General features: G+C 44.1%; 2 protein-coding genes across 4 annotated transcripts; one reads left to right on the top strand and one right to left on the bottom strand.

Moving 5' to 3' along the window:
• Positions 1-41045: 41045 nt before the first annotated feature.
• FGF23 (fibroblast growth factor 23) lies at positions 41046-51905 on the bottom strand. The gene is made up of 5 exons (XM_070947473.1): positions 51847-51905; positions 51397-51432; positions 48218-48342; positions 42535-42638; positions 41046-41438 (listed from the first exon to the last, which is right to left on the bottom strand). The coding sequence occupies exons 1-5, from the start codon at positions 51903-51905 to the stop codon at positions 41046-41048; spliced, it is 717 nt and encodes a 238-aa protein (XP_070803574.1).
• Positions 51906-62985: 11080 nt separating this feature from the next.
• RAD51AP1 (RAD51 associated protein 1) lies at positions 62986-71502 on the top strand. 3 transcript variants are annotated; one of them, XM_070947031.1, is made up of 7 exons: positions 62986-63044; positions 63168-63223; positions 63332-63380; positions 65589-65689; positions 67136-67231; positions 68573-68689; positions 70632-71502. In XM_070947031.1, exons 1-7 carry the CDS (start codon positions 63034-63036, stop codon positions 70757-70759), a joined length of 558 nt encoding a protein of 185 aa, XP_070803132.1. In that variant the 5' UTR covers positions 62986-63033; the 3' UTR covers positions 70760-71502. The 3 variants fall into 3 exon arrangements, with proteins under 3 accessions (XP_070803132.1, XP_070803131.1, XP_070803133.1); XM_070947030.1 differs by having other exon boundaries at positions 63329-63380; XM_070947032.1 differs by lacking the exon at positions 70632-71502 and adding an exon at positions 70413-70622 and having other exon boundaries at positions 63329-63380.
• The last annotated feature ends 244 nt before the right edge of the window (positions 71503-71746 follow it).

Genomic DNA, 71746 nt, shown 5'->3' with positions numbered 1-71746 from the left:
TTCGTGGAAGTAAGAGAACATGTTTCTCTGTAATACGAAGACCGAACGCCACGGAGACACGAGCCTTTATGTTGCCTACGAACACTTGGATATTAGTTTACAGCTATTATGGTTGAGATGTGGTATCACCGACATGTCAAAGACCAACAAGACGTAACATTTCACCAACTGGACATCTGTAGAAAGTGCAATTAGATCAATCAAGCTCTTTTTCTCCACCTCTTTTCCGGTGTCAGGGGCCTCTTGGTTTGGACGAAGGGTCCCGAGATGTGCCAGAAGGAACCTCAAACTCTGACATTCTAGATAGAAAATATATACCTCCAAATATCCTTGCTTTGCATGTGCTTTGATTCTCATTTCAGATACGTATGGAGATCTGGGGTTTATTTCTGATTCTGAACAAATAGAATTCACTTTACATTTTACCGTTTAAAATGGATTTTCCTTGAACATGAATTTTAAATCGATCTGATCCATCTTAGAGGGCTTTGATGGAGGACGCCAAACAAGATCAGCTGTCTCTTCTACAAGCCGTAATGGAGACATACTTCCCTTGCCAAGTGCGTGCATACCTTGTCAGGACTGAACAGCAGATATTTGTCACAATTAAAATTACAAGTAAAATGTAGACAAATAGGGCTGGAAGGAGACTTAGAGGTCCTCGGGTCCAGCCCCATGCTCAGGGCAGGAGTCTTATTCCATCCCAGATAGTTGGTTGTCCAGTGTATATTTTTTTAAACCTCCAGTGATGGAGCACCCAATAGGCAGGGCCATTCTACTGATTAATTGTTCTCGCTTGTAAAACATATATAATGCGTTCAAATAAATAAATATGACAATAGAAAAATGCATATATTGCTTTCTCATGGTCTGATACTTTTTCAAGATGTTCTTCTGAACACCTCCCACCAAAGCACCCACATTTTGGTTGTGTACCCAAATGGGACCTACAAGAAAAGGTTACAGTGTTATGTGTTCAACACCGAGTCTTCCCATTCCCCAGACATGTCTCTCTCCATACCTAACTTCAACTGACTTTTGGGTAGAGGCAGTGGTGAAATCCAATTTTTTATACTACCAGTTCTGTGAGCGTGGCATGGTGGGCATGGTGTAGCTCAGTGGGCGTGGCTTGGTGGGCGTGGCAGGGGAAGGATACTGCAAAATCCCCATTCTCTCCCCACTCCTGGGAGAAGGATATTGCAAAATCTCCATTCCCACCCCACTCTGGGGCCAGCCAGAGGTGGTATTTGCCGGTTCTCCAAACTGTTCAAAATTTCCGCTACCGGTTCTCCAAACTACTCAAAATTTCCACTACCGGTTCTCCAGAACCTGTCAGAACCTGCTGGATTTCACCCCTGGGTAGAGGTATTTTCATCTCACAGATAGGAATATAAATGTATCACATTTACTGAAGTACTTATGATTTAGATCTTCATCTACGTATTTAGTTGATCAAAAGGGAGTCCTTCTTGGTAAAATGAGGCAATGTAGTAATTCTATTTTTAGAATAGAACAGAATAGAATTCTTTATTGACCTAGTGTGATTTGACACTCAAGGAATATGTCTTGGTGTATACGCTCGAGGAGTACATAAAAGAAAAGATACATTCATCAAGAACCATAAAGTACAACACTTAATGATAGTCAAAGGGGAAACAGTCAATATAAATCTTAAGGATACAAGCAACAAGGTTACAGTCATACAGCCATAAATGGGAGGAGATGGGTGAAAGGAATGAAGAGAAGATTAATAGTAATACAGACTTAGTAACTAGTTTGACAGTGTTGAGGGAATTATTTGTTTAGCAGAGTGATGGTGTTTGGGAAAAAACTGTTCTTGTGTCTAGTTGTTCTGTTGTGCAGTGCTCTATAGGGTTGTTTTGAGGGTAGGAGTTGAAACAATTTATGTCCAGGATGTAAGGGGTCTGTAAATACTGTATTTTCACAGCCCTCTTTTTGACACGTGCAGTATGCAGGTCCTCAATGGAAGGCAGGTTGGTAGTAATTGTTTTTTCTGCAGTTCTAATTATCCTCTGAAGTCTGTCTTGTTGGGTTGGAGAGCCAAAACAGACAGTTATAGAGGTGCAGATGACAGACTCAATAATTCTTCTGTAGAAGAATTCAGCAGCTCTTTGGGTAATTTGAGCTTTCTGAGTTGGCGCAGAAAGAACATTCTTTGTTATGCTTTTTTGATGACATTTTTGGTGTTGGGTGTCCATTTTAGGTCGTGAGATATAGTAGAACCTAGAAATTTGAAGTTCTCTACTGTTGATACTGTGTTGTCTAGTATTGTAAGCGGTGGTAGTATGGAAGGGTTTCTCCTAAAGTCCACCACCATTTCTACAGTTTTGAGTGTGTCCAGTTCCAGATTGTTCTGGTCGCACCACAAGGCTAGTTGTTCAGTCACCCGTCTGTATGCGGATTCATCATTGTCTCGAATGAGACTGATCACTGTTGTGTCATCTGTGAACTTCAGTAGTTTAACAGATGGATCATTTGAGATGCAGGCACACAGCCTTGTGGGGCCCCTATGCTAATTGTATAGGTATCTGATGTGATTCTGCTTAGCTTCACCTGCTGCTCCCTGATGACAGAGTCCTGAACTTTTGACCATACTTGATTCTCATTGGCTTAGAACTTCCATAGCAGAGTGAGGCAGTCATTAAGTCAGTCACACTGAATATTTTTTTGCCATAATTGTTAAGTAAATCGCTGTAAAGTGATGTAAAGGAAATTTGGCTTCTCCCATTGGGTTTGCTTGATGTGGATTTGAACTCCAGCCTGGAACGATGGCTGCCTGCTAATGGTTTAACAGCCCACAAGTTGCTTTATGGAGCTTCTCAACTCCATTCTCCAGGAAGGGAGCCTTATGTGCCCGTTCCCCTCCATCTGGTCGTAGATAGCCCATGACAAGATACCAAGATTTGGCATTTCCTGCACAAAGGTCTCTACTGTTTGGTCTACCTTTGGCCAACAGGTTGATGGGATGGGTCAGCAGCCTGAATCCTGCTAAGGTTAGTCATGAGGTGGTCCTGCTGTGATTCCAAGGAAGAATCCCATGGAGATGATCTTAGCTGAATCGGACAACTTCTACTCGCTTTGGGATATTGTGAGATATTAGGTCATGTCAGGCATTGTTTTGGTTGCCTACAAAAGAAGCAACTGCATTGTCGTACATATATACTGTTTTACAGTGCTTTACAGCCCTCTCTAAGCGGTTTACAGAGTCAGCATCTTGCCCCTCAACAATCTTGATCCTCATTTTATCCACCTCGGAAGGAGGGAAGGCTGAGTCAACTTTGAGCCTGGTGGGATTTGAACTGTCAAATTGCAGGCAGCCAGCTGTCAGCAGAAGTAGCCCTGCAGTACTTCACTCTAACCACTGCGCCACCGTGGCTCACTGTGGTAATGCAGAACAATGAAGCCAGGTACCCCTCTTGTGAAGTGGTCCTGCCTCTTGGTTGTCACCTTGTGTTGGCAGCAAAACTATTGCTCTCATGTGAATGAATTCTGATGCATGCTGATTCTTGCCGGCATTAGACTTGAACCCTGATCATTCTATTCTGAGACCTAGTCCAGTATTCTTGGAGATAACATGTTTCTCTGTAATGTGGAGATCAAACGCACGAGTCTTTATGTTTAACAGAATTAACAGATTAACTGAGTTCAAAGGGACTTTGTAGGCCATCTAGTCCAACCAATCCCACTTCACCCCCGCCCAAGCAGGAGACCTCACCTACACCATTCAGGTTGAATACCTCTTTGATTAGTTTCCATCCATTATTCCTTGTATGGCCTTCGGGCGCCTTGGAAAATAGGTTGACCCCTCCTCTCTGTGGCAGCCCCTCAAATATTGGAAGACTGCTGTCATGTCTTCCCTGGTCCTTCTGTACACTAGACTAGCCATGCCCAGATCTTGCAAGTGTTCTTCATATGTTTTAGTCTCCAGCCCCCTAATCACCCTGATTGCTCTTCTCTGCACTTTTTCTAGAGCCTCAACATCTTTTTTATAACATGGTGACCAAAACTGGATGCAGTACTCTAGATGTGGTCTTACTAAGGCTTTATAGAGTGGTATTAGTACCTCACTTGATCTTGATTGTATCCCTCTGTTAATACAATTTAGGATTGCATTGGCCTTTCTGGCTGCCGCTGCACACTGTTGGCTCATATTGAATTGGTTGTCCACTAAGACTCCAAGATCACTCTAAGATTTACTGTTATTAAGCCTGGTTTCACCCAGTCTATATGTCTACTTTTGGTTGACATATAGTAGGGAGGCCTAGTAGGCTCATTTTCGTTTCCCAGGGGGCTTCAGGGAGGCCTACTAGGCTTGTTTTCGTTTCCCAGGAGGCTTCAGGACAACTTCGCAGGCCTGTTTTCACTTCCCAGAAGGCTTCAGGGAGCCTACTAGGCCCATTTTCGTTTCCCAGGAGGCTTCAGGGAGGCCTACTAGGCTTGTTTTCGTTTCTCAGGAGGCTTCAGGGAGGCCTACTAGGCAAGTTTCCGCTCCCAGGAGGCTTCAGGGAGGCCTACTAGGCAAGTTTCCGCTTGCCAGGAGGCTTCAGGACGACTCCGCAGGCCTGTTTTTGCTTCCTAGGAACCTTCAGGGAGGTCTACTAGGCCCGTTTTTGCTCCCAGGAGGCTTCAGGGAGGCCTACTAGGCCCCATTGCATTTCCCAGGAGGCTTCAGGGAGGCCTACTTGGCTTGTTTTCATTCCCAGGAGGCTTCCGGGAGGCCTACTAGGCCCCTCTTCATTTCCCAAGAGACTTTAGGGAGGCCTACTAGGCCCATTTTTGTTTCCCAGGAGGCTTCAGGGAGGCCTACTAGGCCCGTTTTCACTCTCAGGAGGCTTCAGGGAGGCCTACTATACCCGTTTTCATTTCCCAGGAGGCTTCAGGGAGGCCTAATAGGCCTGTTTTCATTTCTCAGGAGGCTTCAGGGAGGCCTACTAGGCCCGTTTTTGCTCCCAGGAGGCTTCAGGGAGGCCTACTAGGCCCGTTTTCACTCTCAGGAGGCTTCAGGGAGGCCTACTATACCCGTTTTCATTTCCCAGGAGGCTTCAGGGAGGCCTACTAGGCCTGTTTTCGCTCCCAGGAGGCTTCAGGGAGGCCTACTTGGCTTGTTTTCACTCCCAGGAGGCTTCTGGGCGGCCTACTAGGCCCCTCTTCATTTCCCAAGAGACTTTAGGGAGGCCTACTAGGCCCATTTTTGCTCCCAGGAGGCTTCAGGGAGGCCTACTAGGCCCCTTTCCGTTTTCCAGGAGGCTTCAGGGAGGCCTACTAGGCCTGTTTTCGCTCCCAGGAGGCTTCAGGGAGGCCTACTATACCCGTTTTCGTTTCCCAGGAGGCTTCAGGGAGGCCTACTAGGCCCGTTTTCACTCCCAGGAGGCTTCCGGGAGGCCTACTAGGCCCCTTTTCGTTTCTCAGGAGGCTTCCGGGAGGCCTATTAGGCCCAAAATGGGGCGCGGGGGGTGTGTGTGACACATTCCTCCCACAGCCTGTTTTTGCTCCCAGGGGGGGTGCAGGAGGCCAAGTGCTGCCTGTCACACCCCCTGGCCCCGCCCACTGTGGCCACGCCCACCCAGCCGGTCATTAGGTCAAAGAACCGGTTGCTAAATTATTTGAATCCCACCACCGCCTCCCATGGTTTTGTGCACTCATATGCTATCAGGACTGAACAGCAGGTATTTATTACAGCTAAAATTACAACATAGAAATCGATTCGTTGGTTTTTCTTGCCGAAGCGTAAGACTTTTTACCTTTCTCTACATTGAATTTCATTTTGGTTTATGGCTTATTATGGTTTAGATGTCCTACCCCCCCACTTGCCAAAGACGAAGAAGAGGCAACGCTTCACCAAGTCAATATTTGTTGAAAGTGCAATTAGGTCAAACGCTTTTTCTTCACCTCCTTTTCTGGATGGCATTAAAATAGTCGATGGCCTCACCTACTTCGAGAAAGGATCGTGAGATGTGCCAGAAGGAGCCTCAAACCTTGACATTCAAAATCTAGCTTTTCCTAGATAAAAAACATATACCGTATTTCCAAGTATTCCTTTCTTAGCATGCGCTGTTGACTCTAATCTCAGATATGGAGATTTTGGATTAGAATAGAAGAGAAGAGAAGAGAAGAGAAGAGAAGAGAAGAGAAGAGAAGAGAAGAGAAGAGAAGAGAAGAGAAGAGAAGAGAAGAGAAGAGAAGAGAAGAGAAGAGAAGAGTTGGAAGGGACCTTGGAGATCTTCTAGTCCAACCTCCTGCTTAGGCAGGAAACCCTACTCCACTTCAGACAAATGGTTATCCAACATCTTCTTAAAAACCTCCAGTGTTGGGAGCATTCACAACTTCTGGAGACAAGTTGTTACACTGATTCATTGTTCTAACTGTCAGGAAATTCCTCCTTAGTTCTAAGTTGCTTCTCTCCTTGGTTAGTTTACATCTGTTGCTTCTTGTCCTGCCCTCAGGTGCTTTGGAGAATAGCTTGACTCCCTCTTCTTTGTAGCAGCCCCTGAGATATTGGAATACTGCTACCATGTCTCCCCTAGTCCTTCTTTTCATTAAACTAGACATACCCAGTTCCTGCAACCGTTCTTCATATGTTTTAGCCTCGAGTCCTCTAATCATCTTCGTTGCTCTTCCCTGCACTCTTTCTAGAGTCTCAGCATCTTTTTTATATTGTGACGACCAAAACTGAATGCAATATTCCAAGTGTGGCCTTTCCAAGGCATTATAAAGCGGTATTAACACTTCACGAGATCTTGATTCTATCCCTCTGTTGATGCAGCCTTGAACTGTGTTGGCTTTTTTGGCAGTTGCTGCACATTGCTGGCTCATATCTAAATGGTTGTCCACTAGGACTCCAAGATCCCTCTCACAGTTACTACTATTGAACAAGGTGCCACATATACTGTACCTGTGATTGTTTTCCATGTGGATTTAAGATACATAATTTTCAGCCCAGTAGCTTTTCTTTGTGTTTGAACTGTTTAGGCGGGATCTCAAGTCCATGTTGTAAAAGTTTATGGTCATTGAAATATATCTGAGCCACCAATCTTTAAATGTCTTTCCTTTTAAAGCATGTAAAACACTTGCCATGTTCATATTTACTGAGCCTTTAGATTTTGTTTTCTTATTTTTTTTCTAATAGTGTTACTTTGAAGATCATTGAATATACCTGAGCCACCAATCTTTAAAAAAAAATAAAAAATACACCAAACTTCTAGTTACACTAATAAGAGATGGCGAAGGCCAGAAGTCAGAATTGGATGGGAGGGCATTAATTAAATGGAGAGCACATGTAGATATAAACCTAACAAAAATAACATTTTCCCCCATCGATTCTAACAACAATATAGGTAATTGTAATAATTGTTTTCTTCCCATCTCCAATAGGATCCCGAACAACTAGAATTCTGTTGGAATTTACCCTTTAAAAGAGATTGGCCTTTAACGTTGTATTTCAAGTCGATCTTTTCTACAGGCCATAATGGAGACAAACCTCCCATGGTTTTGTGCACCCATATCCTATCAGGACTGGACAGCAGTTATTTGTGGATGGATTCATAGGGCTGTAAGGGAACTCAGAGGTCTTCTAGTCCAACCCCATTCTCAAGGCAGGAGCCTTATTCCACCCCAGGCAATTGGTTGTCCAGTCAATTTTTTAAGATGGAGCATCCACAACCCCAATAAGCAGGGCCACTCCACTAATTAATTGTTCCCGTTGTCAAAAAAAATCCCCTTATTCTAGTTTGGATCTCTCCTTAATTCTTGGCTGCCCTTTGATGCCCTAGAGCTGTGATGGCGAACCTATGGCACGGGTGCCACAGGTGGCACGCGGAGCCATATCTGAGGGCATACGAGTTCAACTCCAGCACACATGTGCCCACCGGCCAGCTGATTTTCGGGCCTTCCGGGCCCACCGGAAGTTGAGAAATGGGCTGTTTCCAGCCTCCGGACGGCCTCCTGGGGTTTTTGAGGAAGGCTGTTTTTGCCCTCCCCAGGCTCCTAGAAAGCCTCTGGAGCCCGGGGAGAGTGAAAAATGGGCCCACTGTGCCATCGTGTGCCAAAAATGGGGGGGAGCGCAGGAGGAGCACGCGCACATGTGCAGAAGGGCGGGGCACGGGTGGGCATTGAATTATGGGTGTGGGCACACACGCGCACGATCCCCCCGCTCTCCCCCCGCTTTTGGCACGCGACGGCAAAAAGGTTAGCCATCACTGCCCTAGAGGATAAGTCAATCCCCTCTTCTCTGTGACAGCCCCTCAAATATTGGAAGGGAACAATCATGTCACCCCTAATCCTTCTCCTTGGGAGGACAGACGGCTTGGTTGGTTGGTTTGCTTCCTTCCTTCCCTGGGAGAAGGAAGGAAGGAAGGAAGGAAGGAACACAATGGCACTGTTATGTTTACAGCCATGAAGCCAACAGATGAAGGCCCATTTGGTTTGACAGCACAGGGGAGACCCCTGACTTCCTCCATATTTCTATTGACACAGTTCTTCATGATAAAACTTCCAAGCCGCAATGATCCCACTGGGACATCAGACAAAACATTCGTATTTAGAAGAAGAAAACGTTTTTTCAGACTCATTGCGCCTGGACTTCACGCTCTGGCTATTATGGTTGAGATGCGGTATCACCGACATGTCAAAGACCAACAAGACGTAACATTTCACCAACTGGACCTCTGTAGAAAGTGCAATTAGATCAATCAAGCTCTTTTTCTCCACCTCTTTTCCAGTGTCAGGGGCCTCCCAGTTTGGAGGATGGAGATGGAATCTAATTCCATCCCACGTAGTTGGTTGTCCAGTCTATTTTTTAAAACGTCCAGTGATGGAGCATCCATAACCCCAATAGACAGGGTCACTCCACTAATTAATTGTTCTCATTGTCAAAAAAAATCTCCTTATTCTAGTTTGGATCTGTCCTTAATTCTTGGCTGCCCTTTGGTGCCCTAGAGGATAAGTCAATCCCCTCTTCTCTGTGACAGCTCCTCAAATATTGGAAGACAACTATCATGTCACCCCTAATCCTTCTCATTGATAGGGCAGATGGTTGATTGGTTGGTTTGCTTCCTTCCTTCCCTGGGAGAAGTAGACTAATGGCACTGTTGTGTTCACAGCCATGAAGCCAACAGATGAAGACCCCTCTGGTTTGACAGCACAGGGGAGACCCCTGACTTCCTCCATATTTCTATTGACACAGTTCTTCATGATAAAACTTCCAAGCCGCAATGATCCCACTGGGACATCAGACAAAACATTCGTATTTAGAAGAAGAAAACGTTTTTTCAGACTCATTGCGCCTGGACTTCACGCTCTGGCTACGTGGACATTTCCTTTTTCCAGTTAAGAAGATGTCCTATGAACCAGAGGGATCTCCTGGTTCTGGTTTTGTTTCTGCTTCAGCGGCTGGAGGCATAGTTGACACGTCTGAAAAAGTCCCATTGTTCCAGGAGTGAAATCCAGCAGGTTCTGACAGGTTCTGGAGAACCGGTAGCGGAAATTTTGAGTAGTTCGGAGAACCAGCAAATACCACCTCTGGCTGGCCCCAGAGTGGGGTGGGAATGGAGATTTTGCAATATCCTTCCCCCAGGAGTGGAATGGGGATTTTGCAGCATCCTTCCCTTGCCACGCCCATCAAGCCACGCCCACAGAACCGGTAGTAAAAAAATTTGGATTTCACTGCTGCATTGTACTGAATTTTGAGGTGCACAGCGCTGCCACCCCCCTCATAAGGGTGGAAAAGATCCTGGGTGGATTTGGGAATTTGTGGCATAGCAGAGAATCATTTCTCAAAACATGAGAACGATCCTGCTTGAAACTCGGGAGTCACTGCACTGAAATTAAACCAGGAACGTTCAATAAAGACACTTTTCTTCCTTGAAAGACATAAAACATTTATTTTGCCTTCATCGTGAGACAGAATTGGGCCGGGGGAGGGGGGCACAGAATAATAAATGTCATAAATACATCTTCAATAGGTAAATAATCCAAATAAATAAATAGAAACATTCCCATTGTTTGATACTTTTTCCATGATGTTCTTCTGAACAACTCCCATCAAAGCGCCCACATTTTTTTTAGGGTAGATATATCTCAATTGGGACCTTAAATAAGACATTACAGTGTTCCATGTTCCATGTTCAGCAATGAGTCCTCTAATCTGAATGGATTTGAGGGCAGAGGTATTACAGTTATTTCCCCCACCCCCCAAAGCTGTTTTTTAAAAGAATAATTTTTGCCTGGCCCATGAGATTTGAGCAGTTCATTTTTCGATTTTCTGCCTGACATGGTGCTATCATCGCATGATTCCACTAACCACAGTTTAGCCTTTGGGCTCGGCGGCTGAGATTGGAATTAGAACTTCCATTGCTAAGCGAGGCAGTCGTTAAGTGAGTCACACTGGATTTTACCTTTTTTTTTTTTTTTGCCATAGCAAGTCACTGTAAAGTGATTCGTGAGGTTGTCCATTGGCTTTGCTTGAGGTGGATTTGAACCCCAGCCTGGAAGGATGGCTGCCCACTAATGCTTTTAACAGCCCACAAAGTTGCTTTATGGAGCATCTCAACTCCGTTCTCTAGGAAGGGAGCATTGCCTGCCCATTCCTCTCCATCTGGTTGTAGATAACCCATGCCAAGATGCCAAGATTTGGCGTTTCCTGCAGAAAACCTATCTTTGGCCAACAGGTTGATGGGATGGGTCAGCATCCTGAATCCAGCTAAGGTTAGTCATGAAGGAGTCCTGCTGAGATCTAATAAGATCATCCTAGTTGAATCGGACAATGTCTACTCGTTTTGGGATATTGTGAGATAATAGATCCTGTCAGGCGCTGTTTTGGTTTTGCTCCTCCACAACAGTCTCCGTTTCTCATGTGGCCCCTTGAGAAAATTAATTTCCCATCCCTGTAATAGAGGGTGTTTTTTTCTCTTTCTATCACTGCTTATCCAAAGATTTTGCTTCTTTAAAGGTTCTGGGCATTCTCCTTTGACTTAAGAGTCAAAGCAAGTCAAAGATTCAACCGATAACATGTGGGCAACTGCACCATCTCTGCCAGTCAGCTGTGGGTGGACTGTGGCATGACAAGAGCTCTATATACTGTACAGCATTACAGGGGTGAAGCTTAAACACTGAAATGTAAATAGAGCAAAAGATATAAAACTCGCCTCATAACCCACGTTCCAGGTTCGTCATTCAGATTGGAAAGGACCAGGGCTAGAACTGGGAAGATGCGTAAATGTAGTCCTTGAGTTACGACCACTGTTGAGCCCAACACTTATTTTGCTAAGGGAAACATTTGTTAAGCGAGCTTTGCCCCATTTTAACCCCTTTTCTGCCAGAGTTGTTAAGTGAATCACTGCAGCTGTTAAGTTAGTAACACAGGTCATTAAGTGAACCTGGCTTCCCCCTTGACTTTGCTTGTCAGAAGGTCGCAAAAGGTGATTGCAAGACCCTGGGATATGGCAACCATCATAAAGACGTGTCAGTGGCCAAGCATCTGAATTTTGATCAGGGATGCTGGTGAGAGTGAAAAACGTTCCTAAGTCCCCCCTCCCTTTTTTTAGTGTCGTAATTTTAAACAGTCACTAAATGAACTGTTGTAACTCAAGGACTACCTGTACACAGCTGTGACCCCCTTATTCTGAACAATTCATATGAGAAAAAAACAAAAGAATTTAGCTTTCTTTGACAGTTCAGGAGAGAAGTCTGGTTCTCATCTCAGGTTCTTCAGCTCAGCGTGGCGTCTAGAATTTGTTCATGGGGACTTCATTATTTCTAATTAAAAACTGAGAAAAAGATGGCAATTTGCTCCAATCGGTAGCCATTGGTCCCTTAACCTTTCCTAGGCTGACAAGGAAATTGTGCTTGACGGACTCGAAACTGATTGAGAAGTTTTCGAGCATATGTAATTTAAAAACGCAATCGTTGTCGTTGAAGGAAGCCTAAAGGAGACACAAACACAAAGTAAAGGCAACCAAAAGACAAACCCATAGTCAAGGCAGAGGTGAAAATCAGCCGCATATTTCGCAAATCCTTGTTCTTTCTCCTTGTTTAAGATATTTGATTTCGCCCTTCTTACATCTCAAAAGAGTTTGGTTTTCAAAGGATGCAACAGTCATATTTGGCATACTGAACAAGTATTTAAACAGCCTTCCGATTTGAGGGAAGCTGACAGATGTCTACAATCCTGGAGAGTTGGTGACTTGTTTTCCGAGGTTTTCGCAGGTGTTTGTATGTAGGTCTTTGGTTATTCGGGTTTTCTCCCGCGTAAAATTGGAAGTGTCTTGGCGACGTTTCGACGAAGTCTCATTCGTCATCTTCAGGCTGGTGTTTTTGGCTTCCTGCTTCTAGGAGCAATGTGTGATCGCAGCTGTTTCTTCCTTTTAACTTCCTTTTCACACCTCCACTGGCAGTTAAAAGGAAGAAACAGCTGCGATCACACATTGCTCCTAGAAGCACGAAGCCGAAAACACCAGCCTGAAGATGGCGAATGAGACTTCGTCAAAACGTCACCAAGACACTTCCAATTTTACGCGGGAGAAAACCCGAATAACCAAAGACCTACATACATACATACATACATACATACATACATGTATATATATATATATATATATATATTTACAGAAGATTAACAGTAACAGAGTTGAAAGGGACTTTGGAGGTCATCTAGTGTAACACCCTGCTCATGCAGGAGACCTGTATTAGGAATTCGAAACGCTGAACTGCCGACCTTTCTGATCGACAAGCTCAGCGTCTTAGCCACTTGAACCACAAGGACATAAAGAATACATGGTGTACTTATCTAATCTCATAAATGTTGCACGCAGGAACAAAGGGATGAGAGGCCCGTGTTAGGACCAAAACTGGTTTTAAGTAGAATTTGCTAGCATGGTGATTGACTTATAGGCAACCCCCAGAAATTCATAGTTATTAGGGATAAATTGTAAATAAGGGGCAGGGAAGAAGGTATTCATTTCAGGGGCCTTGGATAGATTGCATACTTAGCCAATGAGGAAATGGTGGAAGGTGAACTGTGACAGCGATAGGGAATATAAAGGAAGTATATGTCCTAATGTCCCTTTTTATTCGCATCCATCTCATGTATTCATAATCATGTTTATACTTTTATCTGTTACCTTATATATGCTTGACAAAATCAATAAATAAAATATTGATGATTTAAGGCAGCGGTGTCAAACTCGATTTCATTGAAGGCTGCATCAGGGTTTGATCTCGAGGGCCAGGGTGGGCGTGGCCAGCTCAACATCACTCGTGTCAGGGGTGCCTGTGGCGGCCCAAGCGCTCTGCCAGCAACAGTGGGCTTCCAAACTCTGTTTTCGGCTGCGACGGCGTCCTGCAACCTTCTGCCAGTGGAAATGGAGCTTGGGAGGGCCACACCCAGCCCTTGCGAGCTCCGTTTTCACTGGCAGAGGCACCGCAGGCCAGTCCTTTGCTATTTCCTGGGCAGCCCCGCGGGCCAGATCTAAGCACCCTATGGGCTGGATCCTGCCCCCATGCCTCGAGTTTGACACTCCTGATTTAAGGTGTGTTCGCTGGTACCTGCATGTACATGGTATATCCGCTCTGCAAAGTAGTAAACTAAAATTACCGTTGTTTTCTTTTAAACATTTTGGCTTATAATCATTTCAAAATTAGACAACGAACCCCACACTGTCAATGGCCCAGTGGATCAGGCTCAAAATGGAGAGAACTACATGTCCCTCCAATGTAGAAGAGCAGCCAGAGGGTTGGGGAGGGTTAGAATCAGTGATGGGTTCAGACCGGTTCTATAGAACCAGTTGTAAAACTGGTGTGAGGCTCCACCCACCGACCCCGACATCATCAGAACACTTCTGTGCATGTGCAAAAGAGTGTGCGCAGCCCCATTGCGAACCAGTAATAAAGGTAGGTAGAACCCACCCTTGGTTAGAATTTAGCGCATCATCCACTTACATTCATTACATTCCTACAAAGGTTTTAATTCCAACCCCTCTTAAATTCCATTGACCCTTTTCTGGAGCCAATTTAGTATTGACTGGTAGTGGACTAAGCTCTTGTGTATCAATAACCACAAACAATAAACTTTCTAAACTGCAACTTAACCTATGGTCCTGACATCCAAGTTCTCCGTAGAATAATTACAACGTGTTGTAGATTCCCTAGGAGGAAGGTGTGAGCACCAATTCACATCATGTTATGTCACCGTATCTCCAGACAAAGGATCAAACATGCCCCAGTCACAAATTGAAAGGACTCGAGCATAATATTATTGTCTTCTTCCATCTGCTAGACGAGGGGTGTCAAACTCGATTTCATTGAGGGCCGCATCAGGGTTGTGTTTGACCTCAGGAGTGGCAGAGTGGGCATGGCCATGGTGGGCATGGCCACCTCGATGTCACTTATGTCTGGGGCGCCTGCAGAGGCCTGAGCACTCTGCCAGAGAAAACGGGCACCCGAGCTCTGTTTTTGGCCGCGATGGCCTCCTGCAACCCCCTGCCAGCGAAAACGGAGCTCGGAAGGACCGGCGTGCGGCTCTCCCAAGCTCTGTTTTCCCTGGCAGAGGCACTGCGGGCTGGTCCTTTACTATTTCCAGGACGGCCCCACAAGCCAGATCTAAGCACCCTGCAGGCTGGATCCATCCCCGGGCCTTCAGTTTGACACCCCTGTGTTAGACCAAGAAACCTACTTGAACTCTCATAGCACAAGTTTTTAATGGTTTGGCTGCACTAGGATAGGAGTCAAATAATCCAAAATAAATATTAGGACTCACCGTTGCGAAGAGCTCTCCGTTGCTGTGCATACAAAGGTAGAGTCCAGTCTTCGCTCCAATGAACTTTATAGAGCCTAAAGTTACATTTTTGATTACCACAGCAGCTGGAAGCAAATGGGTTAAATATTAGGAAAGTTCTTCATATGGGAGGTTTCCGAAAGATGCCCTAATTAATTCATGAGTCATGAGCCGAACTTCAAAAGAAATAAAGTCATTTATTAGGAGCACCATTTCGGCAATATTCAGATGCAATTAGAACTAATCCCATGTAGATTTACGTTCCCCTATGACCCTGTCTCTCCCCTCCTCTCTGGCCATGTCATAAATCACATTCTCCAATTACCCACTTTGGCTGGCTGTGAAATCCAACACCCTCCTTCTGATTGCGATCAGGAAGAATGTATGGAATGCACTTCAGTTAGGGAAATCAATCAGCACCATCAGTTCTCCCTCCCTCCTGCTCATGGTAACTTGAAAGCTTTGCAAGTTGACATCATACATAGCTTAAGCCAGAAATAGCGACCTCCAATGGCAGCTTCAAATATCAGAGTACTATTATCTGATGCCTTCCCAGTCTCCCCAAATTCTGGCCAATCATGGCAATACATTTGCCCACAGTCAAAAAGGAAAACACTCTTTTTAATGACTCTGTAAATCCCTTAATTCAGGGAAGACTTGGAGCGACTGGATAATTTGAGTATTTACTGGCTGGATGCCCTTCCTAGCGCCAGCCTGGAGGTCACAACAGATATCTTTTCTTTGCACCCTAGGAGAGAAATATCTGCCGCTATCTAGGATCGAACTCTTAACTTTCCAAATTGGAGGCAAGCATTTTCACTACTCAGCCACCATCAATCAAAAGGGAAAACAATCTTCCTAACTGTAAGAAAGAGATGTAGCACTTCCTTTTTTAAAATTGGATTTTAGAAGCAATATCATTGTGTATGTAATTTATTTTACAAAAATCTGATATACAACTAGGTCCAGATGAAGGTAAAGATAAAGGCTTCCCTTATCCAGTCATTTCCAACTCAACAGGACAGTGCTCACATCTATTTCTTAGCTGATAGTTTCTTAATTGATTGTCTGAAGAAATGTCTACCAAAATACACCAAAGTGGTAACTGTTTATCTACTCACATACGCATGATTTCGAACCGCTAGGTGGGCAGGAGCTTGGGCAAGTGTCCAGATAAGATAGAATAATAAAACTGCAACGCTAGACAAACTGTAGCACAATACAGGAACACCCAAAACAAGAGAACGAAGAAAGACATGGAACCCATATTCCTGCAAAAGCCATGGGGAACAAGGCAAATCTCCATGGGGAGGGGTGTCTCCCCTAGACCTCCAGAACCAGGAAGGTCCCACTTTGGAAATCCAAGGAGAAAAGCCGAGATACCTTTGGCAAGAGAGTAGCCACAGAGGGTCCTAACAATACTTTCAATGAAAGCATCTTCAGTCAATCTTATCCACAATGAAAATGAATGCAATCTAAATTAGAGATTTTCTTAGGGTGACGTTTCTCGCTAAAGACTATTTTATTGTAACAGAACAATGGGGGATTTTGAACTCATAAAAGGAGAGGCCCATCTTGCAAATGTAAAGATAATGGAATAGACGTTTTAATTTTGAGCTCTTTGATACTAGGCAGTCTGTGATCGCCTGGCTCATCGTCTCAGAGACATTTCCTTATAAGATTCTTCAATGTCTTCCAGAAAAGCAGAGCTTCTAATCTATTTGAAAACTTCTTAAAAATTCAGGAAGATATCCAGAGATGTCTTAATCAAGGCATCTGGCTTGAAAGTAGCCCATGTTAAAGTGTACGGTACACTCAGGAGATGATTATAGGAAATGTTTTGTGCATTGTACGTTATGTCAGAAGGTGCTTTATAATAATTTTATGTCATCAGATGTTTCATAAGTTTTGCAAAATTTTAATTCCATGAGAGTAAAGGTTATGGGTTTTGGATGCATTCAGTAAGTTACTATTTGAGGCATACTATTTGAACTTTGGTGGCACAGTGGTTAGAGTGCAGTACTGCAGGCTACTTCTGCTGACTGCAATTTGGCCGTTCAAATCTCACCAGGCTCAAGGTTGACTCAGCCTTCCATCCTTCTGAAGTGGGTAAAATGAGGACCCAAATTGTTGGGGGCAAGATGCTGACTCTATAAACCGCTTAGAGAGGGCTGCAAAGCACTGTAAAGCGGGATATAAGTCTATTGGTATCTGGATTCAAAACATTTTGCCCTACTATCAGTGGTGGGTTGCTCCCGGTTTGCACCGGTTCAGGAGAACCGGTAGTAAAAATCTGTCATCACTCACAGAACTGGTAATAATGGCTGGCTGGCCACACCCCCAAACAGGTCCCCCGGTCACCGCTCGCTTGCCCCAGCTGCCATGTTCGTTGCCGCCATTTTATTCGCACACGCGCATCCCGTTGCCCTTTAAGTCCAATGGGAAGCGCATGCGTGAAATGGCGGTGACGGAAGCAGCTTTTTCCGCCAGTACGTTTTGGTGGCTTGAAGAGAAAGCAGCTGGCAAAGAAGCCTTTTTGGGGGCTTCCTGGCCAGCCACTTTCCAGCAGCAGTGGCTGGCTGGGGTCCGCAGAAAACTCGGGTCAGCTTGCCTTCCCAACTCTGGACCACCCATCGTGGAAGGTAAGCAGCCGAACAAAGAGGTGGTGGTGGGGAGAGAGGCAGGGAAGCGGGCCTGGCCATGGGGACTGCCAGGAAGGCAGGCAAGCATGTCGGGGCCGCCCGGCTAGCTAGGTCCCTTTCCTTTGGCCCTGCCATGCTTGTCTGCCTTCCAGCCCGACCAGTGCAGTCCTTCGGGGAGACGGAGCGCTGCATTGGAGCTGAGAGGGGCATGGCAGCAGTGGTGCTGTGGGAGGGCAGGTGGATGTCCCAGGTCTGCTGCACATGTGCACCGTATGTGAAGGGAGGCAGATACCCCCCGTGAGGAAAAGAGGCAGTGGCGAAGCCCTGGCTGTCACCCGGAAGAGGACCGTGGAGGGACACACACACACAAACGCCCCTGTCGCTTCCGCTGCTGCTTCTTTTGCTGTCAGCTTCTCGCCACTCTTAAAGTCGATCGTGAAGAGCTGAAAGATGTTTCCTTAGATCTCTGCCAAACTCATTGTTGGAATGTCAGTGATCTAAGGAAACATTTTCCAGCTCTTCAGGATCAACTTTTAAGAGTGGTGAGAAGCCAACAGCAAAAGAAGTAGCAGCGGAGGTGACAGGGGTGTGTTTGTCTCTCTGTGGTCCTCTCCCGGGTGACAGCCAGGGCTTCGCTGCCACCTCTTTATCTCAGAGGGGTTGTGTCTGCCTCCAAGTCTTTGTGGAGGGACACACCCACACATGCCCATCGCCTCCGCTGGCCCTTCTTTTGATCGTGAGGAGTTGAAAGACGTTTCCTTAGATCTCCGCCAAACTCATTGTTGGAGCGAAATGTGGCAGCCATGAGCTGAACTTTCCTCCAAGTCTCATCTGAAAAGCTCTGTGCAGAGAGAAGCACCTGTTTCCCTCTGCTGCCCACAGCGCTTAGAGGAAAGCATGGCTCATGGCTCACTAAATTTCACTGTGCTGCGCCAAACGCTTTCCCATAAAGACCAATGAAGGAGAGAAACAGCCGCTGACCTGGAGAACATGTGGACTGGAGCAACTCTGTGTGCTCTCCACTGGCTGTTTCTTCCCCTTCGCTAGTGCAGCACAGCGAAATGTAGCAGCCATGTGCTGCGCTTTCCTCCAAGTCAAATCCGGAAAGATCTGGCTGGGAGGGGTGCTGGCTCAGGGCAGCAGGCTCAGCTGCAGTCCAGATGAGCCAAGGAATTGCGGGGAGCCTCCTGTGTGTTGCACCCCCTCCCACCCTTTGCCCGCGCCTCTGTGCCTCCAGCATCTCCCAAAGCCGCCACCGTTTGAGCTGCGTAAGCTGGGTGCCTGAAAATGGCACGGAGGCATGGGCAAAGGCTGGGAGGGGGGTGTAACCCACGGGAGGCTCCCCACAGTTCCTCAGTTCATCTGGGCTGCAGCTGAGTCCACTACCCTGAGCCGGCGGAGGCTGCCTAGAGCGTGGCTGGGAGCCTGCTAACCTTGTCCTCCCCGAGTGCTGGATTCTGCCATTGCCATCGCCCCTGGCTTGCCCGGCTCACCCCTGGCTGGCTCCACGCTCATGCAACCTAGCTCCGCAACAACAATGCCAAAAAGTTCTCTGGTTGGCCGGCGAGAAGGAAGCTGCTTCGTGCTTTCCCTCCATTGCCCTTCCCGGCCGAAAAGCCGTGGCTGGTGGGCTGCGGAAACAGGGTCACCCTCTTGACTGGGGGCCTGGGCACGTCCTCAGTGAAGCTGACCCTGAGGTCCAGAGGGAAGCCTTTCTCCTGCACACTCATCTCCCAGACAGGACCCGGCCAGCAGGAGTGTGGTGCTCTGGCTGCAACCATGGGGAAGGCCCGTCAGAGGTGAGAAGGGGCGCTTTTCGGCCAGGAAAGGCAATGGAGGGAAAGCCGAGATGACCACTGCCACCCCACCACGTCCCGACCTGCATTTGGGGCCGGTGTCAAAAAGTGTCAAAAAGTCCCCAGAATTTTTGCCACCGTTTTGTTGGGCTTGGCTTGGGGGGGGGGTTCATATGACTGAGTACGTGAGTGACGTCAAGTTGGCCACGCCTACTCAGATATGCCCCCCCACCTAGCCACACCCACAAAACCGGTAGTAAAAATTTTTAGAACCCACCACTACCTACGATGCACAGTTTGGCTCAGTTAAAAATCACAGCAGGAGAGTTTTAGTAATATAAAGCTGTATATAAGTCTAAGTGCTATTGCTATTGCTAAATAGATTGATATTTCTGCTTATTATTAATGATCTATCAGTATTTAAAAAGAAATTGCATAAAGAGGACTTTAATTTATCTACTTTTGTTCCTTGTCTAAAGAGTTTGGGTAGATGGCATACAGTAATATTGAGCTAGATGAGATGGATATTTCCTAGTAGATCCTAAGAGATCTCCTCTTAAGATTTCCTCCCTGGATTAAGCGATCCCTTACTGTGTAGTTGGATTGCTGGGATTGTTACCAGTTTGGTCTAGGAGTGGCTCAGGCACCAGGTTAGAAAATGGGAAACTGTGCATTCAAGTTTTAGCTTAGACATGAAAGCCGGTGGGGTGAACTTTCGGGCCAGCTCAACCCACCTCACAGGGTTGTTGTTGTGGGAAAAGTCAGAGGAAATACTAACATCTAATAGATGCATAGCAGACTTAATGGTATTATCCAACTTGTAGCAGTTTCACCATTTACACAGAGGTAAGAGGCTCTTCCCAGAGTAGCAGGTGGACCCGAAGCCTCAACCCCTTCACCACTCCAGAACTGGGGAGCTGTCTCCTGGATTTTAGGGCAGCACCTTCAAGCTACACCAGTCTGGCTCTCCATCCTTCTGGCAGGTAATTGACTTGCTTTAGAGGACCTTCGAAAGACCTCTCTCCTCCAACTCTTTAAAAGCCCTCTACAGCTACGTCCTTGGGTTCATCCTTGCCCACGCACACACCTCCCCCAGTAAATCTGCCCAAAGATTCTGCACTGGTTCCCACCTGAGTGGAGACAGCTACGACTTCCCTACAATAAGCACGTTGGTCCTTGCTAACACTAAGGAGAAAAATTTCCTGAGTGTTAGAGCAACTAATCCGTGGGACGACTTGCCTCCAGAAGTTATGGGATGGCTCCAACCCTAGAGGCTTTTAAGAAGAGATTGGACAATCATTTGTCTGAAATGGTATAAAGTTTCCTGCCTGAGCAGAGGGTTGGACTAGAAGACCTCCAAGATCCCTTCCAACTCTGTTATTGAATTCCTAGCACTCTGGAGTCTCCGAGGATGATCCTGGACATGCGCCTTGCTTCCATCCCCCCTCCCACAGCAGCCAACTCTGCAGCTCCGCCGGGAACTTACTGTTCGCATTCTGGTACTGTGTGCCGTCCACGGTACCATCAGCATGGATCTGCAGGTGGAAGCCTACGCGGGGGTCGGAGGTGAAGAGGTGCTTCAATTCGCCAGGGTTGCTCCACACCTGGCCAGCGATCGCAGGTCCCCAGCCGCAGGCGGCCAGAGGCAGCAGAAGTCTGAGGGCACAGAGAAATGTTGGAGCCAGGACGTGGCGCATGGTGCTCGCTTGACTTGAAAGATGCAGGAGCCAAAAGTCAATCTTAGTTCTCCTTTGCTGACCACTCACCGATGCTAGGTGCATGGGCCATTTGGCCTCGGTTTTATGCAGGAGGGCTGGGGGGAAGGATGGGTTGAAGGGGTGGGTGGGAGAAAAGAAGAAACACCCATTTCCAAAACCATCAAATCATGAAGAGACCAGTGATGGTTCTCCCACCAATGCTCTGCAGTTGCTACTGAGCATTAAAACAATTGTGAACATTTTGGTCACCTTGTGTTTGGCCAGTAAAACTATTTGTTCTGATGCGAATCATTGATGCATCCTGATGCTTGTGGGCATGAGATTTGTACCGTGATAATTTTGTGATGGGACCTAGTCCATTATTTATGGAGGTCATCCCAAAGGTGCTTTTTCAGGAGGCAACTGGACTTCCTTGTTTTGCTTGCCTCCTGAAAAAGCACCTTTGGGACAACCGTGACTTGGATGACTGAGAATCTTTACAGACATTCGTGGAAGTAAGAGAATTTGTTTCTCTGTAATACAGAGACCGAACGCACGAGACTTTATGTTGCCTACGAACACTTGGATATTAGTTTACGGCTATTATGGTTGAGATGCGGTATCACCGACATGTCAAAGACCAACAAGATGTAACACTTCACCAACTGGACATCTGTAGAAAGTGCAATTAGATCAATCAAGCTCTTTTTCTCCACCAATGTCAGGGGCCTCCTGGTTTGGAGGAAGGGTCCCGAGATGTGCCAGAAGGAGCCTCAAACTTTTGACATTCAAAATCTAGCTTTTCCTAGATAGAAAATATTTACCTCCAAATATCCTTGCTTTGCATGAGCTGTTGACTCTCATTTCAGATGTGGAGATCTTGGGCTTATTTCTGATTCTGAACAAATAGAATTTGGTTTACATTTTACCCTTTAAAATGGATTTTCCTTGAACATGAATTTTAAATCGATCTGATCCATCTTAGAGGGCTTTGATGGAGGATGCCAAACAAGATCAGCTGTCTCTTCTACAGGCCATAATGGAGACAAACCTCCCATGGTTTTGTGCACCCATATCCTATCAGGACTGGACAGCAGATATTTGTTATAGTTAAAATAGAAATGGATTCATAGGGCTGGAAGGGAACTCAGAGGTCTTCTAGTCCAACCCCATTCTCAAGGCAGGAGCCTTATTCCACCCCAGGCAATTGGTTGTCCAGTCAATTTTTTAAGATGGAGCATCCACAACCCCAATAGACAGGGTCACTCCACTAATTAATTGTTCCCGTTGTCAAAAAAAATCCCCTTATTCTAGTTTGGATCTGTCCTTAATTCTTGGCTGCCCTTTGGTGCCCTAGAGGATAAGTCAATCCCCTCTTCTCTGTGACAGCCCCTCAAATATTGGAAGACAACTATCATGTCACCCCTAATCCTTCTCATTGATAGGGCAGATGGTTGATTGGTTGGTTTGCTTCCTTCCTTCCCTGGGAGAAGTAGACTAATGGCACTGTTGTGTTCACAGCCATGAAGCCAACAGCTGAAGGCCCCTTTGGTTGGACAGCACAGGGGAGACCCCTGACTTCCTCCATATTTCTATTGACACAGTTCTTCATGATGAAACTTGCAATCCGCAATGATCCCACTGGGACATCAGACAAAACATTCGTATTTAGAAGAAGAAAACGTTTTTTCAGACTCATTGCGCCTGGACTTCGCGCTCTGGCTACGTGGACATTTCCTTTTTCCAGTTAAGAAGATGTCCTATGAACCAGAGGGATCTCCTGGTTCTGGTTTTGTTTCTGCTTCAGCGGCTGGAGGCATAGTTGACAAGTCTGAAAAAGTCCCATTGTGCTGAATATTGAGGTGCACAGCTCTGCCTCCTTCACAAGGATGGAAAAGATCTTGGGTGGATTTGGGAATTTGTGACATAGCAGAGAACTATTTCTCAAGACATGAGAATGATCCTGCTTGGAATTCGGAAATCACTGCACTGAATTAAACCAGGAACGTTTAATAACATCACTTTTCTTCCTTGAAAGACATGAAACATTTATTTTGTCTTCATTGAGAGACAGAATTGGAGTGGGGAGAGAATTTATTTTATTTTACTATTTATTTATTTATTTTGTTGAGTACATATTAGATAATATATATAAGTATAAGCATGAATTGAATACATAAAATAAGTATAATTAAAGGGAACATTAGGACAGGGACGGTAGGCACGCTGGTGATCTTATGCACGCCCCTTACAGACCTCTTAGGAATCAGATTTGGTCAACAGTAGCCAGTCTAAGGTTAAAATTTTGGGGGTTTTGGGATGAGACCACAGAGTCTGGTAGTGCATTCCAGGCATTAACAACTATGTTACTGAAATCGTATTTTCTGCAATTGAGTTTGGAGTGGTTCACTTTAAGTTTGTATCTATTGTGTGCTCATGTATTGTTGTGGTTGAAGCTGAAGTAGTCATTGACAGGTAGGGCATTGTAGCAGATGATTTTATGAGCTATGCTTAGGTTATACCAAAGGCGACATAGTTCTAAATTTTCTAAACCCAGAATTTCAAGGCTGGTGGAATAGGGTATTTTGTTACAAGCAGAGGAGGACTGTTCTTGTGAAATATTTCTGGATGTGCTCAATTGTATTGATGTCCGAGATGCAGTGCGGGTTCCAGACAGATGAGCTGTGTTCGAGAATTGGTCTAGCAAATGTTTTGTATGCTCTGGTTAGTAGTGTAATATTACCAGAGAAGAAGCTACGCAAGATTAGGTTTACAACCGTTAAAGCCTTTTTGGTGATGTTGTTACAGTGGGCTTTGGCACTTAGATCATTTGATATGAGTACTCCAAGGTCCTTGACAGAGTGAGGGTCATCTACAAGATCATGTCCACTTAGCTTGTATTTAGTGTTCTGATTCTTTTTGCCAATGTGTAAGACAAAGCATTTGTTGGTTGAGATTTGGAGTTGCCAATTTTTTTACCATTCTGACACAACGTCAAGGTCTTTTTGAAGGGTAGCAGCATTGTTGGTAGTGTTAAATAGTTTAACATCATCGGCGAAGAGAACGCAGTTACGTATGGTCACAAAGGTCATTTATGTATAGTATGAAGAGTGTTGGTCCTAGAACTCTGCCTTGGGGGACACCGCTATTAACAGGTGCAGGATTTGATAGGGCGCTCCCTATTTTGACCACTTGTTGTCTGTTTGACTGAAACGCAGTTATCCAATTATGGAGGGGCCGGAGATGCTGTAGGATTTTAGTTTTAGAAGTAGTTTGTCATGTACCACTGAATCAAAGGCTTTACAAAAGTCTATGTAAATTGCATCTATTGCTTTGCCCTGATCAAGATTTGTAGCCCATATGTTTTTGCAGTGTAGAAGTTGTAGATTACAGGATAATTTTTTTCTGAAACCAAATTGTTTATTAGAGAGTAGGTTGTTTGTTTCTAAGTGGAGAGTAATGGATTGGTTGATGATTGATTCCATAATTTTGCTGATGACGCAGCATAAAGAGATTGGTCTTTAATTTTCGACTAGGCTGGCGTCTCCCTTTTTGAAGATAGGGATGACCGTGGCTAGTGACCATAAATTGGGTAGGGAGCTGGTCCTGAAAGATTTTTCAAAGATTATGCTTAGGGGTTCTGCTATAACAGTGGAAAGGTTTTTTAAGAAGTATGCACATCAGGTCCAATAGACAGAGATGGTTTCAGTCTACGTAGTTCCTTTTCAACATTATCTTCTGTGAAATCTATTTGTGTTAGATCGTTGTAGTCATTAATAGTACGACTAGGGAATGTTGGGCATGAGCCATTGCTGTTACAAAGACTGAGCTGAAGAATGTGTTAAAGAGGTATGCTTTAACTGCTTCATCATTGCATTCTTTACCATTAGGTCCTTTTAGGGGTGGGATGGAGCTCAAGTCTTTAAGTTTGCTGTTTACAAAATTATAGAAGGCGCGATTGGAATTCGTGCGCAGAAGGTTTTCTTCTTGTTTGATGTGGTAATTGGTGCATTCAGTCTTTATTTGGTGGCATATATAAATATATAAATAAACATCATAAATACATCTTCAATATGGAAAACATTCAAATAAACAAATATGATAATAGAAAAATACATATATTGCTTTCTCACTGTCTGATAGTTTTCCAGGATGTTCTTGGGTTTGCTTGATGTGGATTTGAACCCCAGCCCGGAGGGATGGCTGCCCGCTAATGCTTTAACAGCCCACAAGTTGCTTTATGGAGCATCTCAACTCTGTTCTCCAGAAAGGGAGCCTTATGTGCCCATTTCCCTCCATCTGATCTCAACTCTGTTCTCCCGGAAGGGAGCATTATGTGCCTGTTCCTCTCCATCTGGTCGTAGATAGACCATGACAAGATACCAAGATTTGGCATTTCCTGCAGAAAGCCTACCTTTGGCCAACAGGTTGATGGGATGGGTCAGCAGCCTGAATCCAGCTAAGGTTAGTCATGAGGGGGTCCTGCTGTGATTCCAAGGAAGAAACTCATGGAGATGATCTTAGCTGAATCGGACAACTTCTACTCGTTTTGGGATATTGTGAGATATTAGGTCACGTCAGGCGTTGTTTTGGTTGCCTACAAAAGAAGCAACTGCATTGTCGTACATATATACCATTTTACAATGCTTTACAGCCCTCTCTAAGCGGTTTACAGAGTCAGCATCTTGTCCCTCAACAATCTTGGTCCTCATTTTACCCACCTCAGAAGGAGAGAAGGCTGAGTCAACCTTGAGTCTGGTGGGATTCGAACTGCCAAATTGCAGGCAGCCAGCAGTCAGCAGAAGTAGCCTGCAGTACTGCACTCTAGCCACTGCTCCACCGTGGCTCACCGTGGTATTGCAGAACAATGAAGCCAGGTACCCCTCTTGTATCCTGTCTCTTGGCTCAGTGCTCAGACCCTGTGGGAACATGGACCATTTCTCACAAGGATATACACTACAGGGATAACTCAAGTAATTCAGGAAATAGTACAGGTATTCCTCGACTTACGACCACCACTTTTGAGCCAAATTTCTGTCGCTAAGTGAGAGATTTATTAAGTGAGTTCTGCCCCATTTTACAACTCTTCTCGCCACAGTTGTTAAGTTAGTCGCACGGTGGTTAAGCGAATCTGGCTTCTCCCTGGACTTTACCTGTCAGAAGGTTGCCAAGGTGATCTCGTGAGCTTGGGACACTGCAGCCATCATAAATAAGAGCCTGTTTACAAGCGTCAGAATTTTGGTCGTATGACCCTGAGGATGCTGCAACGATTATGAGTAACTTTTTTTCAGTGCCGTTGTGACTTTGAACGGTCACTAAACCGACTGTTGTAAGTTGAGGACTATCTGTAGAGTTGATCTGGGCATTTCACAGCCCCTAAATCTTCATCCCTTTGCCAACCCTGTCTGGCCACCGTGGATTGCTCTTATTTTGAAGATGATTGCTATTTATTTTTCAATTTGCATATGTGTGTGCATGGATGGATGTCTATGCATCTTCACAACCCTATATGTTTCTCCTCCATTACCATCCCAGTTTATCATCTGGCTCCTTGGAAAACTTAATTGCCCATCCTTGTGTTTTGACCTAGGCTTCCTGATACAGTAAAAGCACACAATGAGTCCCAAAAACCCTCTTTTTCACGTCCCAGGAGGCTTCAGAGAGGTCTCCTAGGCCCGTTTCCACTTCCCAGGAGACTCAGGGAGGCCTCCTAGGCCCATATTTGCTTCGCAGGAGGCTTCAGAGAGACCTCTTAGGCCCATTTTCGCTCCCAGGAGACTTCAGGGATGCTGCCTAAACCCGTTTTCCCACCCAGGAGGCTTTAAGGAGGCCTCCTAGGCCCATTTTCGCTTCCCAGGAGGCTTCAGGGAGGCCTACTAGGCCCATTTTCACTGCCTAGGAGGCTTCAGGGAGGCTTCCTAGGCCCACTTTCGCTTCCCAGGAGGCTTCAGGGAGGCCTACTAGGCCCATTTTTGCTTCCCAGGAGGCTTCAGGGAGGCCTACTAGGCCCACTTTCGCTTCCCAGGAGCCTTCAGGGAGGCCTATTAGGCCCATTTTTGCTCCTAGGAGGCTTCAGGGAGGCTTCCTAGACCCACTTTCGCTTCCCAGGAGGCTTCAGGGAGGCCTCCTAGCCCCATTTTCGCTCCCAGGAGGCTTCAGGGATGCTTCCTAGGCCCAGTTTCCCTCCCAGGAGGCTTCAAGGAGGCTTCCTAGGCCCACTTTCGCTTCCCAGGAGGCTGCAGGGAGGCCATTTTTGCTCCCAGAGGGGTTGCAGGACATGTAGTTTCTCCTTGGATCTCTCTTTAACAACCCATTAATTCTTGGCTGCCCTCTAGTGCCCAATAGATTAAATCAATCCCCTCTTCTCTGTGACAGCCCTTCAAATATTGGAAGACAACTATCATGTTCCCCCTCTAATCCTCCTTGGTAGGACAGACAGCTTGCTTGGTTGGCTTGCTTACTTCCTTCCCTGGGAGAAGATGACCGACTTCCTCCTTATTTCTTTCTTTTTTTAAAAAAATAATCTTTATTAAAGAGTTTTTAAACGTTTTTAACAATCTTCCTCTTTGCAACATTTCCGTATTGGTTTACATCCACTATTATATCCATTTCCCCCCCCCTTTACATCTATATGTGGTTCCATTATCCTTTATTTATTTATTTGTTTGTTTGTTTTAATTTGTATACCGTCCTTCTCCAGCAGGACTCAGGGCGGTGAACAGCCAGAATAAAACAGAACATACAAAATTTAAAAACAGTTTAAAAATAATTAAATATTTTTGGCCGCAATTTAAAACAAACCCAATTAAAATCAATTAAATTTAACCAAAACTGTGGGATCAAGCCAGCCCGGCTAGGTGAAATAAATAAGTTTTCAGGGCCCGACGAAAAGTCCGGAGGTCTGGTATTGTACGTATCTCTGGGGGGAGGTTGTTCCAGAGGGCGGGCGCCGCCACAGATAAGGCTTTCCCCCTGGGGGTCGCCAGCCGACATTGTCTGACGGACGGCACCCTGAGGAGGCCCTCTCTGTGCGAGCGTACTGGCCGGTGGGAGGCTATTGGTGGCAGAAGGCAGTCTCGTAAATACCCCGGCCCTAAGCCATGGAGCGCTTTAAAGGTTTATACGCTTTATACACATTAATTATTAATATACTAATTTATAAACATGCATTTTGTGTCATATATATTTATACGGATTTATTACTATTTTCTAACTCCTAAGTCTTCCTTCTTTGATATTTTCTTAGCCTTTGCACCTATCCTCCTTATTTCTATTGACACAGTTCTTCATGATAAAACTTGCACGCTGCAGTGATCCCACTGGGACATCAGACAAAACGTTCGTATTTAGAAGAAGAAAACATTTTTTCAGACTCATTGCACCTGGACTTCATGCTCTGGCTACGGGGGACATTTCCTATTTGCAGTTAAGAAGATGTCCTATGAACCAGAGGGATCTCCTGGTTCTGGTTTTGTTTCTGCTTCAGGGGCTAGATGCATAGTTGATAAGTCTGAAAAAGTCCCATTGTTCCAGGGGTGAAATCCAGCAGATTCTGCAGAAAATTTCCTGTAGCGGAAATTTTGAGTAGTTCGGAGAACCAGAAAATACCACCTCTGGCTGGCCCCAGAGTGGAGTGGGAATGGAGCTTTTGCAATATCCTTCCCCCCAGGAGTGGGGAGGGAATGGGAATTTTGCAGCATCCTTCCCCTGCCACGCCCACCAAGCCACGCCCACAGAACCAGTAGTAAAAAAATTTGGATTTCACCACTACATTGTGCTGAATGTTGAGATGCACAGCGCTGCCCCCCCACCCTCATAAAGGTGGAAAAGATCTTGGGTGAATTTGGGAATTTGTGACATAGCAGAGAATCATTTCTCGAGACATGAGAACGATCCTGCTTGGAACTCGGGAGTCAATGCACTGAATTAAACCACGAACGTTCAATAACAACACTTTTCTTCCTTGAAAAACATGAAACATTTATTTTGTCTACATCGAGAGACAGAATTAGAGGGGGCGGGCAGAATAATAAACATCATAAATACACATAAATACAACTTCAACATGTAAATAATCAAATACATAAATAAACAGAATCATACACATATTGCATTCTCTATTGTTTGATACTTTCCCAGGAAGTTCTTGTCAACAACTCCCATCAAAGCGCCCCCCTCCCCTATTTTTTTACGGCACATAAATCCCAATTGGGATCTTCAATAAAATATTAAAGTGTTCCATTTCAGCACTGTGTCCTCCTTTTCCCCACTCAAGTATCTTTTTTTTCCAATTTAAAAACAAACTTTATTGAATTTAAAAATGTTAACAAACAAAAACGAAAAGAGAGAATATACAAATTTTCTCTCTCTTAAAATTTACATTTTCAATCCATAATTACACTAACAAACTAAGTACATATGATTATATAAAACACATATATACAAATCTACAGACAGTGACTTATTTACCTTTTCTATCTATCTGACAGCGCATTTTTTTTTTTTTGCATTTCCTCTAATTCTTATCTTTACCCTTTTTTCTTTGGTTTATCCACTTATACCATCTATTCCATACTATAAAATACTTTGAGTCTTCCTTATCTTTTAATTCTAGAGTTAATTTATCCATTTCCCCACTCAAGTATCTAATCTCAATGGATTTTGGGGGCAGAAGTGTTAGCATCGTTTTCTCCCCCTCAAGGTTGTTGTTTTTTTTAAAATAATTTTTACCTGGCCTATGAGATTTAAACAGTTCATTTTTCATTTGCTGCCTGAAATGGTGCTACCATGATAGGATTCCACTAACCACAGTTTAGACTTTGGGAAGACACCCTCAGATGAAGAACTCCCATCGCTCTGTCCCATCCTGAAAACAGGTTCTCTTTAGGACTCGGCAGCTGAGATTGGAATTAGAACGTCCATCGCTAAGCGAGGCAGTCATTACTTGCAGGATCACCTCCTACCGACCTCCCACCGCCCAGTGCGTTCACATAGGGCTGCCCTCCTCCGGGTGCCATCGGCCAGACAATGTCGGCTGGTGGCGCCCAGGATGAGGGCATTCTCTGTGGCTGCACCGACCCTCTGGAATGAATTACCCACTGAGCTCCGGACGGTCCCTGACCTCCGCTCTTTCCGCGGTGGCCTGAAGACATGGCTTTTTCAGCAAATCTCCTGATCTGCTGGGAGTTTTTAGTTTTAACTGTTAGGGATTTTAATTGGATTATTTTAGCATTAATTTATTGTTTTGTTGTTTTATTGTTGTGAGCCGCCCCGAGTCCTACGGGAGGAGGGCGGCACATAAATATGAATAAAATAAAAAATAAAATAAAAATAAATAAGTGAGTCACATTGGATTTTACCATCTTTTTTTGCCATAGCAAATCACTGCAAAGTGATTCGTGGGGTTCTTAAGTACATTTGGCTTCCTCCATTGGTTTTGCTTGACGTGGATTTGAACCCCAGTCCAGAGGGATGGCTGCCCGCTAATGCTTTAACAGCCCAAAAAGTTGCTTTATGGAGCATCAGAACTCCATTCTGCAGGAAGGGAGCCTTATCTGCCCATTCCCCTCTATCTGGTTGTAGATAACCCATGCCAAGATGCCAAGATTTGGTGTTTCCTGCAGAAAACCTGTCTTTGGCCAGTAGTTGATGGGATGGATCAGTATCCTGAATCCAGCTAAGGTTAATCATGAGGGTGTCCTGCTGAGATCTAATAAGATCATCCTAGCTGAATCGGACAACGTCTACTCATTTTGGGATATTGTGAGATAATAGATCCTGTCAGGTGTTGTTTTGTTTTGCTTCTCCACAACAGTTTCACTTTATCATTGACAGTTCAGGAGAGAGTCCAGTTCTCGTCTCAGGTTCAGCAATCCGTTCGGGGGCTACGAAATCTTCGGCTCAGCCTGACATGTACAACTGGATTAAGGGGATTTCATTATTTCTAGGTAAAAACTGAGAAAAATGTGGCAAATTCCAATTGGAACTAAATGGTCCCTTATCACTTCCTAGGCTGACAAGAAACTTGTGCTTGACGGACTCGTAAACTTCATAGTTGTTTTCAAGCCAAATGGATTTAAAAACGCAATCCCCATTTCTGGAGTAAATCTAAAGGAGACACAAACACAAAGTAAAGACAAAGTAAGGACAAGGCAGAGGTGAAAATCAGCCACATGTTTCCCAAATATTTGTTCTTTCTCCTTGTTTAGGACATTTGATTTCACCCTTCTTACATCTCAAAAGAGTTTGGTTTGCAAAAGATGCAACAGCCATGTTTGGTATACTGAACGAGTATTTAAACAGCCTTCCGATTTGAGGGAAGCTGACAGATGTCTACAATCCCGGAGAGTCGGTGACTAGTTTTGGTTTGTTTAGGTAGGCCTCAAACACAGGATTGTCTTCAAAGTCTCCTTCATTCATATTCATGTATCATGTGGTCCTCCTCCCACTGTTGTGGGAAAGGAGAAGGGAATATATATTTTTTTACAGAAGATTAACCGTAACAGAGTTGGAAGGGACCTTAGAAGTCATCTGGTCCAACCCCTTGCTCGCGCAGGCGACCTGTACTAGGGATTCGAACCGGCGAACTAATGTGGATAAAAGAAGGAATCATACAGAGTCAGCTATATGAACTCTAGGAAACCCTCTCTATTCACATTATTATAAGGGGAAAACGTGCTTGTTGGAGATTACATTAAAACAGCTAAACCCCATTAGGGGTAATAAATCTTCTGATGAGGCCTAGCCATCATGGAAGGACAGCCAGATAGAATACATCTGAATGGCCCCACTGTCAGATACACAAAAACAGACACAAGAAACAAAGAGTCACTTATTACCTCTTATTACCCAAGGACAGCAGTAAATCTCCCATTAGCAACTACAAGCACTTAAGAAAAAGTTGTGTAGCTAAAATAATCTTATAAAACTAGCAAGTAATGGTTTAGTAATTAGATGAACATATTATCAAATGTATGTTAACCATATAGGGAAAATCGGATGTATGTTAACCATATTTGGAAAATGCATGATCTCACCGAATCCTTTGTCTTAGAAATGTATAAAAACAGAGGTATCACAGCTCTTTCCTTGTTCAAAGTTTCAGGTATAAATCTGGCTCTGAACCTTGTGCAATAAAACTGTCTCTGGCTGACCCAGGAATATTATTTGGTCCCTTCATTCCACAACAGAACTGCCAACCTTTCTGATCGACAAGCTCAGCGTCTTAGCCACTTGAACCACAAGGACATAAAGAATACATGGTGTACTTATCTAATCTCATAAATGTTGCACGCAGGAACAAAGGGATGAGAGGCCCGTGTTAGGACCAAAACTGGTTTTAAGTAGAATTTGCTAGCATGGTGATTGACTTATAGGCAACCCCCAGAAATTCATAGTTATTAGGGATAAATTGTAAATAAGAGGCAGGGAAGAAGGTATTCATTTCAGGGGCCTTGGATAGATTGCATACTTAGCCAATGAGGAAATGGTGGAAGGTGAACTGTGACAGCGATAGGGAATATAAAGAAAGTATATGTCTTAATGTCCCTTTTTATTCGTATCCATCTCATGTATATCATGTTTATACTTTTATCTGTTACCTTATATATGCTTGACAAAATCAATAAATAAAATATTGATGATTTAAGGCAGCAATTTAATTGAAGGCTGCGTCATTGTTGTGTTTTACCTCAGGGGCTGGGGTGGGCGTGGCCAGCTCAACATCACTCATGTCGGGGGCGCATGTGGTGTCCCGAGCCCTCTGCCTGCTCCATTTTCAGCTGCGACGGCGTCCTGCAACCGTCTGCCAGTGAAAATGGTGCTTGGGAGGCCCACACACAGCCCTTGCGAGCTCTGTTTTCACTCACAGAGGCACTGCAGGCCACTCCAATGCTATTTCCAGGGCCAGATCTAAGCACCCCACAGGCCGGATCCTGCCCCTGGGCCTTGAGTTTGACACTCCTGATTTAAGGTGTGTCCGCTGGTACTTGCATGTATATCAGTGGTGAAATTCAAATTTTTTTATTACTGGTTCTGTGGGTGTGGCTTGGTGGGCGTGGTGTGGCTTGGTGAGCGTGGCTTGGTGGGTGTGGCAGGGAAGGATACTGCAAAATCCCCATTCCCTCCCCACTTTGGGACCAGCCAGAAGTGGTATTTGCCGGTTCTCTGAACTACTCAAAATTTCCGTTACTGGTTTTCCGAACTACTCAAAATTTCTGCTACCAGTTCCCTAGAACCTGTCAGAACCTGCTGGATTTCACCCCTGGTGTACATGGTATATTCGCTCTGCAAAGTAGTAAACTAAAATTACCGTTGTTTTCTTTTAAACATTTTGGCTTGTAATCATTTCAAAATTAGACAACGAACCCCACACTGTCAATGGCACAGTGGATCAGGCTCAAAATGGAGAGAACTACATGTCCCTCCAATGTAGAAGAGCAGGCAGAGGGTTGGGGAGGGTTAGAATCAGTGATGGGTTCGGACCAGTTCTATAGAACCAGTTGTAAAACTGGTGTGAGGCTCCACCCACCGACCCCGACATCATCAGAACACTTCTGTGCATGTGCAAAAGAGTGCGCGCAGCCCCATTGCGAACCAGTAATAAAGGTAGGTAGAACCCACCCTTGGTTAGAATTTAGCGCATCATCCACTTACATTCATTACATTCCTACAAAGGTTTTAATTCCAACCCCTCTTAAATTCCATTGACCCTTTTCTGGAGCCAATTTAGTATTGACCGGTAGTGGACTAAGCTCTTGTGTATCAATAACCACAAACAATAAACTTTCTAAACTGCAACTTAACCTATGGTCCTGACATCCAAGTTCTCTGTAGAATAATTACAACGTGTTGTAGATTCCCTAGGAGGAAGGTGTGAGCACCAATTCACATCATGTTATGTCACCGTATCTCCAGACAAAGGATCAAACATGCCCCAGTCACAAATTGAAAGGACTTGAGCATAATATTATTGTCTTCTTCCATCTGCTAGACCAGGGGTGTCAAACTCAATTTCATTGAGGGCCGCATCAGGGTTCGACTTCGGGGGTGGGGGCAGAGTGGACGTGGCTATGGTGGGCATGGCCACCTCGATGTCACTCGTGTCTGAGGCGCCCGAGTGCTCTGCCAGAGAAAATGGGCAACCGAGCTTCATCTTTGGCTGCAATGGCCTCCTGCAACGCTCTGCCAGCAAAAACGGAGCTCGGGAGGACTTGTGTGCGGCCCTCCAAAGCTCTCTTTTCCCTGGCAGAGGCACTGCAGGCCAGTCCTTCACTGTTTCCAGGGCACCTCCGTGAGCCAGATCTAAGCATCCTGCAGGCTAGATCGGTCCCTGGGCCTTCAGTTTGACACCCCTGTGTTAGACCAAGAAACCACAAGTTTCTTAATGGCTTGGCTGCACTAGGAAAGGAGTAAAATAATCCAAAATATTAGGACTCACCGTTCCGAAGAGATTTCCGTCGCTGTACATACAAAGGAAGAATCGGGTCTTCGCACCAACGATGCTTATATGGCCTTTTAAATTAATAGCTTTGCGTACCACAGCACCTGGAAGCGAATGGGTTGAATATTAGGAGAGTTCTTCATAAATATGTTAAGCCAGAAATAACAACCTCCAATAGCAGCTTCAAATATCAGAATACTATTATCTGATGCCTTCCCAGTCTTCCCACATTCTGGCCAATCGTGGCAATACATTTGCCCACAGACTCAGTCCAAAGGGAAAACACTCTTTTTAATGTCTGTGTAAATCCCTTAATTCTGGGAAGAATTGAAGCAACTGGATGGAGTTGAGCATTTACTGGCTGGATGCCCTTCCTGGCGCCAGCCTGGAGTTTCACAACAGATATCTTATCTTTGCACCGTAGGAGAGAAATATCTGCCGCTATCTAGGATCGAACTCTCAACTTTCCGAGTTGGAGGTGAGCATTTTCACTACTCAGCCACCATCAGTCAAAAGGGAAAACAATCTTCCTACTTGTAAGAAAGAGATGTAGCACTTAGTTTTTTAAATTGGATTTTAGAAGCAATATTATTGTGTATGTAATTTATTTTACAAAAATCTGATATACAACAAGGTCCAGATGAAGGTAAAGATAAAGGCTTCCCTTGTCCAGTCATTTCCAACTCGACAGGACAGTGCTCACATCTATTTCTTAGCTGATTGTTTCTTAGTTGATTGTCTGAAGAAATGTCTCCCGAAGTACACCGAAGTGGTACCTGTTTATCTACTCGCATGTACATGCTTTCGAACCTCTAGGTGATCAGGAGCTTGGGCAAATTTCCAGATAAGATAGAATAATAAAACTGCAACGCTAGACAAAGTGTAGCACAATACAGGAAGACCCAAAACAAGAGAATGAAAAAAGACGTGGAACCCATATTCCTGTGAAAGCCATGGGGAACAAGGCAAATCTCCATGAAGGGAAGGGTGTCTCCCCTAGACCTCCAGAACCAGGAAGGTCCCACTTTGGAAATCCAAGGAGAAAAGCCAAGATACCTTTGGCAAGAGAGTAGCCACAGAGGGTCCTAACTATACTTTCAATGAAAGCATCTTCAGTCACTTATCCACAATGAAAATGAATACAATCTTGATTAGAGTTTTTCTTAGGGCAGTGATGGTTAACCTTTTTGCCATCGCCTGCCAGGACCAGGGGGGGGGTGCGTGCGTGCCCACACCTATAATTCTATTATGTGCATGCAGGTGCGACCCCCAAATGCTCCCCACGCTCCTGGCATGCGATGGCACAGAAGGCCCATTTTTTGCCCTCCCCAGCCTCTAGAGCCTTTCTAGGAGTCTGGGGAGGGCGAAAACAGTCTCCCACTCCTGGAGGCCCTCTTGAGGCCATAAGTTGGCAAATGGGCCGTTTCCAGCCTCCAGCGGGCCTCCGAGGGGGTGGGAAGGCCGTTTTCATCCTCCTAGAAATTCCTAGAAAGGCTCTGGAGGCTGGGGAGAGAGAAAAACGGGCCTTCCCCACCACCCCCTGTGGTCCTCCAGAGGCAGGAAACAACCTGTTTCCCTACTTCCAGTGGGCCCAGAAGGCCCGAAAATCAGCTGGCTGGTGCACGCATGTGCGCTGGAGCTGAGCTTGAGTGCCCACCAATATGGCTATGCGTTTTGCAATTTACACAGAGGCTACGTCCTTAGGTCCATCCTTGCCCACATGCACATATGTCCCCCAGTAAATCTGCCCAAAGATTCTGCACTGGTTCCCACCTGAGTGGAGACAGCTACTACTTCCCTACAATAAGCATGTTGGTCCTTGCTAACCTAACACTAAGGAGAAAAATTTCCTGAGTGTTAGAGTAACTAATCCATGGGACGACCTGCCTCCAGAAGTTGTGGGATGGCTCCAGCCCTGGAGTCTTTTAAGAAGAGATTGGACAACCATTTGTCTGAAATGGTCTAAGGTTTCCTGCCTGAGCAGGAGGGTTGGATTAGAAGACCTCCAAGGTCCCTTCCAACTCTGTTATTGAATTCCTAGCACTCTGGAGCCTCCAGGGATGATCCTGGACATGCCCCTCCCTTCCATCCCTCCCACAGCACCCAACTCTGCAGCTCCGCCGGGAACTTACTGTACATGGTTGGGTACTGTGTGCCGTCCACGCGTCCGCTGGGATTGATCTGCAGGTGGAAGCTCCTATATCGATCAGTGGTGTAGAGGTGCACCACTTCGTTGGGGTTCCACCAGACGTGGGAGGCAAATGCGGGACCCCAGCTGCAGGCAAACAGAGGCAGCAGAAGCCTGAGTGTGTGCAGAAACGCTGGAGCCGGGACGGGGCGCATGGTGCTCGCTTGGCTTGGAAGATGTAGGACCCAAAGGGCGATCTTGGTTCTTCTCCTTTGCTGACCGGTCGCCAATGCTGGGCGCCCTGGTCCTTTGGCCCTGGCTTTATGCAGGAGGGCTGGGGGGGGACGGTTATGGGTGGAAGGGGCGGGTGGGAGAAAGGAAGAGACACCCATTTCCAAAACCATCAAATCATGAAGGGACCAGTGATGGTTCTCCCACCAATGCTCTGCAGTTGCTACTGAGAATTAAAACGGTTGTGAACATTTTGGTCACCTTGTGTTTGGCCAGTAAAACTATTTGTTCTGATGCGAATCATTGATGCATCCTGATGCTTGTGGGCATGAGATTTGTACCGTGATAATTTTGTGATGGGACCTAGTCCATTATTTATGGAGGTCATCCCAAAGGTGCTTTTTCAAGAGGAACTGGACTTCCTTGTTTTGCTTGCCTCCTAAAAAAGCATCTTTGGGACAACCGTGACTTGGATGACTGAGAATCTTTACAGACATTCGTGGAGGTAAAAGAACATGTTTCTCTGTAATACGGAGACCGAACGCACGAGACTTTATGTTGCCTACGAACACTTTTTGGATATTAGTTTACGGCTATTATGGTTGAGATGCGGTATCACCGACATGTCAAAGACCAACAAGACGTAACATTTCACCAACTGGACCTCTGTAGAAAGTGCAATTAGATCAATCAAGCTCTTTTTCTCCACCTCTTTTCCAGTGTCAGGGGCCTCCCAGTTTGGAGGATGGAGATGGAATCTAATTCCATCCCACGTAGTTGGTTGTCCAGTCTATTTTTTAAAACGTCCAGTGATGGAGCATCCACAACCCCAATAGACAGGGTCACTCCACTAATTAATTGTTCCCATTGTCAAAAAAAATCTCCTTATTCTAGTTTGGATCGGTCCTTAATTCTTGGCTGCCCTTTGGTGCCCTAGAGGATAAGTCAATCCCCTCTTCTCTGTGACAGCTCCTCAAATATTGGAAGACAACTATCATGTCACCCCTAATCCTTCTCATTGATAGGGCAGATGGTTGATTGGCTGGTTTGCTTCCTTCCTTCCCTGGGAGAAGTAGACTAATGGCACTGTTGTGTTCACAGCCATGAAGCCAACAGATGAAGGCCTCTCTGGTTTGACAGCACAGTGGAGACCCCTGACTTCCTCCTTATTTCTATTGACACCGTTCTTCATGATGAAACTTCCAAGCCGCAATGATCCCACTGGGACATCAGACAAAACGTTCGTCTTTAGAAGAAGAAAACGTTTTTTTCAGACTCATTGCGCCTGGACTTCGCGCTCTGGCTACATGGACATTTCCTGTTTCCAGTTAAGAAGATGTCCTATGAACCAGAGGGATCTCCTGATTCTGGTTTTGTTTCTGCTTCAGCAGCTGGAGGCATAGTTGACAAGTCTGAAAAAGTCCCATTGTGCTGAATATTGAGGTGCACAGCTCTGCCTCCTTCACAAGGATGGAAAAGATCTTGGGTGGATTTGGGAATTTGTGACATAGCAGAGAATTATTTCTCAAGACATGAGAATGATCCTGCTTGGAACTCGGGAGTCACTGCATTGAAATAGACTAGACTAGACTAGAATAGAATAGAATATAGAAAACAATAGAATAGAATAGAATAGAATAGAATTAGAATAGAATAGAATAGAATAGAATAGAATAGAATAGAATAGAATAGAATAGAATAGAATAGAATAGACTAGAATAGAATAGAATAGAATAGAATAGAATAGAATAGAATAGAATAGAATAGAATAGAATAGAATAGATATAGAAAACAATAGAATATAGAATGGAATGGAATGGAATGGAATGGAATAGAATAGAATAGAATAGAATAGAATAGAATAGAATAGAATAGAATAGAATAGAATAGAATAGAATAGAATATCAGAGTTGGAAGGGACCTTGGAGGTCTTCTAGTCCAACCCCCTGCTTAGGCAGGAAACCCTACACCACTCCAGACAAATGGTTATCCAACATCTACTTAAAAACTTCCAGTGTTGCAGCATTCACAACTTCTAGAGGCAAGTTTTTCCACTGATTAATTGTTCTGTCAGGAAACTTCTCCTTAGTTCTAAATTGGATCTCTCCTTGATTAGTTTCCACCCTTTGCTTCTTGTTTTACCATCAGGTGCTTTGGAGAATAGCTTGACTCCCTCTTCTTTGTGGCAGCCCCTGAGATATTGGAACAGTGCTATCATGTCTCCCTTAGTCCTTCTTTTCATTAAACTAGACATACCCAGTTCCCGCAACCGTTCTTCATATGTTTTAGCTTCCAGTCCCCTAATCATCTTCATTGTTCTTCTCTGCACTCTTTCTAGAGTCTCCACATCTTTTTTACTTTGTGGTGACCAAAACTGAATGCAGGATTCCAAGTGTGGCCTTACCAAGGCATCATAAAGCGGTATTAACACTTCACATGATCTTGATTCTATCCTTTTGTTTATGCAGCCCAGAACTGTGTTGGCTTTTTTGGCAGCTGCTGCACACAGCTGGCTCATATCTAAATGGTTGTCCACTAGGACTCCAAGATCCCTTTCACAGTTACTACTATTGAGCAAGGTACCACATATACGGTACCTGTGCATTTTGTTTTTTCTTCCCTAAATGTAGAACTTTGCTTTTTTCACTGTTGAATTTCATTTTGAAATTCAAAATTTTTGAAAGTTGAATTAAACCAGGAACGTTCAATAAAGACGCTTTTCTTTCTTGAAAAACATGAAACATTTATTTTGTCTTCATCGAGAGACAGAATTAGAGGGGGGGGGCAGAATAATAAATGTCATAAATACTCATAAATACAACATCAATATGTAAATAATCCAAATAAATAAATAAATAGAAACATACACTTATTGCATTCCCATTGTTTGATACTTTCCCAGGATGTTCTTGTCAACAACTCCCATCAAAACACCCAATAAACCTAATCTGGTGCATCATTCCCACTGAAGACTTTTCCTAGGAGTTTTCTGCCACGAAGATGGCTTCTTCCAAACTCTCCTCTCATATCTTGACATTGAAGGAGATGGGCATGATCTGGATTTGAACCCTAGTCTGGAAGGACGGCTGCCCCTTTAATACTTTCAACAGCCCACAAAGTTGCTTTACGGAACATCTCAACTCCGTTCTCCCGGAAGGGAGCATTGCTTGCCCATTCCTCTCCACCTGGTTGTAGATAACCCATGCCAAGATACCAAGATTTGGCATTTCCTGGACAAAGCCAACTTTGGCCAACAGGTTGATGGGATGGGTCAGCATCCTGAATCCAGCTAAGGTTAATCATGAGGGGGTCCTGCTGAGATCTAATAAGATCATCCTAGCTGAATCGGACAACGTCTACTTGTTTTGGGATATTGTGAGATAATAGATCCTGTCAGGTGCTGTTTTGGTTTTGCTCCTCCGCAACAGTCTCACTTTCTCACGTGGCCCCTTGAGAAAATTAATTTCCCATCCCTGAAATAGAGGGTGTTTTTTCTCTTTCTATCACTGCTGATCCAAAGATTTTGCCTCTTTAAAGGTTCTGGGCATTCTCCTTTGACTTAGAGTCAAAGCAAGTCAAAGATTCAACCGATAACACGTGGGCAACTACACCATCTCTGCCAGTCAGCTGTGGGTGGACTGTGGCACAACAAGAACTCTATATACTATACAGCATTACAGGGGTGAAGCTTAAACACTGAAATGTAGATGGAGCAAAAGATATAAAACTCGCCTCACAACCCACGTTCCAGGTTCGTTATTCAGGTTGGTAAAGACCAGGGCTAAAACCGGGAAGATGCACAAAGATAGTCCTTGAATTACGACTACAATGGAGCCCCAAATTTATTTCACTAAGCGAAACATTTGTTCAGGGAGCTGTGTCCCATTTTTAAGCCCGTTTCCTGCCAGAGTTGTTAAGGGAGTCATGCAGGCGGTTAAGTTAGTAAGACGAGTTGTTAAGTGGAGCTGGCTTCCTCCTTGACTTGGCTCGTCCGAAGGTCGCAAAAGGGGATCACATGACCTGGGAGGGAGACATTGCCACCGTCACAAAGACGAGTCAGTGGCCAAGCATCTGAATTTTGATGACGTGACCACAGGGGTGCTGCAACGGTCCATATGTGTGAAAAACATTCCCAAGTCCCCTTTTTGTTTAGCGCCGTTGTAACTTCAAATGGTCACTAAATGAACTCTTGTAAGTCGAGGGCTACCTGTAGACAGCTGTGACACCCCCCCCACCCCTTATTCTGAACAATTCACCTGGAAAAAAAAGGAATTTAGCTTTCTTTGATGGTTCCGAAGAGAAGTCCGGTTCTCGTTTCGGTTTCAGGAATCCGTTCGGGGGCTAGGAAATCTTCGACTCAGCGTGGCGCCGTTTGGGTCTCTCTCTTCGGAATTTGAGCTGGTCAAGCAGGGATGGATGCCCACCTCATCTGGGCTTTCATCCGGTATCTTTCCCGCCAAGATGCCCCCACACAGCTCGGCATCGTCGTCCCAGGTGTCTCTTTCCTGAGCCACCGGCGTGTTGAACTGGCTTAAGGGGATTTCATTCCTTCTGGTTAAAAACTGAGAGAAAGCTGGCGGGTTCATATTGGGAAACAACGGTTGCTTTGCCCTTCCTAGGCTGACCAGGTAATTGTACTTGGGGGAGTGGTAAATATCGTAGCCATTTTCGAGCATCGTGTGTTTAAAAACGCAATCCTCATTGCCGAAGGAATTCTAAAGGAAACAAACACAAAATTGTCAAGACGGAGGTGAAAAAAATCAAGCTGTATCTTACGGTCAGAAAGCATCCACGGCAGATTTAGATCGTGAATATTTTTTTTTCCAAATATTTGTTCTTTCTATACAGAGTGGTGCGGCGGCCTAGAGGCGGAGCTCTCGCCTCACAATCAGGAGGCTGTGAGTTCGATCCTAGGTAGACACATTTATTTCTCTCTCTGGGCACACTGAGAATATGTCTGCTGAACAAAACTCCGCACTGGCGACAGGAAGGCATCCGGCCATTCAAACACTCTGCTAGTTCCATTCAGTTGCCCAGACTCCACCCTGCAAGGGATTGTGGGGGTCATTAAATGAAGAGGATGATTTGTTCTTTCTACAGATAGTCCCCTCAATTTACAATGGATCATTTAGCGACCGGTCCAAGTCACCACGGCACTGAAAAAAGTGACTTGTTTGACCATTTTTCACACTTAGGACCGTTCCGCTATCCCCATAGTCATGGGATCCAAATTCAGATACTTGGCAACCAACTCAGATTTATGATAGTTGCGGTATCCTGGGTGGGGGTGGGAGGCTGCCACCTTCCTCTTTTGTGACCTCCTGAAAACAATGGGGAAGCCAGATTCCACTTAACAACCATGTTCCTAACAACAGCTGCAGCAATTCACTTAACAACTGTAGCATAAAAGGTCATCATGACCTTTTTTAGTGACCACTCACTAACTAACTAACGGCACTGAAAAAAGTGACTTATGACCGTTTTTCACACTTATGACGTGATCAAACTTCAAACGCTCGGCAGCTGACTCCCATTTATGACAGTTGCAATGTCCCAAGGTCACCTGATCCCCTTTTGTGTGACCTTCTGACAAGCAAAGTCAAGGAGGAAAGCCAGATTCACTTAACAACCGTGTTACTAACTTGACAAGTGATTCACTTAGCAACTGGGGCACGAACGGTTGTAAAATGGGGGCAAAACTCACTTAACAACAAAAACTTTGGGCTCTATTGAAGTCGTAACATGAGGACTTAATGCCTTGGCTGCACTAGGAAAGGAGTCAAAGAATCCGAAATGAATATTAGGACTCACCAATCCAAAGAGATTTCCGTTATCGTCCATACAAAGGTTAAGTCCGCTCTTTGCGCCGATGATCACTACATAGCCAAAATTTTCAGTTTTGATCGTCAAAGCACCTGGAAGCGAACGGGTTAAATATTAGGAGATCTCTTCAACATCTCTTAAACCAGAAATAGCAATTTCAAATATCAGAATACTATTATCTGATGCCTTCCCAGTCTTTCCACATTCTGGCCAATCGTGGCAAAACATTCCCGAACCTTCGCTATCGGTTCAGGAACGGGAGCGCGTGGGAGCGTGTACGTGCCTCTTCTGCACATGCGTGGAATCTTCTGCGCATGCACAGATGGTAAAAAAAAAGGGACGTAATGACGTCCCAGCAGGTGGGCAGAACCTCCTGCCACCAGCGCTACTGGTTCAGCGAACTGGATAGAACCAGGGGGGAGTTTCACCACTGATCCTTTCCCACCGAAGTGGTACCTGTTTATCTACTCGCATGTGCATACTTTCAAACTGCTAGGTGGGCAGGAGTTCTGGCAAGTGTCCAAATAAGATGAAATAATAAAGCTGCAAAGCTAGACAAACTGTAGCACAAAACAAGAGAATGTAGAAAGACTTGGAACGCATATTCTTGAGGAAGCCTTGGGGAACAAGGCAAATCTCCATGAAGGGAGGGGTGTCACCCCCAGACCTCCAGAACCAAGAAGGTCCCACTTTGGAAGTCCAAGGAGGAAAGCCAAGGTATCTTTGACAAGAGAGCAGCTACGAAGGGTCCTAACCAGGGGTGAAATCCAGCAGGTTTTGACAGGTTCTGGAGAACCGGTAGCGGAAATTTTGAGTAGTTCAGAGAACTAGCAAATACCACCCCTGGCTGGCCCCAGAGTGGGGTGGGAATGGAGATTTTACAATATCCTTCCCCCAGGAATGGGGTGGGAATGGAGAGTTTGCAATATCCTTCTCCCAGGAATGGGGTGGGAATGGAGATTTTACAATATCCTTCCCCCAGGAGTGGGGTGGGAATGGAGATTTTGCAATATCCTTCCCCCAGGAGTGGGGTGGGAATGTAGATTTTACAATATCCTTCCCCCAGGAGTGGGGTGGGAATGGAGATTTTACAATATCCTTCCCCCAGGAGTGGGGTGGGAATGGAGATTTTACAATATCCTTCCCCCAGGAGTGGGGTGGGAATGGAGATTTTACAATATCCTTCGCCCAGGAGTGGGGTGGGAATGGAGATTTTGCAATATCCTTCTCCCAGGAGTGGGATGGGAATGGAGATTTTATAATATCCTTCCCCCAGGAGTGGGGTGGGGATGGATATCCTTCCCCTCCACACCCACCAAGCCACACCCACAAAACCAATAGTAAAAAAAATTGGATTTCACCACCGGTCCTAACTATGCTTTCAATAAAAGCATCTTCAATCAATCTCATCTACAATGAATATAAATCAATACAATCTAAATTTAGAGGTTTCTTAAGATGAGGTTTCTCTGCAAAGTCTTTTTTAATATTATTAAAAGAGAAGATTACGACATTTTGAACTAAAAAAAAAATGCACAGCTTGCAAACGTCAAGATAATGGAACAGGTGTTTTAATTTTGAGCTTTTAATATACTAGACAATCTGTGATCGATTGGGTTATAGCAGAGCTTCTAACGTATTTGAAAAGGTCTTTAAAATTCAGGGAGATATTCAGAGATGTCTTACTCAGGGCAGCTGGCATTGAAAGTAGCTGATGTAGGGGGCAGATGGTAATTGAAGATACTGAACATACTGTTGGAACTAGAATTTGATGTTACCCTAACATGGGTGATGAAATTAACAATCCAGTTGAAAGACATCACAGAAGATATTATATGGATTACAAGCTTAAAGTCATTTGAGGATTTTATTTACATATGGAAATATTTTTTTAGTGGTGTGGGCAGAAGAACAAAGATATCGAAAATATTATGTATGGTAGACCTGTAGGAAAGTGGGTGGAGATAGGTTAGCTTACTGATTGTTTAGTTTAGGTAAAGGGATGTTATGTTATATTAATATATGTAAAAGATTTGAATTAAGAGATATATGCATGGGGGAGGAGGAAATGGATAGATTATGAGTTGAAATTGCTAAATTAGGATTTATTATATAATTTTACAGTTGAATGTTGCTTTGAAATGTATAGTATAAGGGGGATATAATAATATTGTTAGAAGGGTGGAGATAGGTTAGCTTACTGATTGTTTAGTTTAGGAAAAGGGATGTTATGCTATATTAATATACATAAAAGATTTGAATTAAGAGCTATATGCATGGGGGAGGAGGAAATGGATAGATTATGAACTGAAATTGCCAAATTAGGATTTGTTATATAATTTTACAGCTGAATGTTGCTTTGAAATGTATAGTATAAGGGGGATATAATAATATTGTTAGAAAGAAAGGGTCAGCATTTGGGGGGGTGGAGCAAAAAGGATGGTAAAGTATTATATAATCTGTTATTAATTTGGGTTTTATTCTGGAGAAGCCACAGGGGGAGGGGAGGGGGAGGGGGGTTGGGGGGGGGGAAAGGGGGAAAAATCTGTATTTGAAAAACTTTTTCAATTAAAAAAAAAAAAGAAAAAGAAAGTAGCTGATGTTGAACTGAACTTTACAGTTCCCGACATGGAAGGAAGCGGACCTGAGTGGAGACAGCTCTTTCCATACGATAAGCAACTTGCTAACTTACAACTAAGGAGAAATTTCCTGACTGTTAGAACAATTCATCAGTGGAACGACTTGCCTCCAGAAATTGTGGGCGCTCTATCCCTGGAGATTTTAAAGAAGAGATTGGGCAACTGTTTGTCTCAAATGGGACAAAGAACATAGAATAACAGAGTAGGAAGGGACCTTGTAGGTCATCTAGTCCAACCCCCCCATCCACTCAAGCAGGAGACCTTATACCATTTCTGACAGATGGCAGTCCGGTCTTTTCTTGAAAGCTTCCAGTGATGAAGCTCCCACCACTTCTGAAGGAAACTTCTGTTCCATGGGTTGATGGTTCTCGCTGTCACTTGATTTCTGCCTGAGCAAGGAGTGGGGGGTGGACTAAAAGACCTCAAAGGTCCCTTCCAACTCCGTTATTCAATTCCTAACACTCTGGAGCCTCTGGGGTGATCCTGGACATGCCCCCCACTCCCTCCATCCCTCCCGTACCAGCCAGCCGTGGAGCTCCATGGGGGACCTACTATCGGTCTACTCTGTTGATTGTTCTCACTGTCACTTGATTACTGCCAAAGTACGGGGGGTGGACTAGAAGATCTCTAGGGACCCTCCCAACTCTTGTAATTGAATTCCTAGCACTCTAGAGCCTCCGGGGGTGATCCTGGACATGCACCCCTCTTTCCATCTCCATCCCTCCCGCACCAGTCCAGCCTCGCAGCTCCTCCGGGGACTTACTATACTCTTGATTGTTCTCACTGTCACTTGATTACTGCCAAAGCAGGGGGGTGGACTAGAAGACCTCTAGGGACCCTCCCAACTCAGAGCTATCCAACTGAGCCTGGATAGCTCAGCAGACGAATGCATTGTAATTTAACTCCAGCTGTCTGCAATTAGTAAGTTCGAATCTCGCCAGGCTCAAGGTTGACTCAGCCTTCCATCCTTTCTAAGGTAGGTAAATTGAGGACCCGGTTTGTGGGGGCAATAAGCTGACTTTGTATAAATATACAAAAGTATGAAGGCTATTGCTTAACGCCTTGTAAGCCGCCCTGAGTCTCCGGAGAAGGGTGGCATATAAATCAAATTTTAAAAAAATCAACTCTTTTAATTGAATTCCTAGCTCTCTGGAGCCTCTGGGGGTGATCCTGGACATGCCCCCCCCTTTCCATCTCCATCCCTCCCGCATCAGCCCAGCCTCGCAGCTCCTCCGGGGACTTACTATACTCTTGTTTTTCTCACTACCACTTGATTACTACCTGAGCACGGTGTGTGTGTGTGTGTGTGTGTGTGTACTAGAAGACCTCTAGGGACCCTCCCAACTCTTTTAATTGAATTCCTAGCACTCTGGAGCCTCCAGGGGTGATCCTGGACAAGCCCCCCCCTTTTTCATCTCCATCCCTCCTGCACCAGCCAGCCTCGCAGCTCCTCTGGGGACTTACTATACTTTTTTTTTTTAATTGAAAAAGTTTTACAAATACAAATTCCCCCCCCCATTTTTACCCCCCCTTCCCTCCCTAACCCTCCCCAGCCCTCCCCTCCTCCCATGACTTCCCCAAGGTGAAATCCGTCCACATTGTATTATGTCATACTTTACCACCCTTCTATTCTCCCCCCTGTGTGACTTACTATACTCTTGATTGTTCTGTCACTTGATTACTACCTGAGCGGGGGGGGGGGGGTGTGTGTGTGGACTAGAAGACCTCTAGGGACCCTCCCAACTCTTTTAATTGAATTCCTAGCACTCTGGAGCCTCCCTCCCTCCCGCACCAGCCCAGCCTCGCAGCAGCTCCTCCGGGGACTTACTATACTCTTGCTTTTCTCACTGCCACTTGATTACTACCTGAGCACGGGGGGGGGGGGGGGTGGACTAGAAGACCTCTAGGGACCCTCCCAACTCTTTTAATTGAATCCCTAGCACTCTGGAGCCTCCCTCCCTCCCGCACCAGCCCAGCCTCGCAGCAGCTCCTCCGGGGACTTACTATACTCTTGCTTTTCTCACTGCCACTTGATTACTACCTGAGCACGGGGGGGGGGGGGTGGACTAGAAGACCTCTAGGGACCCTCCCAACTCTTTTAATTGAATTCCTAGCACTCTGGAGCCTCCATCCCTCCCGCACCAGTCCAGCCTCGCAGCAGCTCCTCCGGGGACTTACTATACTCTTGCTTTTCTCACTGCCACTTGATTACTACCTGAGCACGGGGGGGGGGGGGGGTGGACTAGAAGACCTCTAGGGACCCTCCCAACTCTTTTAATTGAATTCCTAGCACTCTGGAGCCTCCATCCCTCCCGCACCAGTCCAGCCTCGCAGCAGCTCCTCCGGGGACTTACTATACTCTTGCTTTTCTCACTGCCACTTGATTACTACCTGAGCACGGGGGGGGGGGGTGGACTAGAAGACCTCTAGGGACCCTCCCAACTCTTTTAATTGAATTCCTAGCCTCCATCCCTCCCGCACCAGTCCAGCCTCGCAGCAGCTCCTCCGGGGACTTACTATACTCTTGCTTTTCTCACTGCCACTTGATTACTACCTGAGCACGGGGGAGGGGGTGGACTAGAAGACCTCTAGGGACCCTCCCAACTCTTTTAATTGAATCCCTAGCACTCTGGAGCCTCCCTCCCTCCCGCACCAGCCCAGCCTCGCAGCAGCTCCTCCGGGGACTTACTATACTCTTGCTTTTCTCACTGCCACTTGATTACTACCTGAGCACGGGGGGGGTGGACTAGAAGACCTCTAGGGACCCTCCCAACTCTTTTAATTGAATTCCTAGCACTCTGGAGCCTCCATCCCTCCCGCACCAGTCCAGCCTCGCAGCAGCTCCTCCGGGGACTTACTATACTCTTGCTTTTCTCACTGCCACTTGATTACTACCTGAGCACGGGGGGGGGGGGGTGGACTAGAAGACCTCTAGGGACCCTCCCAACTCTTTTAATTGAATTCCTAGCACTCTGGAGCCTCCCTCCCTCCCGCACCAGCCCAGCCTCGGAGCAGCTCCTCCGGGGACTTACTATGCACGGTCTGGGACGGGCTGCCATCCACGCGTCCGTCGGGATGGATCTGCAGGTGGAAGCTCTTCCTGGCGCTGGAGGTGTAGAGGTGCACCAGTTCGTCGGCGTTGCTCCAGATGGGAGAGGCGACGGCGGGACCCCAGCCGCAGGCAAGCAGCGGCAGCAGGAGCCTCAGGGAGCGGAGAAACGCCGGAGCCTGGACCGGGCGCATGATGATGCTGGCTTGGAAGATGCAGGAGGACCCCGAGAAGGAGATCTTGGTCCTTTCTCCTTTGCTGACCAGTCGCAGATGCTGAGCTCCCTGGTCCTTCGACCCTGGCTTTATGCAGGATGGCTGGGGGGGGGGGGGCGGGGGGGCGGGGGGAAGGAGGGCGGGAGAAAGATACACCCTGGGCTTTTTTTTTTTTTTTTTTTTGTTAAATGACTTTTACTTTTGTTTTTGTTTTTTTTTTTTATTGAAAAGTTTGAAAATGTTTTACAAACAAATTCCCCCACCCATTCCCTTCTCTCTCCCTCCTCCCCCCCCCCCCACTTCCCAGAGCAAAATACAGGGTATTGCATTTAGCAAACCTAATCTAACATAAACAAACTAACTACAAGCTCTTAACTTCCCCTTACTCTTTAACTCCCCCGTAGGTACTAAAATGTCAAAGTAAAAAAGAAAAATCATTGAAATATTTCATTCATAAGCTATTTGCAACTTTTTAGTCCCATATATATATATATGTCTTTTTCTTTTTCGTAGGCTTTTATGTGCATATTCTTTCTAGCCAGGTTTTACCTACGTAAACTAAGTTGTTTTGCAGCTCTGGTTGTGTGAAATCTCATTCACAAGCTTCAGGGCTTTTTTTCTGTTGACAAACTGCAACTCTCCCAGAGAGCAACACAGAGTTGCAGTTTGTCAACAGAAAAAAAGCCCTGAAGCTTGTGAATGAGATTTCACACAACCAGAGCTGCAAAACAACTTAGTTTACGTAGGTAAAACCTGGCTAGAAAGAATATGCATATATATATATATATATATATATATATATATAAATTTGATTTATATGCCGCCCTTCTCCGGAGACTCAGGGCGGCTTACAATGCGTTAAGCAATAGCCTTCATCCTTTTGTATATTTATACAAAGTCAGCTTATTGCCCCCACAAACTGGATCCTCAATTTACCTACCTTAGAAAGGATGGAAGGCTGAGTCAACCTTGAGCCTGGCGAGATTCAATCTTACTTTAATTTATTATTTACTTTACTTACTTTATTATTTACTATTAATTAGTTATTTGGTTTAAAATGGGATTTTATTGTACTTTAATTTATTATTTACTTTACTTACTTTATTATTTACTATTAATTAGTTATTTGGTTTAAAATGGGATTTTATTGTACTTGTTTCTTAACTTGTGTTCGCCGCTCTGAGTCCTTCGGGAGAATGGCGGCATATAAATACATGTAATAAATAAATAAATAAATTGCAGACAGCTGGTGTTAAATTACAGTGCTTCTGTCTGTTGAGCTATCCAGGCTCAACTGGGTCCTCAATTTACCTACCTTAAAAAGGATGGAAGGCTGAGTCAACTTTGAGCCTTGGCGAGATTCGAACCTGCAGTAATTGCAGGCAGCTGGTCTTAATAACCAGCTTAATAACAGGGTGCCTTAGACCACTGTACTACCAAGGCTCTTTGTTTTGTATATAGTCAATCCATCTTCTCCATTCCAGTACATATCTTTCTTTCTTTCTTTCTTTTTTTATTAAAAAGTTTTACAAGACAAAAAACATTTTTACAAGAAAAACGTAGACCGATTGCCATCTTTCCATATATGGATTGTACAATCACATTTACAAATTAACAACCTCTTTTTAAAAAAAAACAAAAAAAAAACAGTTACGTAAATTCCAAGAATCTAAATATTTCATTCATAAGCTATTTGCAACTTTTTAGTCCCATATTTGTTTTGTATATAGTCAATCCATCTTCTCCATTCCAGTACATATCTTTCATTCGAACGGTCCTTCAAATATGCAGAGATTTTAGCCATCTCCGCCAAATTAGCTCCTTTTAATGTCCATTCTTCAATAGTAGGTATTTCTTCCTTCTTCCAATATTGCGCCACCAAAAGTCTGGCTGCGGTTATTAAATTCAAAATCAAATTAGTCTCTATAACTGTACATCCTTCAATTATACCCAATGAAAACAACTGTGGAGTAAATTTTATCTTCCTTTTAAGAATATTTTGTATAATCCACCATATCTTAATCCAAAATGCCCAAATGACTTTTACTTTTGAACCACTTCCTGACTCAAGTGATAACTCCCTGTCAACTGCTCCCTGTCAAACTGCTCTTTGGCCACAAGCTGGACACGCTACAACTTTGGTTCGAAAGAAATTCAAGGCTTGGTAGTACAGGGGTTTAAGGCACCCTGTTATTAAGCTGGTTATTAAGACCAGCTGCCTGCAATTTACTGCTGGTTCGAATCTCTCCAAGGCTCAAGGTTGACTCAGCCTTCCATCCTTTCTAAGGTAGGTGAAATGAGGACCCAGTTTGTGGGGGCAATAAGCTGACTTTGTATAAAATATACAAAAGGATGAAAGCTATTGCTTAACACACTGTAAGCCACCCTGAGTCTTCGGAGAAGGGCGGCATATAAATCAAATTAAAAAAAAAGGCTAGGATGAGAGGATGAAGAAGCTATGCCATGTTTTGGGGGCATGGATGAGGCCAACTTTTTTTATCTTTCCCGAGGACTTCTGGTCCCAATCCAGAAGCGGGCTGGAGAGCATCATCTCCCAGGGTGGATTCAGAAATGAACGATTTATTTATTTATCTGATGTTTAACTGTAACTGAAAAAAGTAAAAATAAGGTTTTTACAATATATTTTATTTGAGATTGGTTAAAATATTTTGTTAAGGTATTAATGTATGTAAGGGTTGGAGATCTGATGTTTAACCGTAGAAGAAAGAAGACTTGCTTATTATTGAAGAATGGACAAGATCGAAGTTGGATTGATTACTTTCAAGCAATAATTGGTTTAAATAGTTATATTTAGATATGAACAAGGGGAGTTAAAGTGCAAGAGGGAGATACATCTATAGATAGTTAGCTTATGGGGTTTTTTTATATTTGTTAAATGCTATACCCTGTATTTGCTCTAGGAAGTCAAGGGGGGGAGGGTTGGGGCAGGAGGGGGGAAGAGAGGGGGAAAAATACGTGTAAACTTTTTAAAAAAAATTTCAATAAAAAAAGAAGAAGAAATGAACAATTTATTTATTTATTTATTTGTTCAACTTGTATGCCACCTTTCTCCGAAGACTCAAGGCGGCTTATGGTGCATTTAAAAACCATATATATAAAAACATTAAACATTAAAAACAATTCAAACCCATTCACGCCGTTCATGGCCGGATCTCGCCAGATCACAAGAGCGAGATCAACAGCCCCAGGCCTGCCAGAAAAGCCAGGTCTTCACCGCTTTTCGGAAGGCCAAGAGGGTGGGGATGGTCCGGATCTCAGGAGGTAACTGGTTCCAGAGAGCCGGGGCAGCTACAGAGAAGGCCTTCCCCCACGGGTCCGCCAGCCGGCACTGTTTAGCTGACGGGACCCGGAGGAGACCAACTCTGTGGGATCTTACTGGTCGCTGGGAGTTATGCGGTAGAAGGCGGTCTCGAAGATAACCTGGCCCTGAGCCATGTAGGATCCACGATGCCTTCTCCAGCTCAAGGGCTGACTTTTAAAGAACGTCCATCAATCCTCTCAAACTCAAGCAAGGCTAATCATTCCTGATACCCGATGGAATAAAAATCCTTCTTTGCAAACTATTTGTCTGAAGTGGTGTAGGGCTTCCTGCCTAAGCAGGGGGTTGGACTAGAAGACCTCCAAGGTTCCTTCCAATTCTTGTTATTCTATTCTATTCTATTCTATTCTATTCTATTCTATTCTATTCTATTCTATTCTATTCCATTCCATTCCATTCCATTCCATTCCATTCCATTTTCTTATTCTGTTCTGTTCTGTTCTGTTCTGTTCTGTTCTGTTCTATTCTATTCTATTCTATTCTATTCTATTCTATTCCATTCCATTCCATTCCATTCCATTCCATTTTCTTAATCTATTCTATTCTATTCTATTCTATTCTATTCTATTCTATTCTATTCCATTCCATTCCATTCCATTCCATTTTCTTAATCTATTCTATTCTATTCTATTCTATTCTATTCTATTCTATTCTATTCTATTCTATTCTATTCTATTCTATTCTATTCCATTCCATTCCATTCCATTTTCTTATTCTATTCTATTCTATTCTATTCTATTCTATTCCATTCCATTCCATTCCATTCCATTCCACTCCACTCCACTCCACTCTACCTACTCTACTCTACTCTACTCTATTCATTGCAGGTGTAATCAATATGTGGTGGTAGAAGAACCCATAGCTCTCTTGTAGGTTGATGAGATGAATCAATCAGAATAGAGCTAGAAGGGACCTTGGAGGTCTTCTAGTCCAACCCCCTGCTCAAGCAGGAGACCCTATATCATTTCAGTCAAGTGACTGTCCAGTCTCTTCTTAAAAGCCTCCCGTGATGGAGCAACCCACAACTTCTGAAGGCAAGTCGTTCCACTAATTAATTGTTCTCACTGCTAGGAAATTTCTCTTTAGTTCCAGGTTGCTTCTCTCCTTGATTAATTTCCATCCATTGATTCTTGTCTTGTCTTCTGGTGCTTTGGAAAATAAGTTGAACCCCCCCCCCATTCCTCTTTGTGGGGGTCAGCTTACAGGTAGCCCTCATGGCCGCAATTGAGCCCAAAATTTATGTTGCTAAGTGAGAAATTGGTTAAGCGAGTTTTGCCCAATTCTACGACTTTTCTTGCCATAATTGTTAAGTGAATCGCTGAAGTTGGTAAGTTAGTCACACGGTTGTTAAGTGAATCTGGCTTCCCCATTGACTTTGCTCATCAGAAGGTCACAAAAGGGGGACCGCACGACTCTGGGACACAGCAACGGTCATAAATACGAACCAGACAAAAGAGCCGATGCAATCCTAAATTGCATTAACAGAGGGATACAATCAAGATCAAGTGAGGTACTAATACCACTCTATAAAGCCTTAGTAAGACCACACCTAGAGTACTGCATCCAGTTTTGGTCACCACACTATAAAAAAGAGGTTGAGACTCTAGAAAAAGTGCAGAGAAGAGCAACCAGGATGATTAGGGGCAGTGGTGATATCTAAAATTTGTTACTACTGGTTCTGTGGGCGTGGCTTGGTGGGTGGGTGGGTAATGTGACCGGGTGGGCGTGGCCTTTTTTTTTTTTTTTAACTTTTAATACCATTTTTAAAAGTTTGGCGAAGAGGTTGTAAAAAAATGCTTTCAAAAGGCTCTGACGATCCCAGCTGAGTTGCCTGATCGACAGAGACTTTTTGTCTTTTAAATGCCTCTGACGAGGCAACTCAGCTTGGATCGTCAGAGGCATTTAAAAGAAAAAAAGGGTTTTTTTTTCTTTTAAAAGCCTCTGGTGATCCCAGCTGAGCCGCGCGAACATCAGAGGCTTTTTTTTTTTTTTAACTTTTAAAAGCATTTTTTCGGCTGAAGAGGTTGTAGAAAAAATGCTTTTAAAAGTAAAAAAAAAAAAGCCTCTGACGATCGTGCAGCTCAGTTGGGCATGGGGGGGGCAGGGATTTTTGCTACCGGTTCTCCGAACCACCCGCCTCCATCGCTACCGGATCGGGCGATCCGGTCCGAACCGGGAGCATTTCACCCCTGATTAGGGGACTGGAGACTAAAACATATGAAGAACGGTTGCAGGAACTGAGCACGGCTAGTCTAGTGAAGAGAAGGACCAGGGGAGACATGATAGCAGTCTTCTAATATTTGAGGGGCTGCCACAGAAAGGAGGGGGTCAAGCTATTTTCCAAAGTGCCTGAAGGCCAGACAAGGAATAATGGATGGAAACTGCTCAAGGAGAGATTCAACCTGGAAATAAGGAGAAGTTTTCTGACAGTGAGAGCAATCAACCAGTGGAACAGAAGTTGCCTTCGGAAGTTGTGGGAGCTTCATTGCTTGAGACTTTCAAGAAGAGATTGGACTGCCATCTGTCAGAAATGGTGTAGGGTCTCCTGCTTGGGCAGGGGGTTGGACTAGATGACCTACAAGGTCCCTTCCAACTCTGTTAATCTTTCCTCCTGAAGTTGTGGCTGCTTCTTCGCTGGAGGGTTTTTAAGACCATTTACAGTTAGAGCCAACATTTCTACTGCGAAACAAGAAGGTTGTTAAGCAAGCTGTGCCAGATTTTCCATCTTTTTGGCCACGGTTATTAAGTGAATCACAGTTGTTAAGTGAGTCGTGTTGTTGTTAAGGGAATCTGGATTCCCCCATTGACAATGCTTGTCAGAAGACGGGTGAGAAGGTCCCAGATGGTGATCAGGTGGCCCGAAGTTTCCAAGGGCCCAAATTTTGATCGCATGACGGCGAGGAGGCCATGACGGTTGTAAATCTGAGGACTGGTTGTAAGTCATTTTTTTTTCAGTGCCACTGTTACTTCAAGCGCTTGATAAATGAATGATTGTGAGTTGAGGACGAGCTGAATCAATTAATAACACGTTTCCCTGTTTAACACTTCTCCTCAGTTCTTTTTAAAATATTGATAGTTCTAAGTCAGTGATGGCTAACCTTTTTGCCGTCGCGTGCCAAAAGTGGGGAGAGTGTAGGGGGGTCACGCACGTGTGTGTCCACACCAATAATTCTATTGCCTCACCCTCCCATGCATGCGTGTGCGACCCCCCTCCCCCGGCATTCCCCCTGCTTTTGGCACGTGATGGCATGGTGGGCCCAATAGGCCCATTTTTTCGCCCTCCCCAGGCTCCAGAGGCTTTCTAGGAACCTGGGGAGGGTGAAAACAGTCTTCCCCACCTCCCCGGAGGCCCTCTGGAGGTCGGAAATGGCCCATTTGTCAACTTCTGTTGGGACTGGAAGGCCCATTTTTCGCCTTCTCCAGGATCCTAGAAAGGTTCTGGAGCCTGGGGAGAGTGAAGAATGGGCCTTCCCCCGCCCCCCTGAGCCAGAGGCCAGAAACAGATGGCCGGTGCACACATGTGCACCGGAGCTGAGCTTACGTGCCCACCAATATGGCACCGTAGGTTCGCCATCACGCTTCTAAGCTGACTGAATGTCTATCTATAGCCTTCAAAGTCAGAGGCTTGAGTTTGCTACAGTGCTGCTACAGGGGATCCTGGACTTACAACTGTTCATTTAGTGACCATTCGAAGTTACAACAGCATGGGAAAAAGTGACTTATGGCCATGTTTCACACTTATGACCGTTGCAGCATCCCCGTGGTCACGTGATCAAAATTCTCATATTTATGATGGTTGCAGTGTCCTGGGGGGTCATGTGATTTCCTCCTTTGCGACCTTCTGACAAGCAAAATGGGTCAATGGGGAAACCAGATTCACTTAACAACCGTCGTACTAACTTAACAACTGCAACATTTGGGGCTCAATGGTGGTTATTAGTTGAGGACTAACTGTAATTGTAGTGCAGTTTTAACAGATAAAGTAAGATTTCAGATGATATACTTGAAAATATACTTCAGAGCGGTGCCATGGCTGGAGGTGGAGCTCTCGCCTCACAGTCAGGAGGTTGTGAGTTCGATCCTAGGTAGAGGTAGATATTTCTCTCTCTGGGCACAATGAGAATATATCTGCTGGGGGGGAAAAAACCTCCGCATTGGCCACAGGAAGGGCATCCGGCCAGTAAATATTCAGCTCCATTCAGGTGCCCAGACTCCACTTTTAACGATTACGGGGTCGTTAAAAGAGGATAATGATACCTGAAGATATACTTGAAACTGGAACATTTAGATTAAGAATAGAAGGGACAGAAAACACCGGGCAAAATTAGGATAAATGCAATTCTGACACAAACCCCAAATTCTTGCTTTGAGCTCCGTGCTCAGAAACCTAATCTACTCCTAATCACCTGCTCAGAAAAACTGCTTCATAATTCCAGTTTGTCCCGTTAGCCTGATCCTTATTCTGAAGGATCGACTTGTTGAAACAAAAACGGAAGTTAAAAACAAACAGAAATGAGCCGAACCTTAAATCTAGCCACCCCAGAAACCGTGACGGATCATGAAAACTGCTAACAACATGTTCTAAAAAAAATATAAAAAGATAACCAGAACTGTTTTATACACCAATGGACCGCAAGTTGATATATTCGCCAAGTGAAGGACGGCAAATATTTCCTGACATTCCCCTTTAACAGATGTGCTATCAAAACAAACACTGTCTGTGTATGCTTTCTTTTTAGCGTGGACGTAAACAGAGGATCTAGGAAGTCCGTGTGTTACTAAGTGAAGATGTGAAGGTGGGCCCTTTCTATAACTGGTATATTCTAGGCATAATTACAGACAGAGTCAACCGCATGTACTCTGGTGCGATTGCTCCCTAGTCCAAGAGTTGTTAAATCTCACATCCTGCAATGACTGTATTTGGGGAGTTTGTCTCTGTCACACAACCCACACACAGCAAGCTTCCTGATTCTGCTAACCAACATGAAGCAGATGAAGTCATTGCTGAATATTAGCCTGCAGTACAGGTGTTGCCAAATCCACCGTCTGACTGTACTGTGGATCTTCGACATTGTTGTTGTTGTTAGTTGTGAAACCGTGTCCGACCCATCGCGACCCCATGGATAACGTTCCTCCAGGCCTTCCTGTCTTCTACCATCCTCTCAGTGGTGGGTCGCTCCCGGTTTGCACCGGTTTGCAAGAACCGGTAGTAAAAATTTGTAGTCGTTCGGAGAACCGGTAATAACATTGGCGGGCCACGCCCCCGAACCGGTCCCTGGCCCGGTTGCCGCTCGCTTACCCCACCCATCAGAGGCTTTTTTTTTTTTTTTTACTTTTAAAAGCATTTTTTCTACAATCTCTTCGGCTGAAAAAAATGCTTTTAAAAGTAAAAAAAAAAAGCTTCTGATGATCGCGCGGCTCAGCTGAGATCGTCAGAGGCTTCTAAAAGCATTTTTTTTCTGCAACCTCTTAAGGTTATAGAAAAAAATGCTTTTAAAAGTAAAAAAAAAAGGTTGGCCACGCCCACCCGGTCACATTATCCCCACCAAGCCACGCCCACAAAATAAGCCATGCCCACAGAACCAGTAGTAAAAAAAATTAGAACCCACCCCTGCATCCTCTGGAGTCGGTTTAAGTTCATGCCGACTGTTTCAGTGACTCCATCCAGCCACCTCGTTCTCTGCCGTCCCCTTCTTCTTTTGCCCTCAATCGTTCCCCAGGATTAGGGTCTTCTCCAGTGAGTCCTTCCTTCTCATTAGGTGGCTAAAGTAGTTGAGTTTCCTCTTCAGGATCTGGTCTTCTAAAGGGACCGCCTACTACCACCAATAGCCTCCCATCGGCCGGTACGTTCTCATAGAGAGGGGCTCCTCCGGGTGCCGTCGGCCAAACAATGTCGACTGGCAGTCCCTAGGGGGAGAGCCTTCTCTGTGGGGGCACCTACTATCTGGAAGAAGCTCTTCCCGGAGATACGGAGGATCCCGGATCTGCGCACCTTCCGCTGCGCTCTTAAGACCTTCTTATTCCACCAGGCAGGCCTGGCCTAATCTTTTCCCTCTTTTTAATTATGCAAATTTTAATCGGTTTTTAAATGATTGGGGTGTTTTAATCTGTCTGGGCCAAATTGTTTAATTCGATTTTACTTTGTTTTTAAATTTTGTATCTATGTATTTTTACTGTTTGGCTGTTCACCGCCCTGAGTCCTTCGGGAGTAGGGCGGTATATAAATCAAATAAAGTAAGTAAGTAAGTAAGTAAGTAAAGGGCAGTCAGGGTTGATCTCCTCTAGGACTGACCGGTTGGATCGCCTTGCAGTCTGAAGGCCAGACAAGGAATAATGGATGGAAACTGGTCAAGAAGAGATTCAACCTGGAAATAAGGAGAAATTTTTATGACAGGGAGAACAATCCACCGATGGAACAGAAGTTGCCTTTGGAAGTTGTGGGAGCTTCATCACTGGAAGCTTTCAAGAAGAGACTGGACTGCCATCTGTCAGAAATGGCGTAGGGTCTCTTGCTTGAGTGGGGTGGGGGTTGGACTAGATGACCTACAAGGTCCCTTCCTACTCTGTTATTCTATGTTCTTTATCCCATTAGAGACAATTGGTTGACCAATCTCTTCTTTAAAAACACCCACAATTTCTGGAGGCAGGTCGTTTCTCTCATTAATTGTTCTAACACTCCGGAAATTTCTCCTTAGTTCCAGGTTGAATTTCTCCTTGATCAGTTTCCACCTATTATTCCTTGTCTGGCCTTCAGGTGCTTTGGAAAATAGCTTGACCCCATTCCTCCTCTCTTTATATTCCATATAAAGATGGACTAGATGATCTACAAAATCCCTTCCAACTCTGTTATTCTGTTCCGTTCTGTTTCTTCTATGCATGTTTAACAAAGGCAATTTATTGTTTGGCCACGGCAAGACACACAAGCAACCATTAAAATCTCTCCCTCCTGTACAGTAGTGGCCAAAATTGTGGAAACCTTTAGGGAAAAGTATATTTTTGAGGTTTGATGGCTAATAACACCACTTTTTTGGGGGGGGGGGGAGTTCCAAGATAATCATATTCCACTGCTGGAATGGCATGGGAATAGCCCAGACCTTCACCCAATGGAAAATCTATGGAGCCGACGAAAGAAACTTGTCAGTCAGAAGAGACCCAGCAATAAAACCCAGTTAATAGAAGCCATCATTCAATCTTGGTTCCACATTAGAACAGCTGCAGAACTCAAAGACTTGGTTCACTCCATGGGAAGACGTTGTAAGGCCGTCATTCATGCTAAAGATTACCCAACGAAGTATTAACTGACATGGGGATCATTTCTGTTTATCTCGTTTTTTCTATGGTGATCATTTTTGTATATCTCATTTTTTTCTACGTGTTTCACTTTTCTTCTTTATACTGTAACTGCCATTCTAATAGCAAACCCTTCATAAAAGTGATTGCATTACATTCTTGATTAAATTATCTTTCCATTGATATATAATTTTGTGGCACTATTCCAATTAAAAAAAAAAAAGTGGTGTTATTAGCTAGTTTTAGAAAATACACTTTTCCCAAAAGGTTTCCACAATTTTGACTACCCTAATGTAGATTAAGCGAATTAGTAGCAGGGAATCGGTAGGAAAGATCAAACCACGAAAAAATCTTGTAAGCTGGAAACATTTAAAAGCAATTTTCTCGTGATGCAAATCCTCAGTGTCTATTTACTTTTACCCTGAGGTTTGGGCAAGCGTATGAATCAGACCGAAGAAAGCTGGACAGCCCAATACAGACGTAGTAATTTTTTTTTTCTTCTCCAGACTCAACGGAAGGAATGTGGCACTTCCATTATAATTTACCTGCCTACATGTTCTCTGGCTCAGATGCTAAGTGGGCGTTTCGATCTGCGAGTGGCCAAAAAGGAAACACACACTCACTTTTCTCCCTCAAAAAAAAAAAAGGAAGATCCTGATGGGTTGAAGCACAAGACATTTTTGCAACCAGGGAGATCAACAGCCGATGCCATAAAAGGACTTTCTGGATGTAAGAGGATGCAGCCCCTGGGCATCGATGGACTTTGCAGGACATTCTTGGCTACGTCATCAATAAAAATAACCCTCTTGACAAATGGCAGCAGACAAAATGTAAACCTCCAGAGGTAATTCCGGGGAGGAGAGAAAAAAAAAATATCTCTTGGAACATTTACATTTTAAAATATTTACGGAAGTATCATAACAGGAAGTGGATTTTTTTTTTCTCCCTTAAGTTGACTTGCATAAGAATGTTGAGGGCAAGTTTTGTTTCTTGCCCTTCATATTGTACAGAGAGAAGAATGGGACGATATCTAAGAACAATTTAATGGGCTTAAACCACATTCCAGCCACTTCTAACGTCACGAGCCTGGTGTTCTGACCTAGGCTTCCCCAGCATCATGAAGCCGAGTCCTCGTCCCGATAAACCCCTTTTATTTCATTTACAGTGAATTCCTCTCCAGCAAAGTCTTTCCTCTCCCGCAGTCTTTCAAGATAGTTCACAATTACCAACCTTTATCAGGCTTGGAGAGTGGCCAGGCCGAGATCTTTCAGACTCCACACTGTAACCGACAATACTTGGCAATAATGCAGGAACAAATCTTCACCCAAATGAACTAATTGTCTCCTGCAAACTCCCCTCCCCTTCGCTCCTCTTTTATTCTCTCTGGGAGGGGCCATTCACCGTCCACCTGTGCTTTACTCCTGAGTCGACCCTTGTTCCTTAGCTGTTCCCTTCTCCTGGCAGCTCTGCGCATGCACACACTGGGAACAGGCTCCAGCTGTTCTTCTGCCTCACTGATGTCTGACTCCAAAGGCAGCTGACAACTGTCAGGCGGCCCTGGCCTCCTCTCAGCCCTCATCAGAGCCTTCCCCAGACTCCAGGACTGGCCCATGTTCCTCCCCAACCTCCCTCACTGTCTGAATCTGCTGCCAGATCTGCTGGCGGGCCACAACACCTGGCTGTGAAGCAGAGGGAAAAGTCAGAGTGCTACTCTGAAAGATTATTGAAAACTCTGGATGCTTAATGTACTTACAAGCTACAGAGTTTATGGGCTACTGGATTTGAGTTCATTGCCTTGCTCTGATTCTCCAGCACCACCATTGGCAAGAGTTGGATGCAGCCAGGCAGTTTCATCAAGATTGTTTCTGAAACTGGAGCCAACAATCCAGAGCCATTTTTCTTTCTATCTTTCCACCCCTCTATTAATTTCAACTTTTCAGCGGCTTTTAATTTTCCCTCCCTGTTGCTATTTCTGATTCTAATTCCTGCTACAATCTGGTTTTTTACAATCTGTTGAGCAAAACTGGATGCAGTATTCCAGGTGTGGTCTTGCTTACTAATTACTGCATGCAGCTTGTCCTGCTTTCTATGTGGGTCCCTGTACCTCAAATATGAGAATGCTCAAGAAATGTTTGATATGTAGGAGTCGAACTACATCAGCCCTATCAATCTCTTCTGCATGATGGAGATGGGCAGGATTCCAGCTGGCCAGATGTTTGCTCTCTCTGGAGCATAATGAATGCCCTGAGATAATTTATGGACAACAATTTGCAGAGAGAGTTGCCCTCTCTTCTCTAAAAAAGAAGAGGCAGAAGGAGCTAGATCCCTGTGAATCTAACTCCTTGCTGTTGATCTCAGAAAGCTGAGACAGATTTTGTGGCGTCTCGTTTTCCTAAAGTAGATTTCAAGCTTCCATCCATTGTGTCTTGTCATGCCTTCAAGTGCTTTGGAAAATAAATTGACCCCCTCTTCTTTGTTCTTTTGTTTTTTTTTTCTTTTGAAGATATTTCGCTTCTCATCCAAGAAGCTTCGTCAGCTCTGACAGGATGGTGGGGAATGGAAGGATTTATATTCCTTGCAGACAGCTGGTCATTTGCATCCTCTAAAAGGAAGGAATATAAATAAATAAAGGAATATAAATGGAGGGAATATAAACCTTTCCATTCCCCACCATTCAGTCAGAGCCGAAGAAGCTTCTTCGACGAGAAGCGAAACGTCTCCAAAAGAAGAAAAAAACAAGAAATGTCATCAGACTCCAGGATCATACTACCATATGTGGTGGACACGTGAAGAAGCTAAGAGATATTGGACTAAGATACACACATGGCTGGAAAAAATGATAAAGAAACACATTGACTTTAAACCAGAAATATTTTTATTAGGGATTTTACCAGAAATTCCGCCTTGAGTCTTTGGAGAAAGGCGGCATACAAGTTGAACAAATAAATAAATAAATAAATAAATAAATAAATAAATATACAATAGAGATTTGCAATATCTAATTGTAAATGTCTTAACAGCGGCTAGAATCGTATTTGCTAAAAATTGGAAAGGAGAGAAGTTACCTACTGATGATGAAGTCATTAAGAAAATTATGGAATGTGCTGAAATTAGTAAATTGACATTTGAAATCAGAGAACAGGAAGATAAAACAATATTACTTGATATGGGATTTGTTTTATCAATGGATAGATAATAAAACATGGAGATGAAAGATGAGGTTGATGTAAAGATAAAATATGCGAAGTTCTTCCTTATGAGAAATAAGCTTTTGTTATAAATTGGTACAAGTTGGAAATGAGCTTAAGCACAAAAGAATGTTTACTGATCGACACACTCTCTGTAATTGTATGGAATGATGAAGGTTTTATGTTTTGTTTTTGTTTTAAAATAAAATAAAAAATTTCCAAAAAAAAAAAGTCCAGTTGCCTCTTGGAAAAAAAAGAAACTTTGGGACAGACATGAAACTGGATGGATTGAGAATCTCTGTAGAACAGAGGTGGGCAAATATGGCCCCTTTATGACCTGTGGACTTCAACTCCCAGAATTCCTGAGCCAGCTTGGCTGTCTGGGGAATTCTGGGAGTTGAAGTCCACAGATCATAAAGAGGCCATATTTGCCCACCCCTGCTATAGACTATGGACTGAGATATCCCATCTTTTCAAAACCAGGGTTCACACTAGACCCCGGAGTGAAAGAGTGGGAGCTACCCCCCCCCCAAAATCTTCCCCAACCCGAATCAAGGAAAAAAAAAAATGATTAGAATTCAGATGTGAATGTTTCCCCAGGAAACTCTGAAGCCAGAGAAACCGGGGGGGGGGGGAAGGGGACGGGGCCGAGGAGAGTGACGTAACCAGAAACCGCGCCTGGTAGTGTCTCCCGCCGCTTTCCGTAGTAGCCGGAAGTCCCCGCGGGAGGTCCGCTCTCCCACTTCCGTTTCCACCGGTGGTGGTTATGGCGCGAAGGTGGGCTCGGGGGAAACCGGGGGTGGGGGAAGGGATGAGCGGGGTGGAGGGTGGGGGAGATCGGGAATGAGGGGAAACGGGCGGCCGAGTCTTCCCCCTATGACCGCTGCGCTTGCCCGGCAGGAGCGGCCGGAGCGGGAGGGCGGCCCCTGAGGACCCGTTCCAGGAGGGCGACGAGGGTGAGTCGGGGGGAGAGAAAGGTGGGGGGGGCGTGGAGGGGGGAGGGGCGGGTCGAGGGTCTCGGCGACGGCCTGACCAAAAGCCCCCCCCTCTCTCCCCGCCAGCAGACGAGGACTTCGCCGCGCCGCCGAAGAAAGCTCGCCCCGCCGGGAAGAGGTGAGCCTGAGAGAGAGAATGTGAAGGAGGCTGTGTGGAATATGTATGGCTAGAAGGCTCCCTATGTGGTATATACGATTATATGAATATGTGGGTGTGTATTCAGATAGAGAGAGAGAGAGATGGAATAATAGATAGATAGATACATAGATAGATAGATAGATAGATAGATGATAGAAAGATGGAATGAGAGAGAGAGAGGGATAGAGATAGATAGATATAGATAGATGGAATGATAGTAGATAGATAGATAGATAGATAGATAGATAGATAGATGATAGAAAGATGGAATGAGAGAGAGAGAGGGAGATAGATAGATAGATATAGATAGATGGAATGATAGTAGATAGATAGATAGATAGATAGATAGATAGATAGATAGATGATAGAAAGATGGAATGAGAGAGAGAGAGGGATAGAGATAGATAGATATAGATAGATGGAAAGATAGATGAAATGATAGATGGATAGATAGATAGATGGAATTATAGATAGATGGAATGATAGATAGATAGATAGATGATAGAAAGATGGAATGAGAGAGAGAGAGGGATAGAGATAGATAGATATAGATAGATGGAAAGAGATAGATGAAATGATAGATAGATGATAGATGGAATGATAGATAGATGGATAGATAGATAGATGGAATTATAAATAGATAGATGGAATGATAGATAGATAGATAGATAGATGATAGATAGATGGAATGATAGATGGAATGATAGATAGAGATAGAGAGATAGATGGAATGATAGAGAGAGATAGAGATAGAGTGGGTGGATGGATGGATGGATAGATATAGATAGATAGATACAGATATATCCATATATATAGATGTGTGTGTATAGATAGATACACACACACATAAATAGGTATAGATTATAGATACATGCATATATATATATATATATATATATATATATATATATATATATATAATACATCGGTATATGTGAGTGTATATTATACGTGAATATATATTTGTGTATGTGTGTATAAATATATATGAGTGTATATATTGTATATGAATGTGTCTATTCTATTCATATGTGTGTATGAATATATATGTACATATGTATATTGTATGTGAATATATATTTGTATATATGAATATATATGTGGGTGTATGTACGTATGTGCGCATATTTATGCATATATGTGTGTATACATATGTGTATATATTTGTGTATATGTATGAATATACATATATGTGTGTATTCATGTAAATATAGATATATAGAGATTAGATATAGATATATGCATATGTCCGTGTGGTGTGTATAGATAGATAAATACACAAAGACACATGTAAATAGGTATAGATTATATATACATGCATATATGTATAGATGGATATCTGTGAGTGGGTATATTATACGTGAATATATATTTGTGTATATGAATATATATGAGTGTATATATTATATATGAATATGTGTGTATGTATATGTATGTATATTGTATGTGAATATATATATATATATGTATGAATATATGTGTGTATATATGTATGTGCATACATTATGCATATATGTGTATACGTATACATATGTGTATCTATGAATATATATTTGTGCATTTGTATGAATATACATATGTATGTGTATTGTATATGAATATGTGTGTGTATGTATAGTGTATAAATATGTATGTATATATAGAATACATGTATGTATATTCTATATGAAAATATGTGTTTGTATATATGATGTATGTATACATATATGCATGTGTATAGTATATGAATGTGTGTGTGTGTATTCATATAAACTACATTATTTATGATAATGATATTTGGTCGATTGCAAACTTGCCATGAACAGCAAGCAGCTGTTGAAAAGGAATTGCAGCCTTAGGATCCATCAGTCAAAATGTGGCTTCTAAATCATAAGAAATTGTGATGATGTCTCCCCTCCAAGTGTGAAAAAATACTGCAAAATTCCATTTGTAGCAGTTATCTCTTTAATATCAGCTACTCTACAAGATTTGCCCATTCTGTTAACAAGGACTTAGGATACCGAAGATTTGCTGTCTATTTTATTGGACCAGCTGGTTTAGCAAAGGTTATTCTGTTGTTGTGGCTGAACTTTAATGACATCATTTGTTTCTGATGTCTGTAGAATTTTGGGGTGGGTAGTGGCTGAACATTGGAGTGTCCTTTGCCCAACTGGGGGAAAAAAAATTCTGCCTTGTTTTCTGTTTCAGAGTTCCCCTCGGTGAGAAACTTTTCCAGAGAGACTTGGAAGTTACCTTAGCCCTGTCATTGAATGAATATTTGGGAAACAAAGATAAAATTCGGAAAAAAGGTGATTCTGAAACTCTCAAGATAAAAATACCGTTTTTATGTACATCTTTTGCAGTAGCAATACGTTATTTCTTGAAATTGTTTATTTCTTGCCTTCCTTTGAGTTGATAGAACAGTCAAGTTATACAGAAGGCAGCATGTTTCAGGTTTGCTACTCCTGCCAGTTGGGCTGCCTTTATCAGCATCCCTTGAAGTGAAGGTGCCAGGAACTCAGTCTGATACTGCACAGGGAAGAAATTTAATGTCCCCGATGATTGTAAGCCTGAGTGAGAAGTCACGGTTTACTTGCAAGCGGCTGTGATGTATTATGGAAATGAATGTACTGTGTTTCCCTGAAAATAAGACCCTGTCTTATATTTTTTTGAACCCTGAAATAAGCGCTTGGCCTTATTGCCATGCACTCAAAAAGCCCGATTGGGCTTATTATCAGGGGATGTCTTATTTTGGGGAAAACAGGGTATGTATGTGCAAATTACCTCTTATTTGCAAGTGCATAAGACAGCCAGCATTCTCCATTATCTTCTTTCCACACGGACAATAACTTTTATATGAGTTAATTTCATGTTGAGTGGCCCAGAACTCTAGTCTCCGGGCCCATGGTTTATTTCCTTCATCAAAATTCCCAATGTTGTTTAGCGAAAACATGTCCAGTTTGATTTACTGTCAGAGTGGTAGTGATTCATCAGTGAATGGAAGGTGGGTTAGACACTTTGAGCTCTTGCTATTGTATGGAGTGTAGGTGCCTTGTTCAGAACGGGTGCAAGAAAAGCCCAGCAGAAGCCACAGAGTCGTCTTTGTCGGAGTACATGGCCTCTGGCTCTCTCTTTTCTTCTGAAGCATTGTCTTCACTGTGTTGTGGCCCGCCAGCGGCAAGTGGAGCTGGCAGCAGATTCAGACAGTGAGGAGGTTGGGGAGGAACATGGGCCAGTCCTGGAATCTGGGGAAGGCTCTGACGAGGGCTCTGCATCAGAGGCAGAGAGGGGGCCAAGGCCGGATGCAAGTTATCAACTGCCTTTGGAGTCGGACATCAAGTGGGGCAGAAGAACAGCTGGAGCCTGTTCCCAGTGTGCGCATGCACAGAGTTGCCAGACGAAGGGAACAGCTAAAGAACAAGGGTCGACTTGGGAGTAAGGCCACAGGTGAATGACAAATGGCCCCTCCCAGAGGGAATAAAAGAGGAGCGAAAGGGGAGGGGAGTTTGCAGGAGACAATTAGTTCACTTAATTGGTTTGTGACTCCTTGCCAAGTTTTGAAGATATCGGCCTGGCAGCTCTCCAAGCCAGATAAGGTCTGTGACTGTAAATTCTCCCTTGAAAGACACTTTGCTGGATGTGAATGAGAAGAATTCACAGTAACTTAATAAAAAGGGTTTTTTGTCGGGACAAGGAGTCTGCTTCATGCTCTTGGGAAGCCTCGGTCAGAACACACTGTTTGATTTCAATTCTAGATGACCGTGCCGAACCTCAGGCAGCCGTAGAGGATTTCAAACAGGAAGCTGTGTCATCCACACCAGAGACGGACAACGATGAAAACTTACGTGCCAGTAAGATTGACCTGAAGGTGGCATGCAGCCTTCTTTCCCTAATATCATGCCCTAAGTTTGTCTCTTGGGGTTTTCTCCCTTTTTTCCTCTTAAATTGCATTTACTTGAGAATACCTAGAAGCTGATTGTAACTATGGATAGGATAGGGTAGGGTAGGGTAGGGTAGGGTAGGGTAGGGTAGGGTAGGGTAGAGTAGAATAGAATAGAATAGAATAGAATAGAATAGAATAGAATAGAATAGAATAGAATAGAATAGAATAGAATAGAATAGAATAGAATAGAATAGTCTTGGTGCATACGCTCTCAGTGTCCATAAAAGAAAAGATACATTCATCAAGAATCATAAGGTATAACACTTAAGGATAGTCATAGGGAACAAATAAGCAATCAAATCATGCTAGGAAACAGTCAGTATAAATCGTAAAGATACCAGCAACAAGGTTACAGTCATATAGTCATAAGTGGGAGGAGATGGGTGATAGGAACGATGAGAAGATTAATAGTAATGCAGTCTTAGTAACTAGTTTGACAATGTTGAGGGAATTATTTGTTTAGCAGAGTGATGGCATTCGGGGAAAAACTGTCCTTGTGTCTAGTTGTTCTGGTGTGCAGTGCCCTATAGTGTCATTTTGAGGGTAGGAGTTGAAGCAATTTATGTCCAAGATGTGAGGGGTCTGTAAATATTTTCACAGCCCTCTTTTTGACTCGTGCAGTATACAGGTCCTCAATGGAAGGCAGGTTGGTATAATTGTTTTTTTCTGCAGTTCTAATAATCCTCTGAAGTCTGTGTCTGTCTTGTTGGGTTGCAGAGCCAAACCAGACCGTTATAGAGGTGCAGATGACAGACTCAATCATTCCTCTGTAGAACTGGATCAGCAGCTCCCTTTTATGTGACTCTTTTATTTCACCGCATTTTTAAACTCAGTAATTTCATACAGACACACACCCAATATCGTCTTCTGAATCATTTTGAGCTAGCACAGCGAGTAGATTTCTACTCTAGAAAAAGATTTCCCTGCAATCAGAATGAAACAAGTGTGATGATATTAAAATATTTAGTGTCTCACTATGAAACTTTTGTGTTAAAAATCATCTCTTCTCAGTACCCTATTGTCAATATAACAAACAGAAGTGCACCTGGGCAAGTCACAAGGTTCCTTTTTTTTCCCCAAAAAGGCAACTGGGCTTTGTTGTTTTTTTTCTTTGAAAATGTTTCACTTCTCATCCAAGAAGCTTCTTCAGTTCTGGGCAAATATTGTATGCAATTAATCTGCATAGGAGGAGTTATTTGGTAACCATCCATCCATTCGTTACTTTTTCATCTTTCAATCTCACGATTAGATCAGGAAAACTCTCAGCCACTTTTGGAGATTGAATTAGGTTCTTCGGAATCTGTTGGGAAGCCATTGAAAACATCAAGCCCTTCAGTGGCCAAGAAGCCCAGCTGGACACCCCCAGGTATGTTCACACTGGTTCAGGATGACCCAGTCTCTCTCTCTGCCCTGGGCATTTGGGTTCAAGAAAGAAAGCATCTCGGGACGTGTGATGGGGACGTTGTATGAAGCATTTCTCATTCCAGAGGATGGAGCACAGCTGGACCAGAAACCAAGGCTGTTGCCCCTGCCTTGAATCAGGAAGCTCTGGGAACCGGGGGTATTTTGGGGAGAAAAAAAATAGGTAAACAGTATGAGCTTTGGGGGATTAATCCTGAAAATGAGCTTATTCCTATTTATTTATTTGTATCCCACTTTTATTATTTTTACAAATGACTTAACGTGGAGAACATTTTTTTTTTTAATTTGATTTATATGCCGCCCTTCTCCGGAGACTCAGGGTGGCTTACAGTGCGTTAAGCAATAGCCTTCATTCTTTTGTATATTTATACAAAGTCAGCTTATTGCCCCCACAAACTGGGTCCTCAATTTACCTACCTTAGAAAGGATGGAAGGCTGAGTCAACCTTGAGCCTGGCGAGATTCTATCTTATTTTAATTTATTATTTACTTTACTTACTTTTATTATTTACTATTAATTAGTTATTTGGTTTAAAATGGGATTTTATTGTACTTGTTTCTTAACTTGTGTTTGCCGCCCTGAGTCCTTCGGGAGAATGGCGGCATATAAATACATGTAATAAATAAATAAATAAATAAATTGCAGACAGCTGGTGTTAAGTTACAGTGCTTCTGTCTGTTGAGCTATCCAGGCTCAATACCCAACACACATACCCAACACACCTCCCTCCTCTTATTTCCCCCACAGCAACAACCCTGGGAGGTGGGCCGGGCTGAGCGGAGAGAGAGAAGGTCTGGCCCAATGTCACCCAGCTTGCTTTCATGGCTAAGACGGGACTAGAACTCACAATCTCCTACTTTCTAGCCTGGTGCCTTAACCACTAGACCAGGGGTCAGCAACCTGCAGCTCTGGAGCCGCATGTGGTGACTCTTTCACCCCTCTGCTGTGCCTCCTTGTCACTCAAAATATGTGTCACAACCGCCAATGTGCGACACCCGCCGGCACGTGATTTATTGAGCTTTTCAACCCCGGGTAGGCCATCCATGGATAAATCCAAGAAAAGAAAAGTTTCAGAAGAAAACAGAACGTTTAATTCAACTACATATGCTAGTTTTGTGGCCGCTCAAGAAATCGTCAGGCACGGGGAAGATTTTGTGGCTCCCGGTGTTTTCTTTTCTGTGGGAAACGGGTCCAAATGGCTCTTTGAGTGTTTAAGGTTGCAGACCCCTGCAATAGACCAAATGTATTAATTTGATTTAATATGATTCTCACATTTGATTAACAGCTGCTACCAAAAAAAAAATTGTAAAATCAGGTGAGGTCACGTGATGGCTCCGCTTAATGACTTAACACGATTTGCGACTAATTACGGGCTCAATTTTAGTTGTAAGTCAAGGACTACCTGTAAAGTATGGCAGCAGGATCTGGGGGGGGGCGGTGTCTATGAAAGTACCCCAGAATCTGTTGTGATGTACAGGTAGTCCTCGACGTACGACCCCCCCAATTGAAGCCCAAAATTTCTGTTGCTAAGCGAGACATTTGTTAAGTGAGTGTTGCCCCATTTTACGACCTTTCTGGCCACGACTGCTAAGTGAATCACTGCAGCTGTTAAATTAGTGGCAAAGTTGTTAAGTGAATCTGCCTTCCCCATTGTGTTTGCTTGTCAGGTGGTGATCACAAGATCCCGGGACAATGCAACCGTCGTAAAGACATGCCAGTTGCCAAGCTTCTGAATTCTGATCACATGACCATAGGGATGCTGAAATGGTCATAAGCGTGAAAAACAGCTTTTTTCAGTGCCGTTGTAGCTTGTGATGGCCACTAAATGATCTGTTGTAAGTCGAGGATTACCTGTTGTGTTGTTGTTTTTTTTGCATTTGTTTCAGGTGCATCTGGAAGCAAAACCAGCCCGTTGGGAAGAGCCCCTGTTAGATCACCAGTTCATGGTCTCCGCCTTGGCCTCTCCAGACTTGCCAAAGTGAAACCTTTGCATCCACCTTGTGCTGGTACCTAAGGTTGGCACGGGAAGGCTGCAGTTTGAGGTGGAACAGAGGAGAAATCCGTTTTTTAAAATACAGAACCAGGGGTGAGCAATAAAGGCATCCCAGTTTGGAAAAAGCTTTGCCTTTTAAAAATGGGTTCTGAAAAAATGGAACTATTGTCCCTTAAAATACCCAGCAATAACGCCACGGGGTTTATTTATTGTCCCTCAAAAGATCTAAGTGATAATGCCATGGTTCCATCTTCTTTCCCTCAAAAGGGTTGGCCAATGAAACACAACCCAATCTTTCTAGGTTCGATCCCAGTTTGGCCAATTCTAGCTTTTGAGGACTGCGTAACCAGCAACAGTGGTTCGGAGCATCTGTTGACCATGTAGAGCCGTGTTTCCCAACCATGGCAACTTTTAAGAGGTGTGGACTTCAACTCCCAGAATTCCCCAGCCAAACCCTGGGGAATTTGGGGAGTTGAAGTCCACGCGTCTTAAAAGTTGCCACAGTTGAGAAACAGAATGTGTCTAGAGAATGTGTTTTAAGACCAGTATGAAAGCAATGTTATTCCCTCCTTGATTTTACTTCTAATAGAAAACACAGTCATTGCTAACAGTTTACAGCTGTTGTTTGCCTGACCAATGAAATGCGCGTTCAGCTTCTAGTCCTTGCAAGCATTACTCCCTCTTTGAATGAGATACTGAATGTAGTGATCGAACGTATTTATCATCGCGACTTTAGACAATGAAATAAAATTTTTTTTTAGAAAAAACAAGCTAGGTGATTTCTATCTATTTTTACAACCAACTGTATTATAAGTTCACAGAGGGACAACAAGCACAAAAAAATAAAAAATTGGGGGCAAGGACTCAAAAAGGGAAACGTTAAGTGAGGGGGGGAAATCATTTTTAAAAATCGACTTCTGACTTAAGTTTGGACAAATACAGTCAAGTTTCCTTTTAAAACCAAACCAAAGCATAAAAATATATATTTGAATATTTTTCTAATCAATC

The sequence above is a fragment of the Pituophis catenifer genome, unplaced genomic scaffold (genome assembly GCF_029215685.1).
Source record: "Pituophis catenifer annectens isolate HBS135680 unplaced genomic scaffold, rPitCat1.0.hap2 SCAF_7, whole genome shotgun sequence".
NCBI lineage: Eukaryota > Metazoa > Chordata > Lepidosauria > Squamata > Colubridae > Pituophis > Pituophis catenifer.
Note: the sequence above shows the minus strand (reverse complement) of the source record. Positions and strands in the feature narration are given on the sequence as shown.

Excerpts from the sequence above, each read along its gene's own strand:
- FGF23 (XM_070947473.1), bottom strand. The coding sequence starts at position 51,905 with ATGGCTCAGGGCCAGGTTATCTTCGAGACCGCCTTCTACCGCATAACT. Across the intron at positions 51,433-51,846 it reads CGCATAACTCCCAGCGACCA|TTTACACGTATTTTTCCCCC; the intron begins GTAAGATCCCAC and ends TTTTTTAAAAAG. Across the intron at positions 48,343-51,396 it reads CCCCTCTCTTCCCCCCTCCT|CTCTCCCATCTGGAGCAACG; the intron begins GCCCCAACCCTC and ends TCCCGCCGTCGC.
- RAD51AP1 (XM_070947030.1), top strand. Across the intron at positions 63,224-63,328 it reads GTTCCAGGAGGGCGACGAGG|CAGACGAGGACTTCGCCGCG; the intron begins GTGAGTCGGGGG and ends TCTCCCCGCCAG. Across the intron at positions 68,690-70,631 it reads GCCCAGCTGGACACCCCCAG|GTGCATCTGGAAGCAAAACC; the intron begins GTATGTTCACAC and ends CATTTGTTTCAG.